Source organism: Setaria italica, chromosome II (genome assembly GCF_000263155.2).
Source record: "Setaria italica strain Yugu1 chromosome II, Setaria_italica_v2.0, whole genome shotgun sequence".
In the NCBI taxonomy this organism is placed as follows: domain Eukaryota; kingdom Viridiplantae; phylum Streptophyta; class Magnoliopsida; order Poales; family Poaceae; genus Setaria; species Setaria italica.
Window position 1 is genome coordinate 25917683 of NC_028451.1, and position 71278 is coordinate 25988960.

At 43.9% G+C, this 71278-nt stretch overlaps 4 protein-coding genes across 9 annotated transcripts in view; 2 read left to right on the forward strand and 2 right to left on the reverse strand.

Moving 5' to 3' along the window:
* Positions 1-24443: 24443 nt before the first annotated feature.
* Positions 24444-28685, reverse strand: LOC101772213 (disease resistance protein RGA2). Of its 2 annotated transcripts, XM_004956492.2 has the most exons (3): positions 28589-28655; positions 28193-28494; positions 24444-27501 (listed from the first exon to the last, which is right to left on the reverse strand). In XM_004956492.2, exons 2-3 carry the CDS (start codon positions 28475-28477, stop codon positions 24550-24552), a joined length of 3237 nt encoding a protein of 1078 aa, XP_004956549.1. In that variant the 5' UTR covers positions 28478-28494; positions 28589-28655; the 3' UTR covers positions 24444-24549. The 2 variants fall into 2 exon arrangements, with proteins under 2 accessions (XP_004956549.1, XP_004956548.1); XM_004956491.2 differs by having other exon boundaries at positions 28193-28685.
* An 11965-nt stretch (positions 28686-40650) lies between these two features.
* LOC101772895 (putative disease resistance RPP13-like protein 1) lies at positions 40651-48530 on the forward strand. Of its 2 annotated transcripts, XM_004956493.3 has the most exons (3): positions 40651-40861; positions 44475-44790; positions 45343-48530. In XM_004956493.3, the coding sequence occupies exons 2-3, from the start codon at positions 44506-44508 to the stop codon at positions 48367-48369; spliced, it is 3312 nt and encodes a 1103-aa protein (XP_004956550.1). In that variant the 5' UTR covers positions 40651-40861; positions 44475-44505; the 3' UTR covers positions 48370-48530. The 2 variants fall into 2 exon arrangements, with proteins under 2 accessions (XP_004956550.1, XP_022680275.1); XM_022824540.1 differs by lacking the exon at positions 40651-40861 and having other exon boundaries at positions 40876-44790.
* A 213-nt stretch (positions 48531-48743) lies between these two features.
* LOC101773581 (protein SAWADEE HOMEODOMAIN HOMOLOG 2) lies at positions 48744-58013 on the reverse strand. 4 transcript variants are annotated; one of them, XM_022824542.1, is made up of 10 exons: positions 57690-57831; positions 57411-57536; positions 56246-57312; positions 53645-54545; positions 53242-53428; positions 52881-52944; positions 52276-52327; positions 51550-51693; positions 49910-50029; positions 48744-49314 (listed from the first exon to the last, which is right to left on the reverse strand). In XM_022824542.1, exons 4-10 carry the CDS (start codon positions 53828-53830, stop codon positions 48922-48924), a joined length of 1146 nt encoding a protein of 381 aa, XP_022680277.1. In that variant the 5' UTR covers positions 53831-54545; positions 56246-57312; positions 57411-57536; positions 57690-57831; the 3' UTR covers positions 48744-48921. The 4 variants fall into 4 exon arrangements, with proteins under 4 accessions (XP_022680277.1, XP_022680278.1, XP_022680276.1 ...); XM_022824543.1 differs by lacking the exon at positions 57411-57536 and having other exon boundaries at positions 56246-56321; positions 57690-58013; XM_022824541.1 differs by having other exon boundaries at positions 56246-57545; positions 57690-57829.
* Positions 58014-70011: 11998 nt separating this feature from the next.
* LOC101773991 (peroxisome biogenesis protein 3-1) overlaps positions 70012-71278 on the forward strand; it is a 4864-nt gene continuing 3597 nt past the window's right edge. Inside the window, exons 1-2 of the mRNA XM_004956495.3 lie at positions 70012-70172; positions 70270-70434. Of these exons, the coding sequence (XP_004956552.1) occupies positions 70156-70172; positions 70270-70434 (182 nt within the window). The 5' untranslated portion in view covers positions 70012-70155. The remainder of the gene's footprint in view (positions 70173-70269; positions 70435-71278) is intronic.

Genomic DNA, 71278 nt, shown 5'->3' on the forward strand with positions numbered 1-71278 from the left:
CGTCGCCGTGGAGGGGATGGCTCCGGCCATCTCCCAGGGAGCTGTTGCTGCGCACGAGGTCGTGTAGTTCTAGGTTTGGTGTCGCGACCTAGTCCCGCTGCCGGGAGGGCGCCGGCCGGCGAGCCGCACCGCCCCCTGTCACGGATGTGTTTTGGCGGGAGGTAGGAGAAGGCGCTGGGCGCTCGGGCCCGCACGTCAGAGGAGAAAGAGGAGGGAGGAGGCAGGCCGGGGCGACGCGAGCAGTTGCTGGGCCGCGGCGCGTCGTAGTGGCCCAGTAGTGCGCGGGTCAGCTGAGCGGAAGGAGGCCGGAACGGCGCAGTCGCCGGTTGGGCCGGCGCGTTGGAGGCCCAGTAGCAGCGCGCGCGCGGTCGGCGGGAATCGGAAAAAGAGGCCGGAGGCCCAGAGCAGCAGCAGGCCGGCGTCGTGAACAGAAAGGAAAAAGGAAGAGGGCCGTGGGCTGGTATTGGGCCGCAGAAAAAGAAAGAAAAAGGAAAAATCGGCCCGCGGAGCCCGTCGGGAGGAAAGGATAAGGCCGGCGGGTAGAGTGAATAGGGAAAGGTGGGGTCCGCGCCGTGGGGCCCAGTGTTCGTGAGAGAGGGTAGAGAAGGGTTGAGTAAGAAAAGTATTCCGGATGATTTTCGGGAAAAATTAGGTTTCCTTTAGTTATTTAATTCGTTTAAATTCGTTTTACACCATTTTAATCACAGAAATTTGTAGAAGTATCCAAAATTAGTGAAACCAATTTTGTTAGGCTTGTTTTATTTTCCTTTATTCATTAAAATTTTTACACCCTAGGAAAATAATAAAAATTTGGGTATTTATTTAATGCCTTCCTTTTAAGGTAATTAAATAAATACTTAATATTTATAAGATGTATAAAATATGAATAACACTTTATTAATCACAAATAATTCTTAACCCATAGGAGATTAGATTTTCAAGTTAGAAAATAATTACCACTTTTTCTAAAAATTAAAAGAAAAAGCTATAGGGAGGGTTAAATAAGAAAAATAAAAGTGTAAGTTAATCTTTTTAGGTTTTTGTGTGTGGCTTGCAACTTTATCATGATAAGTCGTATAGCCCTTGTTGGCTTGCAACTTTATCATGAAGGAAAGTTGTATAGTCTGTTATTCAAAAAGTTTGCATTCTAACCCCCTGCATGTATATGTGCCGTAGATCCAGAAGCACCGGAAGAAGATTACTGGGAATTTTCAGAAAGACCCTTGGAGTCCGACGAGGTGTTTGAGTTTGTTCCCTGTGAAGCAAATCCGTCAGCCTCTACTAATCTTTTTAACGAACAAGGCAAGCCCCGGTGCATTTATACCTATCTATTTTGGAGTCGTTATTTCATGTGACTAGTTATAGGTTATTTGCTTATTGTATGCATTAAGTCTAGGAGTTGATTGAAACCTATTCTTGTGTATGGTCATGCCTCGAATTAAGGACATCTTTGCCACTTGTTCAAATCTTAGAAACTACCCAAGTCTAGAATTGCTTACTCGCTTACATGCTTGGTTTACCAACCTTAAGGAAAACTCTTAAGTCATACATGTTGCTTATGAAGGATAGTCTGGAATATGAAAACGGACAGAAGCTAAAGATGTAATTCTGTCTGCTAGATTAATCTGGTTAAGGCCCGATTCGTGTCTTAACTTTTGATCAAGTGATAAGCATCTGATCACTTACTGGGTATGGGACTAGTAAAGCCCAGTAGATTAGTAAATTCTATGATCAGGAATGCTTCGTACCCGCGCTTGACGTGCTGGAGATTGGCAGGGGTGTAGCCTGAAACTCACATGGAGATCAGGCCAGACATGGGGTCCCATGTGGGGGTGCATCCCTGGGTCCGGGTAGTTGTATTCCTAATCATTGACTTTGCTAATCGAGAGGTTGTTAGTACGACCTGGACAGTCGTATAATGCTGGTGATCAGGGTACTCTCCTGCAGGATGTAATTAGATCCAGATCGCCGCAATTCTCGGTTATGAATGCACTTGATCACTGTTGAGCATCGTAGTGTTACTTCATGCAATATAAAATCTCCTGTTGTCAAGTAATGTATGACTTAACAGTTATGATTGCTTTTACTTCTGTTATCATCTAGAATGGTTAGGTAATGACTTAACTCAAATAAAAGATAAAACTAAGGCCTTACTCGTAGTAAGCTTTTTCGGCAAAATTTGTGTCAACCAAGCACACCCAAAGGCTGACATGCATTCCAAAGAAAAACTATTATATTGGTTAGTCGGGTAAGACTTGCTGAGTACCCCGTACTCAGGGTTTTTCCCCTTGTGGTTATCTTTCAGAAGCTCCACAGGAGACTACAGAGGAGGAGACCCTGAAGCCCTAGGGTATTGACTTGAGTCTTGCAATACCCTAGAGAAAAGTCATCTACGCATCTTCTCCTGAACTATTTATGTTTAATCTTAGGGCTTGTCTAACACTGCATCACTAAGTTTGCCTCAACTTATGTCTTGTAATAACTCGTACCTCTTAATTATGTATGTAAAAATGTAATGTTTGTTGATATTATCCCATCGCGGATATTATCCTGATGTATGGTGATGAGACACGTCGTGGATCCTTCGAGGAGTCCAAGGGACACTCGACGGACTACCGGACTTATGCTGTTTTAGGTGCGTTTCGGATAATTGCCGTTCCGACGGCGATTAGGCGCACTTAAACCAGCTTTAGTTGGGCGGTTCCGCCATAGCTGGTATCAGAGCCGTAGGTTGGGATAATCAACAAATATTACCTTTTAAACACTGAGACTCTATTTTAAAATAATAAAACAAGAAGTCATAGGTGGCAGTAGTATTAATTGGTTGATTGTTTTGCAGATGCTAACTGTTTGCTGCGTGTCGCTAGTACTCGGTAGTTTATTATTTAGGGAGAGATTACGATGCCACCAATTTTCCTACGAGTGTGTATATGAGTCTGAGAGCACAAAGGAATCGTTGCATCATATTGCATTGCATGTTTTAAAACTTTTGGGTTTGGTGAGTGCTGCTAGACCTGACCTCGTTTCTTTTATAGGATGTTTGAAGAAGGCTACACGGATAGACATGGGTGGACCCGCGGTCGTTACTTGGATAAACCGGGGTTTGTGCAGTTACTTTGGAAGACACTACAAGAGTTGGGTTTTCATAATCCCCCGGAGTATTATTGGAGAAAGGAAGATACCGGCCACAAGCAATATTGCACGGTGTATGTGCATATCCCGGATGATGACACCCGACCTAATTGGCGTTCGGAGGAAGTAATGGAATCAGGTTTTGAATTCAACGATACTATAAGAGGGCAGCCATGACAGCTCTTACTAAGCTGTGTGAGAACCACAAGGTGGAAGTAGGGTCGAGCTCCGCTCGATTCTATCCAATCAAGCATCAAGATGACGGGGTATGGAAACGGAGAATTAAAGCTTTGAAGAACACATCTCGTGTAGAGCACGATGTGTTGGTGGCTACTGCTTCGGATTATATGACCGCCATGTACAACTTGCACCAAGCTTGTATCCGGGAATATTATAATCAGAGGCAGAAGAACGAAGATACTAAAATGGAAGTGATGGGTGCCCGGTATGACAAGGAAATGTACAAGAAGGCGGCAATGGCAAGGGAGCATGAGATGGAAAAGGCAATGCGAGAGCAGTCCAGGAGGATTGAAGATTATGAAGAAAAACTTAGGGTGATGCAAGGGTTCATCGAAGCAAGTCGAAGCATGGCAAACAGAGCAAGAGAAGAAGCTGAATCCAATGTCCATAGGCTGGAGGCAGAAAGGTTCCAACAGCTAGACGAGATTCTATCACTTCGTCTAGCTCTGGAAGAAATGCAGGCTCAGGCACCTGCGCAAAATATTGTCAATGTTCCACCACCTCCCCCACCAGAAGAGCCTCAACCACCAAACCCGGAGGAAGCGGATCAGCTAGTACCTGTGATAGAAGTGGAAGAAAATCCGGTGCCACCGGCACATCCTGAGATAGATCTTTATGCTCACGAGAATTTGGAAGGATTTGATGTGGACATGGAGGATGACCAGGGCGAAGTCCCTGCGGGAAATCAACAGTTTGCTTGGGCCAATGCCAATGCCAATGCCGATGGACTAGATCCTCAGGGCTATGGTCCCATGCAGCCGTGGGGAGAAGAAGAACCGGAAGGCGAAGAAGAAGAAGAGGATCCGGAAGAAATAGAAGGAAACTCTGGAATTAGCACCTCTGATACTTCTCGCACTTGGAGTGACTACGGACTGGAGTCCGGGAGTGAAAATTCTGTCAATCAAGCTCCACCTGTTGCTCCCCCAGGGCAAACTTTGATGACCGTGGACCAAGACGTCCTGCAAGAAGCCATGGCCCGACTGGGATTAAATGCCGAAGAACTAGGCATTTTTCCTTATGACGGTTAAAGTGAACTTGGTTTGAAAATGCTGTAATATATTCTTGTAAAATATGTGTGTGGGACAAGTGGTACGAAGGGGTTTTGTAAAAATTAACTCCTGGGCATATAATATAAATAAGTATGTACATAAGTATGGTTTGTGTGTGAGCATGCTGTGATGTGTGACATGTTAGTATGCAGAGAGTTGTTGATAAAATGCACTGTAGATATTAATATCTTGTTACTCTTGGCAGCATGACGGATCCCAGAGAACCCCGAGCTTCAGGTTCCGGAGGACAGGAAGAGGATTTACCCAGAGCACCCACGCTGGCTGACGCTATAGCCAGTCTAATGAATTCCGGGGCAGAACAAGCCCGATTACTCCAGATGATAGTGCAAAACACTGGCAACGGTGGACGTAGGCGAGATCCGGAGCAGGGTGTGTCATACACCCAATTTCTAGAAACCTGTCCCCCAGTATTCTTGAAGGCCGAGCATCCATTGGAGGCTAACGAGTGGCTTCAGGCCATGGAACAAAAATTTCGAGTAATCCCCCAATGTACTACCGCTCAAAAGGCTGAATTTGCAGGGCTTCAGCTTCAGGGTCCCGCAGCAACTTGGTGGACCAGTCATCTGGCCAGGTAGCCAGTAGGGAGGGAAGTTACCTAGGAAGATTTTAAGGAAGCCTTTCGGACGCAGTTCATACCGGAAGGTGTCATGAGAATGAAACTGGAACAGTTCTTGGGACTGCAACAAGGAACTCGCAGTATTCTGGCATATACCAGTGAGTTCGATCATCTAGCCCAGTATGCACCAGAGCATGTCAACACTGAAACTAGAAAGAGGGATTGTTATCTCCGAGGACTTAATGCAAGGATGCAGGAGAAGCTATCCACCTGCACTTTCGCCGATTATAGCTCCGCAGTAAGTACAGCTATTACCGCAGAAGAAAAGATGAAAATGTTGGATGAAACTTTGAAGAAAGAAGAAGCATTAAAGAGGAAGGTTGTTCCTTCTGGAAATTTTGGGAATGCTCCTCAGAGGATGAGGATGGTATATAGAGGTCCTCCCCGACCCATGTATCGTCCTTCATTCCAGCAACGGCCTTTCCAGTCCTGGAATGCTAGAGCTCCCAGTGCTGCCCCTCGTCCTGGAACTGCACCATCTCTCGGGTTTCGTAACCCTACTTCTTCGGGAACCCCACAGGTTTGTTTCAACTGTGGGAAACCAGGACATTTCGCCCGAGACTGTCATTTTCCCAAAGTTGGGGGAAACGCAAATTTAAAGGCTCAGACCTCGGGCCAAGGCACTGGACAAAAGTTTGTCCGTCGCAAGTTTGTCAACACCAAGACGGGACAAGCTCACTACATGACTGTAGAAGAAATTCCAGAAGGAGAGCCAATCCTAGCAGGTATGTATCTTGTTAACAATTATCCTGCTATGGTTTTGTTTGATTCCGGCGCATCGCATACTTTTATAAGTAGAAAGTTTGTTACACAACATCAACTAGAAGTTCATACCTTAAGTGTTAAGTATGCTATTCAAGCTACTGGGGCCACACAGAATACAAATCAAGTAGCTCGCAATGTGATTTTAAACCTAGAAGGAAATAAGGTGGGAGCTTATCCTTTAATTCTGGAAGATCAAGGAATAGATCTTATTTTGGGAGTAAATTGGATGAAAGAACATGAAATTCAAATTAATATGGTTACTCGGGTCGTTAGCATGAAAGATGACCAAGGCCACCTTTTTGAGCTCCAATTACCTGTTCATCCTTGTTTGGACCAGATGGTCAAAAAGACTAGAGCAGTGACTCTAGAATCTATTCCTGTGGTTAATGAGTTTCTAGATGTATTTCCAGAAGATTTGCCTGGACTACCACCTGGTAGAGCGGTAGAATTCACTATTGAGTTAGAACCAGGCACCGCTCCTATCTCTAGAAGACCATATCGAATGCCACCTAAAGAGCTAGCAGAGTTAAAAATACAACTCCAAGAACTGTTGGATAAGGGTTTTGTCCGACCTAGCACTTCACCCTGGGGCTGCCCTGTCGGGATACGAGGTAGGCTACGCTAGCGCAAAACAAAATTTTCTACCGCGTATAACCAGGAAGAGCTGCCGTATAAGGATCACGGGATTACCACTCGACGCACTACTGGTGCGGAAGATGTAGATATGCGTCGGTGCAGTGAAGACGATCACGTAGTCGTACGTAGTCGATCAACGTAGTCGTACGTAGTCGATCACGTCCAGCAGCTCCTCAGCAGCTCGTCCACGTGCACAGTAAGATCGCCTCCGGTGCCGCGGCTCGTCGTCGGCTCGTCGTGGCTCGTCGGCGGCTCGTCGATGGCTCGTCCAAGTGCTGCAGGCGCAACACCTCCAAGGTATCCACACGTGCAGGGAGGAAGCGTCGCAAGCTGGACTGCTAGATCCGCGAGTTGCAACAGGCGAGGGCGTGGGAGGCGCGGCAAGTCTGTTCAGCCAAAAGGTGTCCAACCCTAGGGCGCCCCCACCCCTCTATTTATAGGGGTTCCTGATGGGCCTCTGGATCCGAGGCCCATTAGTACTCCTAAACCTAATCCAACTCGGATCAGATCCGAATTGGGCTTCCAGCCCCTTAAGTGTGTGACCCTATGGGTTCGGATACGTATAGACATGGCCCGAGTACTCCTACTCGGCCCAATAGTCGGTAGCGGCCTCTAGCAAGACGTGCCAACTCCTATACGCATACGAAGATCATATCAGACGAACCATCACAACATAATATACATGCTATTCCCTTTGCCTCACGATATTTGGTCTAGCTTCAAGCCGACCGCTCTTTCTCGATCCTGTGATTCGGAATCCCTTTGTAGGTTAACTCTTAACCGTACGTAGCATGGTCATGCATTTTCTGATCCGATCACTCGAGGGGCCCAGAGATATCACTCTCAATCAGAGAGGGGCAAATCCCATCTTGATTGACCATGTCTCATAGCATGCTTCTTGACAAACCCGAAAGCTACCTTTATAACTACCCTGTTACGGCGTAGCGTTTGATAGCCCCTAAGTAGGTCAATCCACATCTAGAATACATGCGACAATCTCAGGTCTAAGGACAAAGCGTATATGTTGTTTAAAGAGAGAACTACTTCTCGTCTTGGGTCAGTCCTAACACATGTCTCCACATGTGTCCACATTATTAGTTCAACATCTCCATGTCCATGACTTGTGAAACATAGTCATCAACTAATACATGTGCTAGTCTAATATTCATGTGTGTCCTCACATGAACTCCGACTAGGGACAACTTTAGAATAACCATACAAGTAAAGAGTTTGACATGCAATTCACATAATTGCAAATCAATTCAAGTAGCCTTTAATGGATATTCAATGAACACAATATACAAATCATGGATACAAATGGAATATCATCATCTCTATGATTGCCTCTAGGGCATACCTCCAACAGTCTCCCACTTGCACTAGAGTCAATCTAGAAGGTACCTAATACCCATAGCTCTTACATGCGCATCATGCTTAGCCTGCGGGAGTGGTTTTGTCAACGGATCAGAAATGTTCAGATCCGTGTGTATTTTGCATATCTTGATCTCACCCCGGTTAACGAAGTCTCGAATGAGATGAAATCGTCGCATTACGTGTTTGTTCTTCTGGTGGTTCCTTGGCTCCTTTGCTTGCGCAATTGCCCCATTGTTATCACAGTAGAGATTCAATGGGCTGGACGCATTCGGGAACACACCAAGCTCAATGAGGAAATTCCTTATCCAAACACCTTCCTTCGCGGCTTCCGAAGCCGCGATATACTCGGCTTCTGTCGTAGAATCGGCCACCGTCTCCTGCTTGGAACTCTTCCAACTAACAGCACCACCATTTAGCGTGAACACAAATCCTGATTGTGACTTTGAATCATCTCTGTCGGTTTGGAAACTAGCATCAGTGTTACCTGTTACAACGAGCTCCTCCTGACCTCCATAGATGAGGAACATATCTTTAGTCCTTCTCAAGTACTTAAGAATGTTTTTCACCGCTGTCCAGTGACTCTCACCTGGATCAGATTGGTGTCTGCTTGTCATACTTAGCGCATATGAAACATCTGGGCGAGTACTTATCATTGCATACATGATAGATCCAATAGCCGAGGCATATGGCACTCTACTCATGCGATCCCGCTCATCAGCAGTCGAAGGACACTGAGTCTTGCTGAGATGTATGCCATGTGACATAGGCAAGAACCCTTTCTTTGCCTCTTCCATGCTGAACCGCTTCAACACTTTGTCAATGTAAGTATCTTGGCTTAAACCTATAAGCCTTCTCGATCTATCTCTATAGATCTTAATACCCAGAATATATGCCGCTTCCCCTAAGTCCTTCATCGAAAAACTATTTTTCAGTGAAGTCTTTACGGACTCAAGCATAGGAATGTTATTTCCAATCAGTAATATGTCATCCACATATAAGATTAGAAATACTACAGAGCTCCCACTAACCTTCTTGTAAACACAAGACTCTTCTTCGTTCTTGGTGAAGTCAAACCCTTTGACCACTTCATCAAAACGAATGTTCCAACTCCTAGATGCTTGCTTCAATCCATAAATGGATCTCTGAAGCTTGCATACCTTTCCAGCATTTTTTGGATCGACAAAACCCTCGGGCTGTATCATATACACGTCCTCAGCTAGGTTTCCATTCAGGAAAGCTGTCTTGACATCCATCTGCCATATCTCATAATCGAAATATGCAGCTATAGCTAGAATAATCCGAATGGACTTAAGCATCACTACGGGCGAGAAGGTCTCGTCGTAGTCAACTCCTTGAACTTGTCGAAAACCTTTTGCGACAAGTCGTGCTTTGTAGATGTGAACATTTCCATCCATGTCCTTTTTCTTCTTATAGATCCACTTGCACTCTATGGCTTTAACACCATCAGGCGGGTCAACCAAGTTCCAAACTTGATTGTCTCCCATGGACTCTATTTCGGATTGCATGGCACTCTGCCATTTTTCGGAGTCTGGGTCCATCATTGCTTCTGCATATGTCGCAGGCTCATCATTGTCCAACAATAATATTTCCCGCATTTCGCGGAGCCTTGCCGACCTTCGTGGTTGTGGCGGTGCTTCTCTTGCCATGGGTATCTCAACTTGTTCTGCTACGTTAGCATCACTCATTGATTCTTGCCCGATTGGCTCATCTTGAACTTCTTCAAGATGCACTGTCTTTCCACTCTTTTCTCCTTTGAGAAACTCTTTCTCTAGGAAAATCCCGTTCCGAGCGACAAACACTTTACCTTCTGATCGGTTGTAGAAATAATATCCCAAAGTTTCCTTTGGATATCCCACGAAAATGCACTTATCCGACTTGGGTGTGATCTTGTCTGACTGAAGTCGCTTGACAAACACTTCACATCCCCAAATCTTTAGAAAAGACAAACTAGGAACCTTTCCAGTCCACATCTCATATGGTGTCTTAACTACGGATTTAGATGGTACCCTATTAAGTGTGAAAGCTGCTGTTTCTAGAGCGTATCCCCAAAATGACAACGGTAGGTCCGACTGGCTCATCATTGATCGAACCATGTCTAACAAAGTTCGATTACGTCGCTCGGACACACCATTTCTCTGAGGTGTTCCAGGCGGCGTAAGTTGTGGAACAATTCCGCAACTCTTTAGATGATTGCTAAACTCGTGGCTCAAATACTCGCCTCCACGATCAGATCGTAAGGCCTTAATTTTCTTGCCACGCTGATTTTCAACTTCATTCTGAAATTCCTTGAACTTTTCAAAGGTTTCAGACTTGTGCCTCATCAAGTAGACATAGCCGTATCTACTAAAATCATCAGTGAAAGTTATGAAGTATTGGAATCCTCCTCTAGCCGTCGTGCTCATTGGTCCGCATACATCACTATGTACGAGTTCCAACAAGTCTACTGCTCTCTCAGGAAATCCTGTGAAAGGCGTCTTGGTCATCTTGCCTAGCAAGCAAGCCTCGCATGTCTCGTATGATTCAAAATCAAACGAAGTTAGAAGTCCATCAGAATGGAGCTTCTTCATGCGCTTATCACTTATATGACCCAAATGACAATGCCACAAGTAGGTAGGACTCAAATCATTAGGCCGAGGCCTTTTAGCACTTACATTACAGACAGGTGAACCATCAAGATTTAAAACAAACAATCCATTCACAATGGGTGCAAAAGCCATAAACATATTATTCTTAGAGATCACACAACCATTGTTTTCACTCGCAAATGAATAACCATCCTTCATCAAACATGAAGGAGATAAAATGTTTCGACTTAAACTAGGAACAAAATAACAATTATTCAACTCCATAATAAATCCTGACGGGAGGTGGAGTTGCATCGTCCCGACGGTCAAAGCAGCAACTCTTGCATTATTGCCCACGCGGAAATCAACTTCTCCTCTTTCCACGCTTCTACTTCTTATCATTCCCTGCATCGAATTGCAAATATGAGCAACCGATCCGGTATCAAATACCCAAGAATTAATAACTGTATCAGCGAGAAATATGTTGTCTATAACATAAACAACAAGCGTACCTGAGGTAGAAGTACTCTTACTTCCGCCGTTCTTCAAGGAAGCTAGGTACTGCTTGCAGTTTCTCTTCCAGTGACCAAGTTCATGACAGTAAAAGCACTCTTTATCTGGAGCAGGTCCAGCTTTAGCCTTGGGCGGTGGGTTTGGCTTGGACGTTCTAGCCTTGCCCTTCTTCTTCCAAGAATTGCCCTTCTTCTTAAAGCTGGGCTTGTTCTGTATCGCCATCACATGGCTGGTACTAGCGCTTTTCTTGATGTCAGCCTCTGCTGTTTTAAGCATGCCACACAGCTCATTCAAACCCTTCTCCGTCCCATGCATATGGTAGTTCGAGATGAAGTTCCCATAGCTAGCCGGAAGAGATGAAAGAATGAAATCAGTGGCCAACTCTTGGCCCAGTGGGAAGCCTAGCTTCTCCAACCGTTGAGTGTAACCAACCATCTTGATTACGTGTGGTCCTACTGCTGCGCCTTCTGCTAGCTTGCTCTCAACAAAGGCCTTAGACACATTGAACCTTTCAGTCCTGGCCTGTGTTTGGAACATGTCTCTAAGCGCCACGATCATATCGTGCGCCTCATGGTTTGTTTCGAACTGCATCTGCAGCTCGGGTTCCATGCAAGCAAGCATAAGGCAGCTTACTTCGAGGTTAGCATCACATGCTTTCTTGTAAGCATTCTTAGCAGCAGCGGGTGCATCCTCAGCAGGTTCTTCTGGTAGTGGGTTGTCTAGAACATCTTCCTTTTTTTCAGCCCTGAGAACAATTCTCAGGTTGCGGATCCAATCCGAGTAGTTTGTTCCATTCAACTTGTCCTTCTCAAGGACCGAACGCAAAGCAAACGATGTGGTGGTGTTGCTAGGTGCCATTTAATCTACAACAAAAGTAATGCAAAATACACTAAGACAAACGTATCCATGATAGAGCAAATTACATTAAACTATTTTAACAGAATCTACTCCCACTAAAATCAATATCCCTCTATTGAAACTTAGTGATTCAGGATCCACAACTAACAAGTCTACTAGTGAGCTTTAGCATCACCGCTAGCAAACGAGGTAGATCGGTAAGCAACTTTTGCTAATCATATCACATATGACTCCTGTTGTTGGGTGACATCTCTATGTCTCGGCGCCCAACCTTTATGCCCCAAGGTCCTTAACCGTTAAGATAACCTTGTTAAGTAAACCAACCCTTATGCGTGTAAGTGTCCGACACAAACCCGTCTAGTCAAGGAAAACTAGTGGCACTCTAATTTCATAGACCCACCACTGATTGTACAAGACATGGGACGGTGCAAGTTTTAGTTGGGAGGGCATACTAACTTAAACTTTGTGAGGGATCGTTCTACTTCTAACATCACAGCATGCAGAAAGTAAAACATAAACAGAATAGCATTCACATAGTTGTGACACAGTATGGCCCGTTTTCATATGGTGATCTCCATCTCCATAGAACCTGTTCACCATGGTGATCTTCATCTCCATGTTCCATGTGCGCCATCCTCCTGGTGATGAGTCCTCCAAGAACTAGAGCATGCTATTACGCCTAATAGCTAGTAAAGAATCTAGTAATGAAGATTACATAGTTGCTTGGATCATCACAGATTGGTACGCAGACCATTAAATACAATAAAGTGACAACACATATGGCTCCTGCCGTGTTGCCGTACGCGCGACACGCAGGTCACGAATGAGTTACACACATGCATCACATACACAAGGGGCCATACTGATCACAAGATACATACATCCTGCAAAAGAGAGTTAGGCGTCCTAACGTTCCAAACTTCGGAGGCCCGAAACTCCATCTTCCAAGCCGAATTTGGGAAATCTAATTTCGCCGAAAACGGCAAAGCGGTTGAATTTCATGTGTAACTTTTTCTGTAGATCAATTTTCGTATAGAAATCGCCCCGATCCGAGATCGTACCGAAAAGTTACGGCTGATTTACCGAAGCATGCACATACGGCAAAATCCCGACCCCGGCAGTAGATCACATCTACTATTGCACATCTAATGCGCCTGGCGTATGACCCTGGATCTCGATTTGACCAATCATATTGATCTTCCCTCACTGCAACTGGATTTACGTGTATCACTTAACTCCGATGGCGGAAACCGACCGGTAGGAGTATGTCGTTACACTACCATTGCAGCAAGGGTACGAAATCAGGACATAGATCAAACAGAGAACTCGCATATCTCCATATGCACACATCCCGAATCCAAAACTAAGTAGCTACGGCTCTTGATACCACTGTCGGGATACGAGGTAGGCTACGCTAGCGCAAAACAAAATTTTCTACCGCGTATAACCAGGAAGAGCTGCCGTATAAGGATCACGGGATTACCACTCGACGCACTACTGGTGCGGAAGATGTAGATATGCGTCGGTGCAGTGAAGACGATCACGTAGTCGTACGTAGTCGATCAACGTAGTCGTACGTAGTCGATCACGTCCAGCAGCTCCTCAGCAGCTCGTCCACGTGCACAGCAAGATCGCCTCCGGTGCCGCGGCTCGTCGTCGGCTCGTCGTGGCTCGTCGGCGGCTCGTCGGCGGCTCGTCCAAGTGCTGCAGGCGCAACACCTCCAAGGTATCCACACGTGCAGGGAGGAAGCGTCGCAAGCCGGATTGCTAGATCCGCGAGTTGCAACAGGCGAGGGCGTGGGAGGCGCGGCAAGAGTGTTCAGCCAAGAGGTGTGAACCCTAGGGCGCCCCCACCCCTCTATTTATAGGGGTTCCTGATGGGCCTCTGGATCCGAGGCCCATTAGTACTCCTAAACCTAATCCAACTTGGATCAGATCTGAATTGGGCTTCCAGCCCCTTAAGTGTGTGACCCTATGGGTTCGGATACGTATAGACATGGCCCGAGTACTCCTACTCGGCCCAATAGTCGGTAGCGGCCTCTAGCAAGACGTGCCAACTCCTATACGCATACGAAGATCATATCAGACGAACCATCACAACATAATATACATGCTATTCCCTTTGCCTCACGATATTTGGTCTAGCTTCAAGCCGACCGCTCTTTCTCGATCCTGTGATTCGGAATCCCTTTGTAGGTTAACTCTTAACCGTACGTAGCATGGCCATGCATTTTCTGATCCGATCACTCGAGGGGCCCAGAGATATCACTCTCAATCAGAGAGGGGCAAATCCCATCTTGATTGACCATGTCTCATAGCATGCTTCTTAACAAACCCGAAAGCTACCTTTATAACTACCCTGTTACGGCGTAGCGTTTGATAGCCCCTAAGTAGGTCAATCCACATCTAGAATACATGCGACAATCTCAGGTCTAAGGACAAAGCGTATATGTTGTTTAAAGAGAGAACTACTTCTCGTGTTGGGTCAGTCCTAGCACATGTCTCCACATGTGTCCACATTATTAGTTTGACATCTCCATGTCCATGACTTGTGAAACATAGTCATCAACTAATACATGTGCTAGTCTAATATTCATGTGTGTCCTCACATGAACTCCGACTAGGGACAACTTTAGAATAACCATACAAGTAAAGAGTTTCACATGCAATTCACATAATTGCAAATCAATTCAAGTAGCCTTTAATGGATATTCAATGAACACAATATACAAATCATGGATACAAATGGAATATCATCATCTCTATGATTGCCTCTAGGGCATACCTCCAACATGGCCAGCTCTTTTTGTTAAAAAGAAAGATGGTACATTAAGGCTATGTGTGGAGTATCGCCCTTTGAATGCGGTAACCATCAAGAAGAAGTATCCGCTGCCACGGATTGACTTGTTGTTCGACCAGTTGTCCGGAGCTAAGGTCTTCTCAAAAATCGACCTTCGGTCAGGGTACCATCAGATTAAGATAAATTCGGAGGACATACCAAAAACAGCCTTTTCGACTCGATATGGACTATATGAGTATTTGGTTATGTCTTTCGGACTAACAAATGCCCCAGCACATTTTATGTACCTCATGAATTCAGTATTCATGCCGGAGCTGGATAAATTTGTAGTCGTCTTTATAGACGATATCCTTGTCTTTTCTAAAAATGAGGAGGAACATGCGCAACACTTGCGCATTGTTCTAAATAGACTTAGGGAACACCAGTTGTACGCCAAGTTCAGTAAGTGTGAATTTTGGCTAAAGAAAGTTCCATTCCTTGGGCACATACTGTCCGAAAAAGGAATTGAAGTGGATCCCGGAAAAGTTAAGGATATACTGGATTGGAAATCGCCAACTTCTGTTCATGAAGTAAGAAGTTTCTTGGGAATGGCTGGTTATTACCGTAGATTCATTCCCAATTTCTCAAAGGTTTCTAAACCAATCACAGAGTTATTAAAGAAGGACACGAAATTTGAATGGAAACCTGAGTGTGAAGAATCATTCCAAGTCTTGAAGAAATTATTGACTACAGCCCCAGTGCTAGCTCAACCTGACATAGAAAAACCCTTTGATGTATACTGCGATGCCTCAGGAACAGGCATCGGGTGTGTTCTAATGCAAGAAGGCAGGGTTATTGCCTATGCTTCTCGTCAGTTGAAGCGTCATGAAGAGCATTACCCCACTCATGATTTAGAACTTGCTGCCGTAGTGCATGCACTAAAGATATGGCGACACTATCTTTTAGGTAGTGAATGTCGTATCTTTACTGACCACAAAAGCTTGAAATACATCTTCACTCAGATGGACTTAAATATGAGGCAAAGACGGTGGCTAGAACTGATTAAAGACTATAAACTAGAAATTCACTACCATCCTGGTAAAGCTAATATGGTGGCCGACGCCTTGAGCAGAAAGGCCCAATGCCACTGCACTACCGTCCAGTCTGACCTGAAGACCCTGTGTGAAGAAATGGGAGAATTAAGTTTGGAAATAGTAAAACAAGGCACCCTCCAGAATATTATGGTTCAAGACACCCTAAAAGAAAGAATCATAACAGCCCAAAAAGAAGACCCCTGGATTAAGACACTTTATCAGCAAAAAGCCGAGGGAAAGATTCCCGAACTTAATCAAAAAGAAGACGGAGGACTATATTTCAAGAACAGGATAGTAGTTCCGGAAGATGAGAACCTGAGGATATTAATCCTAGAAGAAGCACATTCGTCCAAGTTCTCCATTCATCCTGGAACTAATAAAATGTACCAAGATTTAAAGCAAAGATTTTGGTGGGCCAAAATGAAACCTGAAATTGCAAGATATGTGTCAGAATGTGACACTTGCCAAAGAGTTAAACCCATACTACAGAAGTGGGCAGGTTTGTTACAACCTTCAGAAATTCCTGTCTGGAAATGGGAAGATATTTCTATGGATTTCATAGTAGGATTACCTACCACTTCAAAGGGGTATGATTCCATCTGGGCTATTGTCGACCGCCTTACTAAGACAGCTCACTTTATTCCAGTTAAAACGACTTACCCGGTGTCGACATATGCCAAGCTCTATATAGCCCGAATTGTATCCTTGCACGGAGTGCCAAAAACCATAATCTCCGATCGAGGTTCCCAGTTTGTTTCTAGATTCTGGGAACGACTGCAAAAGGACATGGGTACTACTCTTATTAGAAGTTCTGCTTATCATCCTCAAACTGGAGGACAGACAGAAAGGGTCAATCAAATTTTAGAAGACATGTTAAGAGCATGTGTCCTTACCTTCTCTAAGCTATGGGATGAATGTTTGCCCCTAGCCGAGTTCTCCTATAATAATAGCTATCAAGCTAGCATTAAGATGGCACCTTTCGAAGCCTTGTATGGTCGAAGATGCCGAACTCCTCTAAATTGGTCAGGAGTAGGAGAAAGGACACATCTGGGATCAGACTTGGTTATGGAAACCGAGGAGAAGGTCCAGAAAATTCGCAAGCATTTGGAAGTAGCCCAGTCCCGGCAAAAGAGTTATTCAGACAAAAGAAGACGATCCTTGGAATTTTATGCCGGAGATTTTGTATACTTAAAGGTATCCCCAATGAAAGGTGTACAACGCTTTGGAATAAAGGGTAAGTTAGCCCCGAGGTATATTGGTCCCTATGAAATTCTAGAACGCAAAGGTCCCGTGGCATATAAGCTGTCATTGCCAGACCAACTTGCTTCTATACATGACGTATTTCATGTATCCCAAATTAAGAAGTGCCTAAGAGTTCCAGAAGAAATTTTAGAAGATCCAGAAATTGAACTCGAGCCGGATCTAACATATGAAGAAAGACCCATTAAAGTTCTGGATCAAAAGACACGTGATACCCGAACTCGGAGTATCACGTTTTATAAAGTGCAATGGAAAAACCATACTCCGGATGAAGCTACTTGGGAAAAAGCTGAAGACCTAGAGTCTAAGTATCCGGAATTATTTGAAACCGTCAGGGACAGCTGAACAAAAACCACCACCCCACTATCCTTGTACAGAAAAAGAGAGAATAATTGACCTGACGCAGTTTCCTTTCCATTCCAAAAAAAAACCGAGGATTTAACCCCGGGAATCTCGGGACGAGATTCTGTTAAGGGGGAGAGGCTGTAATAGCTGCCATTGGAGGCATTACAATAACTTGAGAAAATCAGAAGCAATTCCAAAAGAAAAAGAAAAGAACTTTGGCAAAAATTTCAAATTCGGCCAAATTTGACCGAAATTTGAATTTCAAATTTGAAATTCAGAAAAATTTGTCAAACATGTGGAATACAAGTGTAGGAATGTTTAGGACTGAAGGATCAAAAATTGGGAACTAAGTTAGTGCTAAATCTTTCAGAAGAATCAAAGAAAGAAAAAGAAGAACTGAAGTGTACTGTTCATCGTCCGAAAATAGGATTCAGAGAAAACAGCTTCAGAGTTCATTTTGGAAATGGATTTCTGGAGAATTTTCCAAATAAGTGCATTAGAACATCTACACTATATTGAAGTATGAACTTTGGACTACAACATTCATGTGTTGTTGGCCAGGAACTGTGAAGGAAAGGAAGTCAAACTCGAGCTCAAAGTCAGCACATTGTCACAGTTGACTGAAACTCTGAAAATGCCTAAGTCTGAACAGCAGCAAGGCATCAACTTGGAACTCGAATTCAGAGCAAAGTGGATCAAGAAAGGTACTTGTTCATGAGCAAAATGGAACATTGGGACATAGTAGGACATGTATAGGAAGAAGTTGGATTGGAAAAACAAGGTTTAGGCCACTGAATTGGGTTAACAAGTGAGATTGACACCACTGTCGATAACTGACGAACTGAATGTCAGTTTCTTCAGTGAACTCCAAAAGAAACCGTGAAACAAATCAAAATTGAATCGAATTCGATGTTTATCTCGAGCCGAAGCCAAAATAAAAGATGACGGGCTTGAGATTATCTCCAAGTTTGGTTCAGGTGCTAAAGGCCGTCGGATTGAAGATCGACCACCAGTCGGCTCTGAAGGTCACGGGCGTCAGAGGAGCGGTGACTGAGCATCAGGACGTGTCGCCGCCGCCGTCGTCGGTCGACCGCCAGAGCGACTAGCTAGGCCACCTCCTCACCACGCAAGCCTACGGGTAGGCCACGGTGTCGTCCATGCGACGGGTGAATCGCTTGAATAGTTACTGCTCCCGCGCCGCCGTTTCACCATCTCCCCTTTTTACCGCCGCCCGCTCTCCTCTGTCAAGCATCACCGCCGAGCAAAAATTCCGCCGCCACATCTCGTCTCCCGTCGATTCCTCTCGCCCACTCCTCCACAGACACCCTAGCTACACCCCGAGCCAGTCGTTGTCCCACATCCATGCCGGAGTAGCCGTGCTCGCCGCCGCTTCTGTCCGCCGCCGTCACGCCGCCCGCTCACGGTGAGAACTACCTTGCGCTATCTCTCTTTCTTCCTGAGTAGTTGTAATCGAGTTCTTAGGGTCCTAGGATGGTGTAGAGGTAGTTGTTCGAGTCGGTTGAGCTGTTGTTGCAAGAAGCCACGGCCGGCCGAGGGAGTCGCCGCCCGTCGCCGTGGAGGGGATGGCTCCGGCCATCTCCCAGGGAGCTGTTGCTGCGCACGAGGTCGTGTAGTTCTAGGTTTGGTGTCGCGACCTAGTCCCGCTGCCGGGAGGGCGCCGGCCGGCGAGCCGCACCGCCCCCTGTCACGGATGTGTTTTGGCGGGAGGTAGGAGAAGGCACTGGGCGCTCGGGCCCGCACGTCAGAGGAGAAAGAGGAGGGAGGAGGCAGGCCGGGGCGACGCGAGCAGTTGCTGGGCCGCGGCGCGTCGTAGTGGCCCAGTAGTGCGCGGGTCAGCTGAGCGGAAGGAGGCCGGAACGGCGCAGTCGCCGGTTGGGCCGGCGCGTTGGAGGCCCAGTAGCAGCGCGCGCGCGGTCGGCGGGAATCGGAAAAAGAGGCCGGAGGCCCAGAGCAGCAGCAGGCCGGCGTCGTGAACAGAAAGGAAAAAGGAAGAGGGCCGTGGGCCGGTATTGGGCCGCAGAAAAAGAAAGAAAAAGGAAAAATCGGCCCGCGGAGCCCGTCGGGAGGAAAGGATAAGGCCGGCGGGTAGAGTGAATAGGGAAAGGTGGGGTCCGCGCCGTGGGGCCCAGTGTTCGTGAGAGAGGGTAGAGAAGGGTTGAGTAAGAAAAGTATTCCGGATGATTTTCGGGAAAAATTAGGTTTCCTTTAGTTATTTAATTCGTTTAAATTCGTTTTACACCATTTTAATCACAGAAATTTGTAGAAGTATCCAAAATTAGTGAAACCAATTTTGTTAGGCTTGTTTTATTTTCCTTTATTCATTAAAATTTTTACACCCTAGGAAAATAATAAAAATTTGGGTATTTATTTAATGCCTTCCTTTTAAGGTAATTAAATAAATACTTAATATTTATAAGATGTATAAAATATGAATAACACTTTATTAATCACAAATAATTCTTAACCCATAGGAGATTAGATTTTCAAGTTAGAAAATAATTACCACTTTTTCTAAAAATTAAAAGAAAAAGCTATAGGGAGGGTTAAATAAGAAAAATAAAAGTGTAAGTTAATCTTTTTAGGTTTTTGTGTGTGGCTTGCAACTTTATCATGATAAGTCGTATAGCCCTTGTTGGCTTGCAACTTTATCATGAAGGAAAGTTGTATAGTCTGTTATTCAAAAAGTTTGCATTCTAACCCCCTGCATGTATATGTGCCGTAGATCCAGAAGCACCGGAAGAAGATTACTGGGAATTTTCAGAAAGACCCTTGGAGTCCGACGAGGTGTTTGAGTTTGTTCCCTGTGAAGCAAATCCGTCAGCCTCTACTAATCTTTTTAACGAACAAGGCAAGCCCCGGTGCATTTATACCTATCTATTTTGGAGTCGTTATTTCATGTGACTAGTTATAGGTTATTTGCTTATTGTATGCATTAAGTCTAGGAGTTGATTGAAACCTATTCTTGTGTATGGTCATGCCTCGAATTAAGGACATCTTTGCCACTTGTTCAAATCTTAGAAACTACCCAAGTCTAGAATTGCTTACTCGCTTACATGCTTGGTTTACCAACCTTAAGGAAAACTCTTAAGTCATACATGTTGCTTATGAAGGATAGTCTGGAATATGAAAACGGACAGAAGCTAAAGATGTAATTCTGTCTGCTAGATTAATCTGGTTAAGGCCCGATTCGTGTCTTAACTTTTGATCAAGTGATAAGCATCTGATCACTTACTGGGTATGGGACTAGTAAAGCCCAGTAGATTAGTAAATTCTATGATCAGGAATGCTTCGTACCCGCGCTTGACGTGCTGGAGATTGGCAGGGGTGTAGCCTGAAACTCACATGGAGATCAGGCCAGACGTGGGGTCCCATGTGGGGGTGCATCCCTGGGTCCGGGTAGTTGTATTCCTAATCATTGACTTTGCTAATCAAGAGGTTGTTAGTACGACCTGGACAGTCGTATAATGCTGGTGATCAAGGTACTCTCCTGCAGGATGTAATTAGATCCGGATCGCCGCAATTCTCGATTATGAATGCACTTGATCACTGTTGAGCATCGTAGTGTTACTTCATGCAATATAAAATCTCCTGTTGTCAAGTAATGTATGACTTAACAGTTATGATTGCTTTTACTTCTGTTATCATCTAGAATGGTTAGGTAATGACTTAACTCAAATAAAAGATAAAACTAAGGCCTTACTCGTAGTAAGCTTTTTCGGCAAAATTTGTGTCAACCAAGCACACCCAAAGGCTGACATGCATTCCAAAGAAAAACTATTATATTGGTTAGTCGGGTAAGACTTGCTGAGTACCCCGTACTCAGGGTTTTTCCCCTTGTGGTTATCTTTCAGAAGCTCCACAGGAGACTACAGAGGAGGAGACCCCGAAGCCCTAGGGTATTGACTTGAGTCTTGCAATACCCTAGAGAAAAGTCATCTACGCATCTTCTCCTGAACTATTTATGTTTAATCTTAGGGCTTGTCTAACACTGCATCACTAAGTTTGCCTCAACTTATGTCTTGTAATAACTCGTACCTCTTAATTATGTATGTAAAAATGTAATGTTTGTTGATATTATCCCATCGCGGATATTATCCTGATGTATGGTGATGAGACACGCCGTGGATCCTTCGAGGAGTCCAAGGGACACTCGACGGACTACCGGACTTATGCTGTTTTAGGTGCGTTTCGGATAATTGCCGTTCCGACGGCGATTAGGCGCACTTAAACCAGCTTAAGTTGGGCGGTTCCGCCACAAACAGGTTCAAGGACTCGTATTATGGTTACATAGAGGACATCTGGGAACTCGACTATGGACCGTTGATCATCCCTCTGTTTCGTTGCCAATGGGTGAAGCTGATTGAAGGTGGTGTAACGAAAGATCAGTATGGAATGACAATAGTGGATCTGACCAAGACTGAACACAAAGATAAACTATTTGTCCTTACCAATGATGTGCATCAGGTTTTCTATGTGAAGGACATGCCTAGCAAATCCAAGAAAAATTCAAAAGATAAAGAAAAATTATGGGAGACAAAGCGCCACATAGTTCTTCCACGTAAAAGAAAAATTGTGGGAGTTGAGAACAAGATAGACCAGTTAAATGATTATGATCAGTTTGATGGCATGCCTTCATTCATTATCAAAGTTGACCAAAGCATCATGCTAGCTAAAGAAGAGGCTCCGTAATTACACTGTGATCATGACCAAGGAACTTAGGTCAAGAAGATGTCAAGAAGAAATTACTATCGAACTACGATCGCTCATTACTTAAGTCTTGGCAAAAGAAAAATTGAGGAGAGTCATTGTCCGGTCATACTGTCCCCCGGCTCGGGGATCAAGATCAACAAGCTATAGCAGCTTTGCCTTTAGAACAACAAATCAGACCATTAAGTTTATGGAAGACATAGGTCTCTCACTTGCTAAAGTTCTAGGGCAAGCCGAACCGCCACCTCCAGAAAAGGTTATATGTAAATGGTCCTTCTAGTTAGGCAAGCCACTAGTCAGGCCTGAATCGGTACGGAAGCTTCCAACTAAGATGTATGATTTCCATCAGGGGTACATGGATCAGTCGACCAATGGAAGGACCATGTTCGCTCTTTTTGTTAAACCAATTGATTATTTCGATGACGGTAAGCAACTGCTATTGTTGGAATTCAAGGATATTTATGAAGTGTACCATTAGGATGCCCTTGATGTCTCTTTTATCAGCGCTTGGGTTCTGTAAGCGAGTGTTTATTAGATGTTTGGGCTCAGATCATTATTGTGTGTGTGTTTTGTCCCACTAACCTTGTATTTCATTTTATGTAGGATACAAATTCAGAGGTGCCGCCGAGAATCGTACTTCAATGTCCCACGCTTATTAACCAAAAGCAGATACTGGAACAACCAATGTCTACATTGGACCATATATACAAATTCTTGGAGCAACAGAATTACAAGCATTATATACTACTGCCTTACAACTTTAAGCATTATATACTACTGCCTTACAACTTTAAGTAAGTGTGGTTACCGTCTTTTTTCGATTTCCTTTCCTAACCTAATTAATGTTAGTTCTAATATGAACATTTATGTACATTATAATTATGATTGATAGAAGTAAGGTTATTGTCTTCGATTAGTTGCGGAAACCAAAGAAAGATTACCAAGAAATTGAAGACTACATTAACTTGTAATAATGTTGACCTTTATTTCTATGCAAAAGTTTGTTTCTTAAATTTTCACTTAACACTGTATCATTCATTATTTTAATTTACAGCGCATGGAAATGATTCTGTAAGACTCACCATGGTGAATTCAAAGAAAAACTTGAATTCAGTACAAATTTTTTGGTATGTATGGAATTTGCACATTTTGTACATTCTATAACACAAATATTTCATAACTTATTTTTTTTCCACTAAAGTGTTTGAGACAGGAACAAGGAAATAATTTATGTGGATACTATGTCTGTGAGCACATGTACCATTTCGTGAAGGACAAGGTGCTATCGGATGATATGAATGTACATAAACTAAACCTATTAATAATTAATTATTATCTAGCTTCTTATATTTTAAATGTTGGTTTATCTTACACATATTTCCAAATTACAGATGATAAGGTCCTGCGTGAGGATAGGATTTTGGCAATCCAAGAAGCACTCCTAGGATTTCTGTTGGACGAGGTGATAAATCCCCAAGGAGAATTTTATTATGGTGGACGTTCAATTGCCTTACCGTAAGAGTCACCATCGGGAGGACAAATTAAGGGGATGAATTATTGTATATATAGTAATTGTATAAATACTAGTTTCATGTGTATAATATATTCTAAGAATTGTATATATAGTAGTTATAATTAATATTATACATATACTATCATGAAATATATATACAACATGCATACAATGCAGTACGAGCGTATACGTATAAAAGTGTACGCTAAGGACGTATAAGTACATGTATATATATAAGTGAAACAACAATTAGCATTAATAGGGAAAAGAATCCAGGGTAAAAAAGAAAAAGGTCTTTAGTCCCGGTTGGAATTACTAACCGGGACATGCTATTTATTATGTATTGTGTATTGTTCTCGCATGTTGCATAGTACTTCAGTCATATGCAACGTGGGAGAATAATATCAGCAACACGAGAGAACAACATATGCAACATCATAAAATTCAACAGGTTTTACCTTAAAAAATCTGTTGATGGATAAATAGACACTCCTTTTTATAAAATACCCCTATTTTACTTAATATCTAATATTTTCTCTTTTTTGTACTTCAGGTATGAAAATATAAATAAACTCACTATCTGATGTATAATTTCATAAAATCTTTTAGGATTAGCTGTTCAACTTCATCCCACGCCGTCCACCTGTACATACAAGCATCCTTTATTTTTTTATTTTTTGAAGGTGGAGGCATCCTTTATTTTGACACTGAAAATTCCGTATCCACTATCCAACTCTTTTAATTTGATGGATATCTTTAGATGGAGACAAAAGTACTCAACAAAATAGCCTATACCTCCCGCTCCATTTTGTAATTTACTAAATTCACTACATGTTTGACTGAGGATATCAGGATAGCATTATTGTGGTGTTTTCATTAGAGAAAAAGCAATAAACATGCATAGAACTAGCAGACGACTTAATGAAAAAAAAGAATTTATGAACAGTAGTAATATAAGCAGCAACATTTATAGGAACTGTTGAAGCTCTTGAGGCAGCAACATGTACTGCTGAAGAGGTCCTTGAACTTAGCCCTCACCGATTATAAGGTGCGTAGTACACAAATAAAGGCAACTAACATTGCCATGTATGCTAAGAAGAAAAAATAGACTGTGTTTGGAACGAAATCCATATATCTTGTCGGCAGCAGAAAAGGAACTAGAGAAATAGCTACTAGCACAGCCGCTGAAGGCATCGCTTTCCAAATCTTCGGTGACCAATTCTTTGACCCATGCACGGCCACTGAGCTCACATCGAGTTTTCGGTTCCCGAACGTTTCCAACTCATTGGTGATCTTTGAGTACGTGAAAAAGGGGGAGCCGTCCGACAAGTAACCGTATACCTTGCCGATGCCACTGATGGCTGGCCAATCTTTGCCACCGGGAACCAAGCTTCGAAGCAGTTCCTCTCTGCCAACGACGGCAAGTGTTTCTGGAGCGGAGCCGTGCTTTCCCAGCCAATCTGGAAGGCTTTTCAGTTCTCCATCCTCGATGCGTAGGTGCTTCACATGTCCCAGCCCACTTACATCTTGCAATCCTGAGCAATCGACGACTGTCAAGGCCTCAAGTGATGGCAGATTAGAGATGCAAGAAAGCCTCTTGCTGTATTGGACGAACAAGTTTTTGAGGTTGCTAACGCTATGGATCGCCTCGATGCTGTCAGCAGAGACGACGCGCATGCTTGTGAGCAGCGTGGAGCACCTGAGGCAAGAGGGGAGGGATCTCAGCTTTGGGCATCTCTCCACATGGAAATTCACCAGGGAAGGCAGGTCACCAGTTTCAAATCCTTCCCATGACTCGAGGCTCCCCATGTCATCCAGATGCAGCTGCTCTAGCTTCGGAAATGCTTGGGTCGGACCTGTTCCTCCCCGCTCGATGGCGCGCAGCTTCGAACAGCAAGAAACCTCTAGCGTCTTCAGCTGTGGTAGCTGTCCCAGAGCCGGGTGCCACTCACAGAATTCGCAATCAGCAATGACAAGCCGCTTGAGGTTTGGGAGATTCTGGATCCAGTTAGGAAACGATTGCCCGTTGAAGCTCACTATTTTCAGGGACTCCAGGCACTGTGGAGGTCGAAGGCTGTTGAGCACATCGTTGAGCCTTTTGTTTTCTTCCTTTGCTACTTCATGGACCTTCCTTGTGCTGCCACATAGCTCAAGCTGTGTTAGGTAAGACTTCCTTGACAACAACGGTCTTTGCAAGTTCAGATGTTCCTCATGAATTCTGTCTATTTTCACTATCTGCAGACTTTGCAGTGAATTTAGATATATCAGGTCTTCCAAAGGCCACCCGCTTGTATCTTTCTCAGTTGAAGCAGCTTTGGAGTTCACTATAAATCCATGAAGTGTTGTTAGCTGCTCCAGGCCTGCTAATCTTGGTAGCACCAGAAGTGGTGCCGTCCCTTCGAGATCAAGGGTCCGCAAGTTGTGCAGCTTACTTATTCCATCTGGAAGTGAATGAAACCTATAGCACCATTGGAGGACCAGGAACTTTAGGTTTTTTAGGTTCCCAATAGACTCCGGGAGCGCTGTGATATCTGTAGATGAAAGATTCAAGAACCTAAGGTGAAATAGAGGTTCCAATGATCCTGGAATGTGCCTAATTCTGGTATTACTAAGGTCTAGCACTCTCAAATGTTTCATCTCCTTGAACACCTGATCAAAAACACGATCGCCCAATGGGTTCCTATACAAAATTACTGTCCTGAAGCGTGATATTGTTACCATTTCTTGAGTGGAAGTGAAATTCAATCTGCAGTTTCCAGTCCACAAGTCCTTCGTAAGGGATTGCAGAATGGTCCTGACACAATCATGCATTCTGCATCTTGGCATGTCAGGTGATTCAATCTCTGGTTCCAGAAGGTTCCTCAGAACCAATTCCTCGTAATACTCGGCAGCGGTATCTTCTGGGCTGCAGTCCTCTTGTTCCTCAATGAAGCCCTCTGATATCCACAGCCGGGTGACATTAAGCTTGCTAATCGTGGAGTCTTCCGGCAGGTGCAAGCAGTACTGGAGGCACTGCTTCAAGTGAGATGGCAAGTCATTGTAGGCCATGCGGATAGGCCCTGCTATGTCCTTCGTGCCATCCGGGATGTCAGCAGAAGACCATCCGTCACATTTAGTACTCACCTCCTTCAATTCCTCATACGGTCGGTCCTTCATTCGTAGGACACCACCTATAACCTTGATAGCCAATGGCACCTTGCCATACTTTTGAACAAGTGTTATCCCAATTACCTTCATGGATGTGTCGAGCTTTTTTTCATCGAGGCAAGCACTTCTGCTAAGCAAAGTCAAACGGTCAGAGATAGACAATTCCTTTACTTTATGGGTGTGAACAGAGTTCACATGTTCAGCAACACTTTCGTCCCCAGTGGTCATCAGAATTCGGCTTCCGTGTTGGACAGGAAAGCAAGTCTCTAGGTAACTTCCATGAATTTGGCGACTCCATACATCATCTATGACCAGCAGAATTCTCTTTCCTTCGAGTATAGAGGCCAACATTTCCTCAATTTTCTCCCTACTACTTCCGCCTTCCCCAGCCTTGATGCCAGCAGCACTTGCAATGGCAGATAACAACCCCATATCATTGAAATCTTTCGAGCTGCGTACCCATAGAACCAAACTAAAAGCACTTCTAGTGCGGGGGTCATCAAATACTTTCCGTGCCAATGTTGTCTTGCCAGCTCCCCTGCAACCAATTATCATGACAAGGTGGCTACTGCTTTGATTAGTGCTTTGTTTGTCGGTTAGTATGCTTATCAGATTCGTCACTTGTAGTTGAACTACATCACCTATGATATCATGATATGGTGTCAGGTCACCAAGAAATTCTGAGTTCAAGCTCTGTCTTGTCGAATTGATTGGTTGAAGATCTAGTTCATGCCACTTCTGTAAAATGTCATTCATTTCCTTAAACAGCACCTCAACAGTAGTTTTTAATCTCCTGGTTTCAACCTCATGGACAGCACTTGATGATGACCGAAACCAATGGCGGATCTGTTGACACGAGATTGATTAATATTCTTAGTGATTGGCATAAAGAAAACAAAAGTAAGTTATTCTTCTAATTTGAACAAAACAGACAAATGTGATTAGATTGTTTGAAGATGGGTGGTCAATGCGTGTTCATGAATAAACAGAGGATGGTCGAGTGTGGGGAAACATCAATATCCCATTTCCAGTGACTCTTGATGTTATATATGGATATATTGGACACCAGTGAGCATGCACTATATATAAGGATCTGTTTGGATCCACCCATCTAAACTTTGTCTCTTTTTTAGCTAGCTAAAGGTCAGCTAACTAAATTTTAGCTAAAAAGTCTTTTGCTTTAAATGGATGATCTTAACAATCAGGTTTTCTTTGAATAGACATGTATCCAATTCTATTAATCTAAAAGATAACTGCATTTAAAATGGTTGCCATGAAATTTGTAATTTGTATATCCCTTGGCGAAAACTACTATGCACATAAACATGTATGCTTAATACATGTTTAGGACAGCATATCTAAATGCGTCAAAAAGTTTCATCCTACGGTAGCTTGTTGGGTTATGTACGTGATATATGATAGTATACTCATTTCCCTTTTATTTGAGCAACACATTTAAATTTACTCCTCATCAAGTCTGATTTGTGTGTATTAAACTCAATTCTATAGTAAAGAACCGCACGGAAGGAGAACTTACTGATCTTCTAGCCTCCTCCGCAGGCTGCTGCTGATGCTGCCTCGCCACGCTGCTGTTGTAGTCGTCGAGCGCGTCGTCCAGCTTGTACATGGCGACCCAGCGCTCCTGGAGCCATTTCCTGATGCCCGCGCTGCGGTCGGCGTTGGCGTTGACCAGCAGGGCCGCCTCCGCGCCGGCAGCAAGCCTGGCCGTCTCGGCGGCCGTGTCTACCAGCTGCCTCAGCATGCCGGCTACGGCGGACGCCGGCGAGCCAAGGCTTCCCTCCAGCACAACTCTCCCGGCCATCGCCTTGGCGGATCTCCCTGCACTTGTTCGTCAAGATCGATTAGGCTGGGGATTACGGGATATGGAAGATTTTCCAGATCCGCCCGGCGGTTGCCTCCGATCCGTCTCTACCTGTAACTAAATTATTATCGCCCAATCATCTGCAGTTTAGTTTCCGGTTTCCGCGACTGCGCCAATGTTGACCTGTATTCATTTCAATGGACCCATCCTCTGTTTATTCATCCAATGAAGCTTCTTGTTTTTCTCCGTTCGGGAGCATCCAATGGACCAGATGTAAGCATCTGTAGCTTTAAAAATTGTCCACAACTATAAATATTCCTGGCATATAAATTATAATATATCTTTCGTCCCATTCATCGTGATTTTGACTTTTGGTTAGCTGAGACGTCATCGCATAACTGAGCCTAATAGGCGTAACGAAGATGAAATTCTTCTTTCATATGATAAAACTATCATCCTATTTCTTTATAACTATCCTACCAAGTTAGCAAATTTGATAACATGACATATAAGTTAATGTTTTGGTGGGATGCTACGATCTTGTGATTTTACCCTAGGGATGTAGCATTTTTCATTTTTTTTTTCTTTTTGTCATGTTTGGATCCATACCCAACGGTTTACTGTAGGAAAATGGCCCATAGCAATAAGCATAAGGAATGTGAGAAAATCTCGTTGCAAGAAAGCCTGCCCAACCAAACTCCCACCACTAGCCCAACTTGTTCTCACCCGCAACGCAACGAATGGCCTCCCTCCTTGGTGGTAAGGTACCCCTCTACTCTTGTTCGTAATCAACACACTCCTCTCACACACTAAGCATGTATTTGGTTCCGAGATGATATGGGATGGAATCATCTCATCGCTATTTGACCGTCCCACTTTGTGTTTGGTTGAGAGGGATGGATCATCCCGGTTCTTTTTTTGCCTGAGGGATCAAAAGGGATGGTATGGATGCCATTTCACACCGTTAGTCACAGTAATGTGTGGGACCCACGTATCATTTGTGGGCCCCACATGTTATCCTCTTTTGATCTTTTTTTCCACCGTGGCCTTTATCTCTTCGTCCTCGAGACGGAGAGCAATCCATCGACCCGCGGTTCCCACTCCCGAGCTCAGCCACTCCCCCCACATCCCAAAGCCGCATGTCGCTGCTGGTGAGCACGGCCCCCGCAGGTAGCCATCTGAGCTCGTCGTCGCTCGGGGTTGCCCCACCCGGGGGGGCTGTTTACGGCTGTTAGCATATCAATTTGTGAATCGCGAGCCCACGGATTAGTTGTAGCTCTTCCCTCAGAGAACTCCCCTAAGATTTATCAATCCATGGAACTTATAGCACAAGATCTATTTCAACTACCATTGTTAGTATGAACTTGGTGTTGATGAGTGATTCAGATCCAATCTACTAAGCATGTATAGACAGATTACAGATAGAGTAGAGGTAACCAATCTAGAGCAACCTAGACTATGCATATGTTGTAATTCTGAGCATGGATAGCAAAGCAACACAGATATGATCTTAGTAAAAAGTATCTTTAAAACTACACTTCCGGTCCAGTCCCAAAAACCCCCACCTTACACAAGAAAGATCCTATCACGATCACCTCTATCAGCGCAGGTAGCTTAAGGGCACGCTCACAAAAACATGTTATATTCATCAGTAGATCAGGCATGCAAATCTAGTTACCACGACCACAAGAACACCGTAAGCAATCTATCATCGATCATAGATTGAAAAGGAAGCAAACCCGAAAGAGCATAAAACTATAAAAGGAGATACTTAGGCTGCTAAGAACAAGAACACATCTATTATTTCACCATGAATGATTGTACATCACAAGATCACCACTAGGATCCTACCTTGATCTTGATGATCCTAGCTCCAGAACTCCGTCGTGGATCTTCCTAGCAGGGTGATCATGCTAGCCAGGGCTTAGCTATGCTAATCCTTACACAACTACATGGCACTCAGCTCTCTGAAGAGGTGTCCCTCAAGCTCCTTCTGCTTCTTTGCTACTTCACGTCGAGTGCTTCGTCTTGGATATGGGGCTCGGTGGATTTTCGGGGTATTCATAGTATGGAGAGCGCGTGGCAAAAATTGAAAGGGGGCGAAACCCCCAGGCCATCGGCCTGGGCCTTCCTTTTACCCTCTTGCATCCTGCTTCGTCCCCAAGTCTTCTTAGATGTTTTGGAGTCTTGTATTCACTTGCATGTGGACTTGTCACGTCGATAGCTTCGAGATAAGATTGAACCTTCATAATTTTCCAAATCTCCGCTTGATCCTCTTTGATTCTGAATTGATCCTTGCCATATCTTCCCAAACTTAGCCCTTAAATCATCTTGGAGGATTGCTTGCCAAAAACAAGCTTGAGAGAGGGCCAGGAGACCATGGGCCGATTGGCCTAGGCCCTTCGAGGACCCGTTGGACTTCGACTTTGTCTGATTCATTGCTTGTTTCAGGCTTTATCCAAAATTAGTCCTTTAGGTCCAATTTCCTGCGAAAATAGAATATCCTCCAAAATATGTTGCACATTTCAAAATAATTAATTTATTAGTTGTGATCAATAGTTTAGGTATTAAATTTATATCATTAATGAAGATAAGTAGGGGTAAAAGTTTGTCAATAACGAGCGTCAACAATCCCTCATGCTAAAACCTTGCTCGTCCTCGAGTAAGTCTTCAATAGAAAACAGCGTTGCCTTTCGGTGTTCAATCTTGCACTTAATCACACACAAGAAAACATAATGCTCTCATAGAATTTTTAAATTAATATTCAAGTTGTAACCACCCTTTTCTAATATGGAGGGTAGATATCATTTAAGCACATCCCATAGAAAATTAATTCCCTTGCTCTCAAATTTAAATAATTCTCAAAAGATTTTCAATAAAACTAATTCAAAAAGAAACTGAATCGAGATCAATTATTTAAACTTCATTACAATTGCTCATTGTTCTCTCAGCTCATCAAGTCTCTCAAACCTATGCTAGAACTTCTCCAACCTGTCATCAGTCGTATAATATGTGTAAGGCTTTATCTAAATCTTTGAGAAGGTTAGTCCTAGCAAAAATATTATAATCAGGATATTATAAAAAAAGAGAATTTTGATGGATCTTACTGAGACTTGTCAAAAAGGTCATAAAAAATAATTGCTTATGGAGAGGGAGAGAATGAACACACACACATTTAGATAGTGGACAGGTGCAAGGGCAAAAAATGATCGTGAAACACAAATGAAGTTCTCGTAATCAGATTGCACATGGTTGGAAAATAAGTATGGTATTGGGGACTTTTACAAAGCTTAAAGAACTGAGGAGTACTTTATTTCTCTTTTCTTCTTCTCTTTTTCTTCTTCTCATTTTTTCTTTTACCTTTTTCTTTCTTTTTTTCTTTCTTTCTTTTTCCATAATTTTTTTTCTTTTTGCTCCTCAGGACTCTTTGCAATATAATACTTACTCAGCAGTACTCAGAGATAATGTGATGACTCTCCCCCATGCTTAGACGATGCTCGTCCTCGAGCATGAAAATGAAGAAAGATAAACTACTTATGTAAGTACCAAAATCTTTGATCTTCTGAAAAAAAAATTATTCCTCTGGAGCAACTTCCATGCCAAAATTCAAGGGCAACAGAGAGGAAAATACCCCAAGCCAATCGGCATGGCCCTTTCTAGCCTCCGTTTCTTTCACCTTTTATTCCACGTACTAGTGGACGCCTCTAGGTCTTGATTTTCTTGAAAAGACACGATTAATCTTCCAAATCTTCATCGAAATATTTTCCATACTTCTATGGGGTTGTGGTCAAGGAGGTAGTCACAAAACTAATATATTTGGGTTTGGGTTTGGATGCCTAGTGAGGTTTGTGAGATTTTCAATGTAGAAATTCACAACGCATAGACAGAAAGGCTAGCAATAAAAGGTTACACAAAGGAATGACCAACTTCTAAGTCTCATACCATAGAAACAAATCCTGAATCAATTCACCTAAAAATAAATCTTACAATCTATGGTTCATCATGATATAAAAAATTGGCTTTGGATGGGTAGAGCAATTGCAAGAAGTTTTATTGACAAGGTTAGTGCAATGATATTCGAAAATAAAAGAGCCTTTGATGCATTTAAAAGAGATAGCAATAAATAAATATATGGGTCCAAATTATCATAACCTCCACAATAAGTTAAGCTGGTATTTAAGTCAATTTCATATCATGTTAGAGAGAGCATTAGTTTAATGGTGCAATAACCAAGTACAAAAATTATACAGAGCGGCAACGATCATCATTTTTCAACATGACAGGAACTTAAACCATCACAATTTATCACATATCATTAAGTTCAGGTGATGCATTTTTTTATTTAAGCATGTCCTGGTGAAATAAAACTCACAAACTAAAAATAAAGAGAAAATAAAACAGAAAATACTACGCACATCCAATACACATGCTGAAATAAATAAAAGAAAAGAAAAACTCAAACCACACGTGTACTTATTTATTTGGTCCCTTGGTCTTCAGTCCAGATCATCCTGCGCTGGCTCATAGTGTGGCTCACGTTGCTGCTGATGCTCGTAGAACCCCTGCTTGTAGTGCTCCTGTGCTCCACCTTGATACTGATTTGGAGGCACAATTCCCATCATGCTGAACTGATAGGCGATGCTTATGTTTCCATCTTCGTTCCTATCAGTCACGTGCCTCATAGTATCTGCATCTTGTAAAATTCTTTGTATGTACGCGCCTATGGTGCACGCACCTCTCTGTGGCTGTGGCAGGTGGCTAAACTGAGAAGACAAAGTAACATGCGGTGGACGTCCTTGGAGGGGAGGTGACAGAAAGCCATGATAAGCATATGGTGGTGGTGGTGGATACGCCGGTTGTTGATATTCTTGCTGTGAATATGGGCCTTGCGCCTATGCCTCTGCTAGCGCCTCTGGCCACTGCTGTTGCTACCATCCTTCTGGGACTCTCTCGTAGCTTGGTGCACTCTGGAACTCAGTCTGCTAGTAGATTGAGCTGGGTAGAGGTAATGATACTTCTGGAACTGCTTGGGAGGATGAGCCTTCTTCAATTCTTTGTCCTCTTTTGCCTTTCTTTGCAGGAATTAATATTCCCTCTTCTCTCCAGTTGGTTTTGCCCACATGATATATTCCTAGTTTTCTATCGGACAATTTAACATTTGTAACTCCAACTGTATAACCCTTTTCTTCATCGCCGCCAATTAGATGTGCATTTTTCATTCTCCTGACATCAATGCCTACTCCCTTCACGAACCACTCAGGAATCCTTTCAATATCCGGCTTCAAACATGATGCTATCATCGTGAGGTAGCATTCTGACCCAATGGCTCCAGTTCTGGATATAGCTTCAGCAAGACATCTGTTGATTTATCATATGAAAGTTACTTGCTTCCCCACTACTGCACAATAAAACGAGTTAATCTCGGAATCAGTAATCTTGATCTTCTTCGTCCTCCCCGAGATATGATGGCTCATCCAGAAATGAAATATTTGCAGGATGGGGTTGCAAATATTTTTCCATTGCCTATTATCTTCCTTGAAAATATTCTTCCAAAACTCCTTCAAGTCTTCTTCTTCTACAGCTCCGAACTCTAGGCATGTGGACTGAAACCCAGCAAGTTCATAATGCCTTCGAAAGTAATAATTTTCTCTTCATCCCTTATTCTAAAGGAGAGGCATGGAACTTGCGCATCCCCTTGTTCATTCCACCTCATGACCTTTTTCATGGTCATGAACATCTCAACTTCCACATCCAATTGCACGGTGACGGGGCCGTTGAGAGCAAATAGCATCCAACTAGTGTTGCTCAGAAGCTTGTACATATCATTGTGAAACCCAATCTTCTAAAGAAAATCATCGTCAAAGTCGTGGTTGGTGACAATTCTTCCTTCAATATTTTTCAGCCTCTCCTCTTCATCCTTTCTTTTTATTGTGAAGCAGTATGCTGACTTCTTCTTGGTGAAGCCATGTTGAGAGCAAGTTGCTCTCCTTGAAGTTTGTGGTGTGGCTTCGGGTATTCCACGTGGTTCATCAAACCGCATGGAAGAGCCTCTAGTTTCCCGCATTCTGTCGAGAAGCATTCGGTCACTTCGGGGTGGTGCCATGTCAACGTCATTGCCCCGCGGCGACTCAGAGACTAAGTGACGCCGTGAAGCGCTTGACGTAGATGAAACCTCAGTTGATGATCATGACTTGCTTGACCTCCGAAAAAGCCTTCCAATGTTCTTCATTGGTGTACACTTTAAGAAAAACACTCCGCTAGGGTTTCTTGCCGATGAAAAATATGCACAAGAGCAAAGACTAACAAGAGGTGCTTGCTAAAAGTTTTGGTGGATGGAATTTTTGGTCGAGCATTGGTTCTTGAATTTTTCAGAGCTTATGTGCAGTGTTTGGAGTTTTGGATGAAAAATTTGATGAACAAATGAGAGACTGGCTTACCTACCAGGGGGGTGAGCGAGCTTAAAAAGAGCTCAGGACGACCGGCCTCCAATTGGCCTGGCATCTTTTCACCTCCCCTCCTTGTCTCCTTTCTTCCCATGCTTGCTTGACAATTATTGTACTGAATTTTCAGCTCCTTCCGTTGAATGCACCGTCCAAGCAATCTCCTCCACTCCTTTGAATTGAAAATGTTGCCACCTTGCTTATCATTTGGTACCTATGTGTCATAGGTGTGTCCTTTCTTCAATTATGCCCATCATCTTATCTTGTGACCTACCCCAATAGGTATGGCTGCCAACTCCTTTGTATTATTTTGCATGTGTTGGTAGGTAGGAGTGTCCCCATAATGAATCCTGTGATCTCAAATCAAACCATTAGTGTTAGTAAAGCTCATAAAATCATCCAAATCATGTTTAGATGCTTATCCTCCTCTAATTTTGAAAATTAAAAATTAACTCAGAGCTAGCAATGAGTTCAAATATATTTTAGAGGAGTTTTGAAGCATCAAAAACAAATGTAAGTTGAAAGGATTTCTGACTACATTAATTTTGGTTGCACTAGTACCGTGGGGTAGTAAGTTTAGGTTCTAATTTTGGCTAAAAGCGAGAGAGAGATTTTGAATGAAATAAATCAAAGGTGGCCGAGAAAAATTCTAATTCTAGAAAAACCGATCAATTTTTCAAGTTTAAGCAAACCAAATTCCTAGGTTTACGCGAGTCCTAGCATGCATCCAAATTTACAAAGTAAGAATAATGTGGGCTCTACTCGTGTATTTATCATGAGAAATAAACTAGGGTAATCATCATGGTCAAGATGAAAACTCTGATAAGATCTGGATATTTGGTTCTAGTTTTTCAAGAAAAATCAAATAAAACTTGGGATGACTCATGTCATTGATTTATGAAAAAGAGAGGAATAGAAAATGACCGAACAAATAAAAATCTAAAAATTATCTTGACCGAAGGGTCCACTTATTAAATGTTTACCAAGTATGACATAGCAAAATCTGCGACTTACTTACATGAAAAGTCAAATGACTTCAGGATTGTCCTCCTAGTAGCTTATTCTTGACTCGATGATCGGGTTGCCTCCTGCAAAGCGCTTTGTTTATAGTCTATAGCTTGACTCTTCGATTCTTCACTTCGGACCAGCGCTCCGTGTAGGCGCTGCAGTCTTTGGCGCCCACTTCTGCACCATCTTGTGCTTCGGTGCAGGCATAGGTTTGGCTATTTTTTTGGTCTTCAAAGGCTGGCGTTCCTCCTTCTTCTAGATGATAGCAACAACTTGTGCTGGTTTCTTTTCTTATGCCTTCTTGTTCTTCTCCTCCTGCTTGACACGGCGATGTGGTGATATATACTTGCTAGAAATCATATTGCATACCTCAAAGCGTGGATGAAACTTGAATACACTTAGCGTGCCATTAATATTGAACTTCATCTTGCCCTTCCCAACATCTATGTTTGCTCTTACGGTCTTCAGGAATGGCCTTCCTAGTATAAGTGGGGATTCAGCTCCTTCTCCCATCTCGAGTATCATGAAGTCAACAAGGACAAAGTGATTCCCGATCTTCACAGGTACATCTTCAGCAATGCCTTCAGGATAGCGAACGTTGTTATCTACCAACTCCAGGCACATAGCAGTTGGTTCCGACTCCGGCACACATAGCTTCCTAAACACAACTTTAGGTATGATGCTCACACTCACGCCAAGATCACATAATTCCCTTTCGAACATCAATGTTCCAATTGAACATGGGATGGTTGGACATCGCAGGTCTCTTTTCTTCTCAGGAGCATGATTAGCGATCGCAACACTACACTCTTATGTCATCTTGATGTGGTCTGTAGTGAACTGCGGGATCTCTCGCTTGTTCGTCAGTATATCCTTGAAGTAGCGAGCGTAGGTTGGAACTTGTAGAGCGTCCAGCGGTGGCATATTTATGTTCAACCCGTGCACAACTTCAACAAATTTTTCAAATTGTTCGTTAGTTTCACCTAGATGATGGCGTGGTTTTGCTGGCAGAATCTTGGTGTCATCTTGATCAACCATCTCAAACTCTAGCTCTTCTGTTTTGATCTTCAGAGCTAGGTTAGGTGTCTTATCCTTTGAAGTCATCTTTGCCTCAGCTGCTAGTTTAGGTTTCCTAGCTCCCGCCAGCCATTCTGGATCTTCTGTTTCGTTGCCTGAGAGAGTTTGAATAGCTTTAGCTGTCTTTGGATTCCTCGGTTGTCCCGGCAACTTCCCTTCAGTGCTTGCAAAATGCTCAGCTAACTGTGTAACTTGAGTCTCTAGCATCTTCATCATATTCATCACTTAGTGATTCAAACTTCCGACCTTTGTCACCTTGCTATCAATATTTTCCAAAACCTTGTCCACAGCCTTGAACTTAGTGACAGTGTCTTTGTTAATCTTGTCTTGCTCCTCCATGAACTCCTTCAGCTGAATACGTGGAGGTACTATGTTCTGGATGGATGATCTTGCATTGAATTGAGGTCTATTCTGTCCACACCGATTGTTGGATGGTGGAAAGCACTCTCCCTTCTTCATGTATGAAAGAGCATCTAGTCCCCAGTGGGTTCTGGTGTGTTGAATGATAACTAGATTAAAGGTCTAATGAACTTGTTAAGCATATGAGTAGGTACAAAGTTATTGGTGAATAACCTTTATGACAAAGAAATGTATTGATAAGCTCATATGGCGAAAAGAACAAGTGTGACATATGACATAGTGCATCTAAGCATGGAAAACAAGCAATGGTGGAGAAAATGATTAGAGGCCAGTTTGATAGACTCATATTTTCAAGATTGCTTGTGTTGAAGATAAATATCACAAGTAGGAATATTATGTGTGATCCCATGATGTTTATATATATGATATATGACAAGCAAATGAAGGTGAAGATAGAGGCATGATGGCATTGGGTTATTCTTCGGTCTCTAAATAAAATGAGAAGCTTGTTAGCAACAATGGGGATATTAAAGTCAAAAAAAGATAGGATCTCAAGTGGGTTTCATTCTTGATGTCAAAACAAATCGAAGTCTGGTCAAGTGGTGACTTGGGTCATGAACTTTGCTAGGGTGAAGTGGCTAGTGCTTGGAGGATTTTGAGGTATCAAATCAAGCCTTACCGAGTATAGCAATGGGATGCATCAAATGTTTATTGAGTCATGTAAAATGGTGACTTGTGATCTAAAGTTGGATTTCATTCACATGTGTTGAATATTGATCCAAGTCACTAGCTCAAGGTTGAAGTGCTCAAACCAATGAGACAAAGTTGGATGTAGCTCTCAAGTGGATACATTGATCAAGTATGGCATGGCTCATGATGATGAAGCTCAAGTGGATGTATGTTGTATTTATGTTTGATCTTAAGTATAGGTATGACGTACTATTAAGAGGGATGCATCACATGGTCATTTGACAAAGTCTCAATGCTCAAGTTTCCTATGTGAGTTGATGAGAGACACAAAAGTCACACGTACACACTCTATCGAGTTAGGCAGTGGAAAAATCAGAAGTTCCGGTTTTGAAAATAGAAAGTTCAGATTTAGGGTGCCACATGTTACTAACTGGTTTGAAAAACCGGAGGTTCCGGTTCTGGGAAACCGGTAGTTTCATTTTTGGTCTTACACCCTAATGGCTAGTTTTTGAGGAGTGGGGTATTTATACCCCAATCCCTCCTTAGTGGCTGGCTGCTGTTTTAGAGGTTGCTGGTGTGCTTCGTGCCTTTTCTAAGTTGAACTAAAGCCAAGATAGCTCTCCCCAACCCCTCTTTATGAGGTTGTGCGATTTTTGCTAGATCTTGTGAGTTGAGTAGTAGAGAGGAGCCATTCGTGAGTATTAGAAGAACACTCATACTGAGTATTAGAAGAACACTCATACGCTTGAGCACTTGTTTTCCTTGTCAAGTTTCATGGCTAAGAGCACATCCTTAGTGGAGCTCCAACATGGACTAGGGGTGGCATTTGCCTACTATACCAAGGGATAAATTGTCACGCCGAGTTTGCATTCTTCCTAACTCACTCCTTTACGTTTCTGCATTTCTTATTTACAACTTGTCTACCTTTACTTCCTTAGAATAGTTTTTGTTAGGATTGGCTCTAGGTTGCAAACACTACTATAGAAAACAACATCACCGCCGGCCCCAAACATCACCGCCGGTTTGGGGATCCGATGGATTAGGGTCGTCGGTGATAGCAGAAGGCATCACCGTCGGATGGGGAACTGGCGAGATGGCCTTTTTGAAAACAAAAAAAGGAAAAAAAAATTGGGCCCCACGCCCCACCGGTCGCCCCCGTGACACACCCCACCGGCGCGCTTGGCCCCTCACTCCGTGGCCTGTCGGCCGCTATCGCACTTCACCCCTGCAACTGTTGTCCCAAGTGAGAGGAATGGAGGGAGAGGGAGGAAGAGGACCACATGGTGACCTAGATCCAGATCCGCGCCTGCCATCGCCTGTAGCCGCGCCAGCCGTTGCCCGCAGCCGTCAACGCAGCCTACAGCCTGCTCCCAGCCACGCTCGCTGTCGATACTGCCTGCAGCCCGCCCCCGCCGTCGACGCCGCCTGCAACCTGCGCCCGCCATCAACCCGGCCCGCGCCGCGCAGACCTCACCTTGTGTACCACCGCCGCCGCACCTCACCAAACCTGCTGGTGAGGGGCGAGCAAAGGGTGGAGGGAAAGAGAGGTAGAGCAGGTGCCAAGGGGAGCGGAGAGGAGAGAGGAGACCGTGAGGCTGGGCGGAGGGGCCAGCTGTCATCGCTAGGGGGAGCAGAGAGGAGAAGGGGGAGGAAGAGGGTGAGGTCGGGCGGAGGGGCCAGCCATCATCGCTAGGGGGAGCGGAGAGGAGAAGGGAGAGGGAGAGGACGAAGAGGGGAGGGAGAGGGAGAGTTCGGGCGGAGGGTCGGGGAGGATAAGATGGAGAGAGGTTGAGAATGGGAGGGGAGAGAGATGGGGACTCGAGTGCAGGGTGAGAGAAGATGGAGAGACTGACTCGAGTGCGGATATCAACACGATTCAATTCTTTTTTTGGTTCCGCTCCTACTCGCCGGTTGGTGTTAAATCCGGCGGTGATACTTCACATCACAGCCGGTTTATTGCTAAACTTGACAATAAATTCCCTTTTTTGTTGCCACCCGGCGGTAATAACTCATCACCGCCACCGCCGATTTGGTTTAAATTGGCAGTGATAAGCCGTAGTGAAAACTCTTTGTGGGTTGAGAAGTTTCATTAGATCAACTATAGTTTTTTTCCATATCTAGATAGCATGATCTAATTTATATTTTGATACTTTGCAGCGAAAATCATGGGTTAAAATTTTGAGTTGACTAATTTAGCCCCCTCCCCCTCTTAGACCAGGAGTACCGATTTCTTGCAGCATGATCACTATATACAGGTCTCAAGAACCGGTGTAGAATTCATTATTAGCTGTCCGATCCAATCCTTCTGAACCCTACCCCTTAATGCGGGATGTTATTACTCCGTATAACCCAAGCTTATAATGGAAGGAGTCGGGCGGTCAAAGGAAGAAGACAAGGAAAATCCCAAGATCCCATCTCATCGAACTTCTTTTATTCATGAGATGAGCATCTCATTAATTAGTTAGATCTGAATTGATACCCGTCACTGCTACACCCGCGTACTATTGGTCTATTATTGTGAGATAATAATAGCAGGCCGCGTGTGACAACTAATTAGCATCCGATCGATCCGTTGGCTGCACTTGCAGTTGACTTGACTGCTTGCGAGCACATGTACGTCTTGCAGTCTTGGTGCTCCATCCAGGCCGGCCCACGGCATGCGAAGAAAACAAGCCAGCTGAGGTGGGGGGGCAATCACGCTGTCCGTGCCCGGAGCTGGAGCCGGAGCGTGCAGCACGGCGAGCTGCGCGAATCTGTCCACGGCGGCGATTTCCTGCTGCTTTGCGCAGCCGGGACGGCGTCTCAAGAGGTACGCACGCTGGCGCGACAGCCCCGCCCCGTAGATTTAACTACACTTTACTTTGATTCTTACGAGTATGAATTCCCACGGTTCTTGTATTGGGAGGTACTCCCTCCATTCCAAATCATAGGTCGTTTATGCATATAGAGATAGAGTATATCTAAGTGCATAATAAAATTTATGAATTTAAAGAAATCAAAACAACATCTAATTTGGACGGAGGGAGTATAAGTTTCTTCATCTCTATTTTTTTTCTTCTCCTGCTATCTTCATTCTTATATTTATATGGCGTTTGTACAAGCAAATTAGTTCATTTACTTTTCTAAAATGACATATACGCGACGAACAGAGGGAACACTTGTTTTGGATTTACGTGAAAAGCAATCATTAGTTCAAACATCCTCTAACCCATTCTTGACAACAATGCACGTCCTTTTACAGCAAACGAATATCTTCCAGTACTCTAAACATGTCACCACTTTGTCGTTCTTCGCGTTTTATCCCTTGGATCCGTCTATAGGGAAAGGGAACTCACTTCTAGCCTAACTCACTTCTTGTTCGGTGAGCACATGTAGACTGCAGGCAAATCAACAAAAATAATTTTAGTGAAAACAAAACAAAAGGAAAGTGCTGCTTGTAGAATTTATGGCCTGCTCATTTATATATACTAAATGTACCCAAAGAGGATGCTGAACGTAAAAAAAAAACTCAAAGGATGCTAATTTTCTGGTGCAATAAGAGTACTCTAAACCCATAGTGTTCATAGTTAACGTTTGTGTACTGTCATACACTTCACGTAGAAAAACTACATCATCGAATACATAAACCTTCCATCCTGTAAAAAGTTCTTTTCTAGGATTTTTAATTCCACATCTAGAACCGGATATGGATCCCACTTTAATTATTTTTTAACCTCCACCGCACCCCATCCACTCGCCGCATCAGTGTGCGTATTATCTTCTTTCTTCTAGCTACAAACGCACAACAACAGCTCTTGTGCTCCCACCACCCCTCTACCTCCCACTCACTCGGCCCACTAGCAGGGGTGGATCTTGTGCCCGGGCTGGGGTGCTGCAGCCCATGTATTCCCTACACTCTGGAGGATAAATCGTGGAGCACGACAATTCCTTCATGCCGGAGACTTCAGAGGAGCCATGCCTGAGGAGGCCCAGGAGCACGCATGGGAAGAAGGCCATGAAGCAGTCACCCTCCTCCCTACACTTCATCTTATTGGACACCGTTGTCATCATTTTGACGCTCTCTTTTCTCAGCATGGATTCTCTAACGTGCAGAAGGGAAGTCACATGTGACTTTTTTCCCTAACGGACGTCGTCCATAACGGCTCTAGTTTTTCCCAATACAGAACAAATTAGCCTAGCTGCCGTTATCGTCCCAAAATAGATGTGAGCGATCATATGTCGTTGAAGGTGACAAATGTGGGGTTGTTGCCTAAGCGCGCTTTCCAATTCCGTGCATGTACTCTTATTTGGTGTAGCCTATGAAAATAGACTGTTTCCATCTCCGTATGCATGCAATCAAAAGAGATAAAAGTAATGATGTCATCCCACGAGTGCACATAATTTGGAATATAAAAAAGTCATAAATCTGACACTGAGTATTAAAATTAAATTTTGATGACACCATTGAGTTTCCTTCAAAACAAGATCCCACTTGACAACATTTGGATAAATATTTTTATTAACATTTTTTAAATCAAAGTGACAAATTTTGTACGATATATGTATACACCTTGAACACATAATACAAACTTACATAACAAATATTGTACACATCAAACAAATTACATGAACTCGCAGAACAAAGACATATACTTCTAGAGTAAATTATACAAATTTAGAGAACACATATATGTATATTGGAACAAATTATATGAAGTCCTCGAACAAAATAATTGTATGCATCGAACAAATTATATGAACTTACAGAATAAAGACGTATACCTCTCAAACAAATTATACAACTCAGAGAACAAATATATGTATACCTAGGACAAATTATACGAAGTACTCGAACAAAACAATTATATACACCGAACAAATTATGTAAACTTACCGAACAAATCATACAAACTCACAAAACAAATCCATGATTCTACCGGTTCGGTTTATAAAAATGAATAAATAAATTTGTATCATGAATTAATCATAAAATGAATTTATAATTGTCTACTAAGAAAATTAAATGCAGGAAGGAAAAGAGTAAAAATAAGAGAAAGAATAGTGAAAGAATAATAGAAAAAGAGAAAAAAAAGATGGGCCCAGTGTGTGATGCATCGAACAAATTTTTTTTATCTAAATGCGATATTGAGCCGAATTCATTGCATATGTCCCTGCAAGAAGTCGTCGGGCGATAAAAAAATCTCATCGCGTATATAGCCATCGCCAAATAGACCTACTCCATATGTCCCAAATTATAGGTTGTTCTAGTTTTTCAAGGTTCATAGATTTTGCTTGCACTCAGATATACACAATGTCTCATTGCATAGCAAAAAGCTGTGAATCTAGAAAAGTTAAAATGACCCATAATTTGGGACGGAGGGAGTAGTTAAAATGACCCATAAGCAGACAGTTGGCAGACAGTAACAACGACATTCTCATTATGAGAAAAGCATTTCACGTTAAAAGAAATATTATTTCAAGTATTTGAAACAGTTTTCATACCCCAAAAGCCAGTACTACGACAGATGAAATTGTACAGCAATTCTAGGCCTAACTGTATAAATGTATCTGATTTAGTGCTTATATTTAGTGGAGATTATTTTTGTATTTGGAGTATGGAAAGGGGGAATTCCCTTTCGCACGAGCACAAATGCACAATAGAGATTCCCCGCCGCTCTTTCCCGCCCTCCCCTCCTCCTCTCCGACTCTCTCCAAATCCACAGACCAGGCCGACGCGCAAGCGGCGGCGGGCCGAGTTTGTCGCGCCCGAGCAGGCGGCCCGCGCGAGCGGCGGGGTGTTGAGCGGCCGCGCGAGCGCGACGGCGAGGTGGGCACCAAAGGAGAGGGGCCGCGGGTGGGGAACTCGAGAGCAGGCAGCGGCTGCGGGGCTGCCGCGGTCGACGGCGACGGGCCCGAAGCTAGCGAGCGACGGCGAGCTGGCTGCAGACGAACATGTGGTTGTTCTCGCCCTTGGCCTGCCCCGCTCGTGGCCGCTTTCTTTGGCACCCTTGGGGGCCGCGGCCACCGCCGGGTTCGGTGTGGGGCATGTGGGCGGCGGCCCCCCTGGTGTCGCGGGCCGGCGGGGCTGCGGGGCCTCGAGCGGTGGAGGCTGCAGGGCCGCGTGCGGCGGCGGGCAGCGGGCGGCGAGCGATGCGGTGTGGGCCCAACACGGGTGGAAACGGGTTGCATCCCCACCGCGAAACAGGTGGTTTCTTCGGTCCTCGTTGCGCGCGTGGTCACTGATCCTCTCTTTTCTTTTTAATTGCCTTGCCACAGCACCAAAATGCTTATGTGGCAGCCCAATTTACTTCGAGAAACCATCCTAGTCGGCTGGGTTGGGATTGTCCTAACTGATCTGGTATATGTAAAGGGAACACAAGTGCCTTAAATTACATTTGATTATCAACTGATTGATTTGCATTTATGTTTACTCGTTTTTGAAGGACAAGGTTATCGTACTTTTCTTTGCGAGATATGGAAACTGTGATTCTATACGGTCTCTTAAAAGAAGCCACCGCAGCATTGGCAGGTTTCGCGTACAATGAGATTGCAAAAGTGCTGGGAGTAAAACACGAGATTATCAAGCTTGAACGCAAGCTTAAAACTATCGCTGTTCAACTAAGCACGGCTCCATATCATACCATCATCCCTCATGCAGAGGGTAATCATGAATGGCTCAAACAACTGACAGAGATTGCCTACGAGGCAGAAAGTATAATTGACCGCTTCAAGATTGAAGTGGGTATGCTACAACTTCAGGTAATAATTTTGTCTTGGAGAACTTTTGTGATACATTTGCTAGATAATAATAATAATAAAAATACATGATATGGTCTCCACTCTTGAGTACACATGTTTCAACACTATGTTTTCTATGCTATAAGGAAATAGAATTACAATGCTGCAGAAGCAGTTTCTATTCCTTACCTAATAATTTCATTTTTCATGTATTAAATGAGTCATTTTTACATAAAATCAAGCCTAATTTAAATCTTCAGTGACCACAAGTAGGTATTCTGTCTATTAAGGATGGATCGGTATGTCAACTTTTACGTCTCTCGACTTCCAATACGACCATACTATATTGGTAATCCTAGATGCGTAAAACACTGATATTCATGCAGAGTGTGTATTTTTGTGTGATATATAGTACAACACTGATGAGCATCCATTACTCCTGGACCAATGCTGTACCTAAGTTTTCTTCTTCTTTTTTTTTAAAAAAACAATGCTGTACCTAAGTTACCCCTAACTAAATGTGCCATCTCAATAAGCCCATAAGGTGAAATGTATACCCTTGCCCTTTTACAGGAATGGAGTGGCTCGTCGCTGTGCAGGTGCTGCAGAGAAGTGAATACCAGATGCCGCGCTGCGAATCGCTTAGAGAAACTGAACAAGAGGCTGGACGATCTGAAAGCATCAAGTGAGCAAAATCAGTGGGCGCGGACCCTCCAAGCACTAGCCACCGACCAGCGGCCTGCAGAATCAAGCAGTGAGGTAATTGGCCCATGCCATGGTGGTGAGCCCAACTCGGTCGGCAGCATCATCAGTAACGACTGCGACGACCACGTGAGGCGGATGCGGGGAAACAGCATATCCCTCTTCGCGATTGTGGGAGCACCTGGGGTGGGCAAGACCACTCTGGCGCAGAAGATATACCACAAGATGAGGGAAGATCCCCAGTTCCAGAGAAGGATGTGGGTGCACATCTCCAGCAGCACCGGAACAATGACCATCTGGTCGGGCGAGAATGAGGACCGCGAAGCATCCAACTCAGAACCCAGGCAGCAGAGGGAGATAATCCGCAGGCACTTGGCGGGGTCCAAACTTCTGCTGGTGATCGACAACGTGCGAGACAATGAAGGCTGGGAGTTCCTGGGGGAGCTAGGGCAGGGCTTCCTCGAGCGCGACGTCAGAGTCATCCTAACGGCGTCGCACAGGGACAGGACAAGGATTATCGGGGTCAACAGGTGGTTTGGCTGCCACCACGTGAGGGCCCTGGACGAGGACGATGGGTGGCTGCTGCTCCGCAGGACGGCGCAGCTCAGGGAGCACGAGGCCGTCGGCCAATTCCAGAACGCCGGGATAAGGATCGTGAGCAAGTGCAGCGGCCTCCCGCTGGCGCTCAAGGCTGTCGGGTCTAGTCTGAGGCAGCGGGACCAGCTGGACCCATGGATGGTTAAGCTCTCCGACGATTTCTTTGGCACGCAAGTGATGCAAAGGGAGATCCAGAGGAGCATCGACACCAGCTACATGGAGCTGGGGTATCGCCTCAAGCTGTGCTTCCTCTACTGTTCCCTCTACCCGGAGGGCTCTGTGATCCAGCAGAAGAGCATCATGCAGCAGTGGATTGCAGAAGGCTTCTTCGAAAAAGGGAGCAGTGGAACCACCGAGGAGCAGCAAGGGACATGTCCAGAGGAAGTGGAGGCCCAAAACTGCTATACAGAGCTGGTTGATAGGAGCCTCCTCCTACCTGCGGCAGATGGCTGCGCAACCATGCCAAATCTCTTGAGGTCATATGCAATCTACCGGTCGCAGGACGAGAACTACGTCGGCGATCCCCGCAACATTGGCCGTGCGTTCAAGGTGTGGCGATTGTACGCCGCAGATGGGGGTAAAATCCGTGACATCCCTAACGACGTCACGAGCCTTAGGACTCTCTTGGTCTTTGGGAGCTCAAGCCCACAGGGCGACACTAGCACCAATGCTACTCCACCAGTGATGGATATCATCTGCAAAAGGTTCACCAGCCTCAGAGTTCTGGACCTTAGAGACGGACAGGTTGACTCTGTTGGTAGTAATTTGGGGCAACTGCTGCAGCTCAGGTACCTCAACCTTTCCAACACAAGCATAAGAAGACTTCCCCATGGGGTCTCGAATCTCGTGATGCTTCAGTACTTGATCCTCAATAACTGCCGTCACCTCAACTCTCTGCCGAAGGGTGTGGGTCGTTTGAAGAACTTGAGGACCCTCGACATATCAGAAACTCCAGGGCTACAAGAGATCCGTTTCAGGCTCCGCAACTTGAAAGAACTGAACTGCTTCCGAGGCTTTCTTCCAGTTCCGAATTCTCTAGTTCCAGTAAGCAGCAGCAGTGCTTCCACAGGTTGGACATTCAAGGAACTGAGCAACCTGTCTAAGCTTACAAGCCTCCAGATACTGAATCTAGGAAGCGGCACAAGCAGACAGGAGGCGGCTGAGTTGAGGCTCCACGAGATGGGCCATCTCAAAGAGCTCGAGCTATTCTGCACCATCCCTGCTGACCACGAGCAGCCGCCAGCTGGTGGAGATGTTGAGAGCATAGGTGACGTCCTCGGTGAGCTCAAGCCCCCTGGACACCTGACCTCACTCAAGCTGGCAAAGTTTTATGGCAACGAGTTTCCGAGTTGGGTGTCATCTTCACACCTCACTTCGCTGGAGCAGCTAACCCTCGATGGCTGCTCCCAGTGCCAGCGGCTGCCGCCGTCACTGTGTGACATGATGGATCTCAACTTCCTAACAATATCGGGCTGCAGTGCATTGTGTGAGATTACCCATGAGTTCCAGGGCGCGCCAATAAATCTGGTGGCGTTTCGACGGCTGGAGCAGCTGATCGTGGCCGAGATGGAGAGCCTGCAGACATGGTCGGGCCTTCTAGAGGGCGACATGCCCTTGCTCCGCAGCTTCCACATCTCCAGGTGCCCGAGGCTGAGTAAGCTTCCTCCCTGGCTGATACACTGCAAGGCACTGACCAGCATGAAGATACATCTCGCAGACAAGCTCCTGGAGATCAGGGGCCTGCCCGCGCTCAAGGAGCTCCAAGTGGACAGCTGCCGCGCGCTGCAGCGGATCTCAGAACTCGGCAGGCTTGAGGACCTGGAGGTCACGGCTTGCCCCGGCCTCGATGCCGTGGAGGACGTCCCTCTACTGCGCTCGCTGCGGCTGCGCGAGGACGCGAGTTCGAGGGAGCTCCCACGGTGGCTGCCGAGGCTGGCGCCGAGCAGCCACAGGAGGCTGGAGATCCTCGGCGGCGAGGATCTGCTGGACAGTTGCTCCTCGGAGCATGCCCCATCCTGGCCCCGCATCAAGGACATCGCCTACCTTGTGCACGCGAAGGTGGTGCACGACGGCTCCGCCTACTTCTCCTGCATCACGAGCCCTCCCCGTTTCCATAGGATTAGCCAGCAATGCAGGGAACGTGCAAACGCGTGTGGTGCTACCGTTCAGACCCTCCCTCCGCCGCCGCCGCAGGAGAACGGTGGTGAGCTGCAGGAGGCCAAGGCATGGGTGTGGCGCGCGCTCTACGGCCTCGCCGCTGCCTTCCTAATTGGATCTGCTGTGATTCTCTCCGGCCACTAGTGGAACGAGATCGTCTGCGAATGGAACCATAGCAGCCTGAAATGTTCATGAATCACTCCCTCCAGTTTTTTATAGAACTAATTCAGACACGTACACCTGATTAAGGTGGGCAGACGAGTTGTTAATTAATTAACCTAGTTAATGGTTATGTTGTCCAAAAAGGCCTGCTTTGGGCTCATTTTGGGTCATCTTGGAAAACGCCTTCACAAGATTGCTACTGCTACTGTCTACTGAAACTGAACTTTTCCCTCACAGATGGTAACAAACCCTGCACGCGCGCACGCGGTAAGCTGCTTGCGGACCTTACCGCGATGTGAGACAGGTTTTGCATCTGATCTAATTCTTATGCATCAATACTTAGTTGGGCTAAAAACTTACCTTCGAAACAGTCAACTTTCACTTAAGCTGTTAAGGAGCAATCTTCCAAGCCCACCAAGACGCTAGATGGTAAATACAATAGGCTCTGAGCTAAATAGATATACTACTAAATTAGTCAAATTTGTACGACAACATCAAGTTAACCCAGCACAATGCACGGAAAAAACAAACAAACTAATCCCCCTCTTTCATCTTCTCCACCACTTGTACTTCATCATCATCTTCAACCACCGAGGCAGACTCCCCATCCCTCATCACATCTGAACTCGAATTGCGGGTTTCTGGCGTTGCTGACGGTAATGAGGCTCCAGCTCCAGCCTTGGCTGGTGTCACTTCTTGTTCCACGCCGGAGACCATGGTCACCTCATCGGTGTTCACATCCATCATCTTGTGCTGCTTCGGGGCTTTCTGCTCTGCTGGGCTCTTCTCGTTGGATGTCAGCTCTAGTTTAACCTCTTTGGGTGGGGTGTGAACATCCATGGTGGCTGCCGCTCTAGCTGCATGCAGTATCTGAAGCCTGTAGTCAGTTTCTGGTCGGCGGCACACCTTCCTCAATGGAACAATTTCCTGCAAAATTAAAAGATATTTTTAAGTGTGTTGAAATAATGCAACAAACACTAAAATGCAGCAGTCTGGTTTTTGGATTTAAGAACACAACAGGGCAAGGTAATTATCCCAAGATAAAAAAATAACTTATTTACATTTGTAATATGGTAGTTCAGGATAAAACACAGTACCGATTCTGAGAACAGGATATGCTGCTTGACTTGGAGCATATATATATATATTGAGTAAAACAGTAAATTCCATAGTAGGTTTATGACCTTATTTAACAGTGTCTTTAAACTTCTGGAGGCAATCAACATTAAGTTTTATCCTGAACGGGTTGAGGACATAATGACTTGCTTTTGCAACTTCTAAACTGGTTGAGCACAGATTGAATTGTTTTTGCATGTTCAGGAACCTAAATTATTGTGCATAATTGAAATTAATGTACAACTTCACAGACATATAATCGATTTACCCTGAAAAGTATGTCATTTCCTTGGGAGAACAATGGTTTCAGGGTATCAACACCAAATAAAATACAAGGTCAGCAACAGGCTTCACTAAAATAGTTGCAGCACATGAATGGGCAACACCAGATAGGGTGGAGAAATACCTCAGAAGAATCATGATCATAGCGAACAAGAAATCTACATCTGCATCCTCTTACATCATGCCTTCTCCTTTGGGCATCAAGGACACGAGCATCAAAATAGAGAGCCTGTTCTTTACCTTCCTGAAAAATTATAGCATAGAAGTATTAACGCAAGCCAGCAACTTGGGTGAACGATAGCAGCAAAGAACAACATAATCAAATGAAATATAGATGGATCATGTGTTCGGTTTCCTTCATGATATTACATCCAAACGTGACAAATAATTAATAATCCTCATTTCAACAATAGTCATTGTATGTTTTTAATGAGTATCTTTCTCATTTGGAGTGGCAATGATCCTCAGCGCTTGCGCAACAACAACCACGATATACATGACTATGTTGGGCACATATATTTGATGACAGTTTTTCACATATTTGAATACTCTTTTAACCCCTTCGATAGTTCATTTCATAGAAAAAAACTAGCTTAATCAGGAAAAATTAAATAAAAAGTTTAGTGGCTGCAATCATCAGATCTGATACCAAATGTTGTGGTCCTTCACTACAAGATGGTGGCAGCGCACTATAGAGAAGAGAAGGTGCATTCAGAAGTTGCTGGAGGCCCAGTGCCTTGCTAATTACACAAGGTGGATAGGGTTTCACCTCATGCATGCAGATAGAAAAAATATCAAATATAAAATATAGCTATACTTTATCCAACTAGCAATTAGGTGTACAAATGCATCCAAGAATCATGGGCCTCATGAGCGAACCCTAGGATGAGTGAAACACATATCCAAATACCAATCAACCCTGATGTGATCTTTGTCTATTTACAGGATGTGGTAAAAGAACTGGTCCAAGGTTAAACTCGCGACATTGCAGTAAAAATTCTTGGCGTCAAACATGAATACCAAGAATACAGAAGCAAAAAAGCAAATGGCGTGAGAATTCAACATCCTAATTAGTATTGCTAGTATATATCAAAGCAAAGCCATTGAACTAGTATCAGTAACAAAATCATTGAGGGCATAGCAACTGGAATTGTCAGTACAAGTAGAACAAACACTAAAGGCTACACATGAATACATGGTGCTAAGGCATCTCAGTTATTACATCAAAAGTCGGCAACACAGCGTTTAAAGGAATCAAATTACTGATTGCATAACAAAATAACTGCAGTGCAGAAATTGCACTTCCATTTCAAATAGCGTACAAATCTGGCGGAGCTCAATTTTCAAGAGAAATATCAGTAATACCAGGCCATAATATCAGATGGAGCAAAGGACAGATTTTCGGAACTAATTTCGTATAACCAACCTTCAGTGCACACTAACAAATAGAAACCTAGTAAGATTCAACAGTTTTGGAAGATAAAATCAAAAGCCAAAAAAAAATTGCACGGCAACATAATTGAAGAGTAAGAATCTAACTATCACTCTAAACTCTCAAATGTAAAACAAGATCAACTAAGGAACTGTTTTAAAAAACTCACCAAACATAGGATACAAATGCACAGTGCTCTAAGGGCTAGAAGAAAAGCCATCCTTTATAGAACAAGAACTTTGATAATGAAACTAAAGCATGGCTACACAGAAATTCTCAAGTTGCCACATATGCCTAGGTGATAGGTCAAAGAAAGTTCAAAATGACAGCACCTGAAAGCAAAGAATTAGGTCCCCTGGAAGCACTGCAACACATTCAGTGGCCTCACATGGAAGAGAACGCTGTCGCACACATTTGCGAACATTGATCCATTCATCTTCCTCTGCTCCAAATCCAGAAAAACGAACCCGTACTTCCTGGAATAAACACACAAGAAATAAAGTAGGTATAAGCCAAATAGGCATCTGAGCAATACCACCAATTTATAAAAGTTTAACAATACATGAAATACAGCAGTTTATAAAATCGCATATGCAAACCATCCTCCATCCATATTAGAAGCCTGTATTTCAATTACAAATTAGAAAACAGGAGAAACTACTTCTACTGACTCAGTGACTCCATCATATCATATACTACTAACTTGAATCCATCTTACAACTGTTAGATTGCCTCAGGTTGCCTTCCTCCTAATTATCCTACAGACTCCTATACTAATTCCCGACTTACCTAATATATTCTAGAATTCACTTGTGCAATCCAGGATACATCAATATTATAGAATGTTTGGAATGCAAGACAGTAGAGATGATATAGCATCCTAATTCCTATCACAAATTAATTTACTGCATCACCTTTGTCGACAAAGAGAAAACAACGGAATCACATATAGCTTCAGTATTAGAATTCTGCTTTCAAAAAATATTGCTGGAAATGTCTTTTGACTCTTTGCCATTTAGTAACTTCAATGATATGTAATAAAATACTGACATCCTTACCGGTTCCCCTGATTCAAACAACCTATGAGACAGAAACGCAGCAACATCATACCTGCAACATAAAAGGGTGTTACACATGCAAGAATTCGAGTCCTTTTAAATACGATATTTTTTTGGAACAGATTAAACAATTTCAATGACACAGAACAGAAATAAATTCCTTGGTCAAATAAAGGGTGTATAAATTTATAGTGAACAAATCCAGAGATGCCTTCATGGTTCTCTCATTGTGGCCACTAACAGGTCACATGTAGGAAACAACACTAGACAAGCACTACTTATCCTTACTATTATTCTTTTATTCCATCCCTACAAGTAAATAACTTCCTCTGATGCTTTCAAAAAAGAAATTGATTGCATGAGGGACATTACTATTCACAAAATCAGTTTAGTGCCATTTTTTACAACTCTATAAAAAGGATCCTTTAGTTATGATTCCAGTTTTATCTGGGTTGCCTCCCCAAGTTGGACAAGGATGATAGGTTAAATGGAGTAACTTGGCCATCATTCAGCAACAAAATACATCTTCATGACAAACAAAAACACATACAAGCATATGACAACAGAAAAAGAACAAGAAGTATGAGATACGAATATGTCCATACCATGCGCCATCTCGAGCTGACTTGGCTTCGAACTCGACCTGGACACCCTCCACAGGGTTCTTCCCTGGTTATCAGCAAAGGCAACAATCATCAGCGGAAAAACGGAACTAAAATCGGTCGTATAACTACAGCCCTGTTTGGCAGGGCCATAGCTGTCGATTTAGCATGATGCGGAGGGGACCCTTGCACCGCAAACAAAACCTTACAGGCAGAAGCATCCACGCACTGAATCCTCGAAAGGAGAGGCACAATTGCACCCCACAAGTGGATAGGTTTGGTGCTCCCACACCGCTAGAAGAAGCATTTCATCACCCCATTCCTATGTAATCACCAGGGGAGGAGGAGATGAAGAATCAATCACCTGCGGAGGGGGAGGAGCCGTGGTGCGCGGCGACAGCGGAGGGCTGACCGGCCCTGAAGGCGGAGGAGTTGGCGGCGTGCTGGAGGTGGTCGGCCCCCGAGGGCGTCATCTTAGCCGCCGGCGGCGGCGCGGCCCTGGTGGTCTTGGCCCGGTGCGAGTAGCGCCTGTTCTGGAACCAGTTCCACACCTGGGCCCATCCCCACCCCACGAATCGAAATTTCACATCACAGACAGATCGGAATAATAATCAGAAGAAGGAAGCAAACCCTAAATCAAAAGATTTTTTACCCCCCTAAAAAAGGGAAGGAAGGGGAACGGCGGAGGAGCTCCCGTTTCATGAATCAAATCAGGCGCGGGAAGGGAAAAGAATTCCCGAGACGGGAGGGCGGGCGGGCGGGCGTACCTGCTTGGGCTGGATGGTGACCCTGCCGGCGCGCTCGGGCGAGGCGGAGAACTTGTCGGCGAGCGTCTGCAGCACGGCGCGGGTGGGGATGGCGTTGTTGAGCTGCTGCAGGCGCGCCTCCATCTCCGCCACCTCGGACGGGAGGAAGCGGAACGCCGGGGCGCCGGTGCTCGGCGGGCGGCCCATCGGTGCCGCCGCTTCTCTCTGCGACAACGAGGAGGGCGGCGGTGGCGATGGGTGAGAAGGTGCTCGGATCGGATGGGGTGGATCGGCGGGCGGGGGTGGGGAAAGCAGTGACGGGGAAGAGTGAGGCGTCACGATGGAGGTGACGGCTCAGGCAGGTGCTGTCTCCGTGACGTCGTGCTGCCGGCGAGCGGTGGCCACCGAGGGCTCCTGGTCTACCGCAAGATGGTTAAATGGCCCTCCTGTCTACCGCAAGGTGGTTAAATGATGGAACTACATAGCCTAGCAAGCTCTTCGCGGTTCCGTTCCGTTCCAGGACATATAGTAGCGCCGCGTCCCTTTGATTTTTTTCAGCGCGCTATTATATTTGAGCGCGCCTTCGAGTTTTTTTTTACTTTTTAGGGCGTTTTTTTTTCCAGCGTGACACCAGTTCCTATCTGACTGCTGCATTTTTTTTACTTTTTTTGCTGGGAAGTGGTTTGAAGTAGGATACTAACGGGTGGGCTCTTGCAACTTAAAGTTTGAAGTTTAATATACTAATACGTCCAACTAAAAAACAGAAGTGACAGAAGTGAGAACAAAATTGTTATTACACAAATTTGAGAACTAACAAATCAGTAATAATTAACTAAGTAACTTCAGGTGTACTTGATCCTCAACTTAGAAACATCAACCACACTACTAAAATGAATCATCTCCTCATGAAGATCTGGAGCACCTGTTAGTAATAAACGTAGAAGTAGAATTATAGTAAGTTTTAGAAATATTAGGTTGTGGAAAAGGAACACCATTGAATATCATAATGACTTTGACAAGATAACTGTTGAACAGCAATATGTTAAATTTCTAAAAAATGTTGAACATTATGGAGAAAATTCGAGGGTGAAATCAGATCTGTTGAACCTTTTCGTGTAAATTTTTTGAATAAAAAATGTTGGAAACTAGAATATGTTAGAAACTAGAAATGTTGGAAACTAAAAAACGTTAGAAACTAAAAAATTGTTGAACTAAAAAATGTGGAAACTAGAAATGTTGGAAACATTCATCATAAAAGGTGAACATCGTAAAAGGTGGACATGCAGTTGTAAATGTTAGAAATTTACAAAATGTTAGAAAGATGCAGTTTTTGTATCATAACAATTAAAATATAAAACATAGATAATCATTGATAGGAAACTTGTGACAAACCTGGAAAGCAAATGGTAGAGGACAACATTTGAATTAAAGTAGCATGTCGATGAACTTTTCATAAAATTTGTTGTACTTGTAAAAGAGGAGTTGGAACAAAAATAAGATGAACAACTACTATCCTTATGGAATATCAAAAGTGAATATGTCATAATAGACCTTTTGAGCTTCTGTTACGAAAATGACTAGTGCATCAGGATCACCCTACCCTAACTTACAAAGTGGGGTTCCTCATTAATGTTGGGTGCATGTCAAAAAAAAGTTGGCTATTATTGGAAAAATGTTGGAGTATGTAAAAAAAATGTTGGGCAAACAATTTAAGAATATATTGGTATATGCTAAAAAAATGTTGAATTATGTAAAGAAAATGTTGGTCTATCAAGCAAAATGTTGGTGAATGCTAGATAAATTGTTGGTCAACATCAAGACGCTATGTGTCCCAAATAAGTTAAAGGAAAATGTTAGTGTATGTCAATGAAATGTTGGATAATATTAAAAAAATAAGTTCAAGAAAAAACTGCTCATGAAAAAATTGTTGATAATGGTCAAGAAAATGTTGGAGATTGAGGAAAAATGTTGGGCAATCATCAATAAATGTTGATTTAGGAAACAAATGTTGAGAAATATAAAGGAAATGTTGGAGATGTGTTCAAAATAAGTTGAACAGATTCTAAAATGTTGGTAAGAGTTCAAAACAGCTTTAAGAATATATTGGTACATGGTCAAAAAATGTTGGCAGCCATCAATAAATGTTGAATTATTTAAAGGAAATGATGGTGTATCAAGAAAAATGTTGGTGTATGTAAAATAAATTGTTGGGGAGTGTGGAAAAATGTTCTGCAAGCATAAAAAATGTTGATTTATGTAAAAATAATGTTGGTCAATATCTATAAGTGTTGGTGTGTGTCCAGAAATAAGTAAAAGGAAAATGTTTGTGTATGTAAAGAAATGTTGGTCATTCTCAAGAAAAATGTTGGTTAGAGTATAAAAATTGTTTGAATACCATAGAAAAAATGTTCGTGCATGTCAAACAAATGTTGATCGATATCAAGAAATGTTGGTGCATTTAAAAAGATGTTGGGCAACTTAAATAAATGTTGTGCAACACATGACTTGAAGAAAATGTTTGAGTGTGTTAAAAACTATTGAAATTAGGCATCATGACTTCGCGGATAACAAAATTTCCATCCATAGCCACTCCATTCAAAGAAAATAGCAGAAGCTACATACCTTATTAATCAAGCCATCATCAACCATGACATTGCTTATCTTTTTGAACAACTCATACATATTTCATTTACATTAACTGCAAAAATGTAGAAGAAAGTAAGCAAGACAAGAATCCAATTATCATTTGTTCCTCGGAAGCATAGTTAGCAATGGAAGGTGTAAAAAGAAAAACTATTAGTTGTAACCATCTACTTATGAGTTTTGACATAGTTTTCAAGTTTAGCTAGTTCTCACAAGATATGTGCTCTTAAATAATTTGACATGGCTAGGGGCATGATGATCTAGAAGGGCAAAGGAATTAAACTATTAGTTGTAACCCAATCCGGTAGGAAGATGTCACATGGTTGATTCATAGATAAAGTGTTTATCAAGGTCACAAAAATTAATAGAACGAAAAATTAATGAATTTAGTAAGTACTCGAGGTAGTGCTAGAAATGTAGAGAGCCTAGATGGCTTACTATAGTATAAAAAAAGATGTATTGCTTCATGTATTATTCGCTCGCTTCTCACAGAGAAGCCAGACGCTTTACTTGAGCTTAGCATTGAAAGATACAAAACGAATGAGACAGAGCCTGCAAGACTCCTCATGTGGGCAAGATAGCAAGACAAGACTCAAGGGTCCTCATGAACATCCTAGTAGAGCCATGAGTTTGTCTTTCAGAGAATCCACAATCCTCGACAATGAAGGCTACTGCCTCATGAGTCATGTCACTAAAGAATAAAAATAAGATGAGCTTCTGACAATAACAATCACCAAATAACTAGAACTGAAAAACATTAAGATACAAATCCATTATCCCTTATCTTGTACTTGCAAAGGGCTCAGCCCGCAAATAGCATCAAGAGATAGCACAAACTAATGTGAGGAAACTGATATTGCCAAAACCGTGGAGACTTACAATAAGTTCAAAGAAGAACAAGAACTGAAACTTCAGGAGTGGCTTAGAGAGTCTGAAAAAGCTGAAGATAATAGAGACTGAGTCTGTTATAAGATAACTGCTTCAGTTCTGCGACGTTGTTAGAGCATAACAAGGCATCTTCATTTCCGAATTCGGTCAATTCCCAGCTAAAAACAGAACACGGTACCTTTTCATGAGACGGCTTGATGGGTACAGATGCATGGATGCTGGAATACTGTAATTTGCGAGATCCTTTTTGTCATACCTTTATTGACTGAGAAATTTAATGGTCATCAGTGTACTCTGAAACAGCCTGAAGAACATTGCATTTTTACCTAACACGATTACACCTGTACTGCTAGTGTCGAGTGAGATATGCTTCTGAAACAGCCTGAATATACTTGCATCAAGAAAAGGGGCGTCTATATTTGTCAGATCTCATTGCAAGCTCAGATAACATCAAGAGATAGCACAAACTAATGCATCTGACTATCTGAGTGAGGTTCCGTGGGGGAGGGAGGGAGAGCCGGACGGGAGCACGTACCTCACAGCCGACGGAGGAGCCGATGCGCTTGAGGTAGCCGATGACGTCCTGGCGGTGGCGCTCTGCCTGGCGGTGGACGCGCAGCACCACCTCGCACGCCGCCGCCTCCGCCGCGCGCATCGCGTCCCACTGGATCGTCGACGGCGTCGGCGCCCTCCTCGCCATCACCGCCGCCAGCGTCTCCCTGTCCCCGCCAGTGCCGGTGCGGCTCGAGCCAGCACCGCCGCCCCGCCCCCACGGAAGGCCCGAGCGGAGCGAGCCGGCGGCAGCGAACCGCGTGGTCGCCTCCTCGGAGCCCCGAGCGGAGGAACGTGAGGATCAGATTGGAACGGAACGGGAAAATGAAACAACGGAAAAGAAAAAGGTGTATGCGTCCGAGCCTAGGAGGGAACCTGCACCAAAAATCTTCCAGAAGATGGATAGGATTTCCCGTGGCGGTGGGATTTGGAACGGCTCTCTCCCCCCTCTAGGCTTCCACGGTTTCCAGTGCTTACGCAATGGGCCAGAGGGAAGGGAGCTCGACTGGGCCTAAGCATGTGGATGGGCTTCAATTTAATCGTGGAAAAGGGCAGGTTTGTCTTTTCATTTTCTAGGAGTAGGCTTTGTCTTTAAAAACTAAGTGTCTCCTGCTACGGGCAGAAAAACCGTCACTAAAAGCATTGCGTCAAAAGAAGCAATGAACAACCAGAGTGAAAAGCAAACTGCGTTGGAAAAAATATATTTTTCATCACCTAAGTATCGCAAAAAGTGTGACATTCATCTCTCATGTTTCATTTGGTGCAAATCAATTCCTTAACTAACTAAACCGGTGCAATTATCATCCCCACCTTAGTTTATCAATCATTTAGAATCATATAACAATGATTTTTAGCCATGTAATCATCTCGTTAATTACCGCTTAGCCACATCTTATGTTGAGTCAATCGCTACAACAATTTGGTCCGGAGCAGGCCTACCTTGATTCAAGGTATTCAGTTGAATATCTTTATTTTTGCAAAAGAGTTTTGTATATACTATGTATTAGTGTATATATGTATAAAAAAACAAAAATAAATAGGCTAACCTTCAGTCCGACCCAGAAATAGTCCTCCTCGACACCTGCCTAATCTGCTCTCTTCCTCTACTCCACTCCTCACCCAATGGCCCACTCTATCACACGGCCCAATTGCACTGCTGCTCACAGCCTCCTCACGTAGGTAGAGCGGCAACACTCGAGTCCCGACGCTTGTTTTTATTGACGACTGGGTGTTTGGGAGGAGGGGCTAAACTTTAACGCTGTCATATTGAATGTTTGGATACTAATTAAGAAGACTTAACATAAGCTAATTATAAAACTAATTGCAGAACCCCTAGGCTAAATCGCGAGACAAATCTATTAAGCCTAATTAATCCATCATTAGTGAATGGTTACTGTAGCACCACATTGTCAAATCATGGACTAATTAGGTTTAATAGATTCATCTCGCGATTTAGCCTAGAGGTTATGTAATTAGTTTTGTAATTAGTCTAGATTTAATACTCTTAATTAGTGTCCAAACATTCGATGTGACGGGGGCTAAAATTTAACCCCCTCCTCCCAAACACCCCTCCCTCCAGTCATTCCTCATTGACTCCATAGATTCTCAAATTGAAAATCTAAGGTCGCAGGGATGCATGGTGAAGGTCAGCAGCGAGACTTCAGCTTGTGCAGGTGCCAAGACGGAGGTGCGTAGGCCGGGGTACGATCGATAGGCACAAGGCCCGCGCAGATGGGCGGTACACCATGGTGGCGGCCGATGGCAACAGGAATCCCTCTTCCTCTGCTAATCTGCGCCTTCAACTTCTTCTGCTCCGCTCCAAGCTCCGACAAAGTGAATCACTGTCAAGCGACAATGTAACTTCTACCATCTATTTGAAATTTAGGTTGTCAAATTTTTCCTTTACCCTTTGAAAGTTTGAATACCCATTCTCCAAATCATGAGCCTGCCTTCGAATTTGGTGTGAATCAGATCCATTTATTTCCACTAACATATTTTATGGGTAGCCATTGTAGAGGTTTACAGAAAAGTTACCGTGGATTTTATATTTTTGACTCATTACATCGCCAAGAAGTGATAAGTCAGATATTTATGTGGCATAAACTGCTAGATGGCACTAAATTATTGTTATGTCGAGTATTTTTGACTCATTACATCGCCAAGAAGTGATAAGTCAGATATTTATGTGGCATAAACTGCTAGATGGCACTAAATTATTGTTATGTCGAGGTGGGGATGATTAGTGCATCGATATAATTAGTTAAGGGATCGATTTGCACCAAATTAAACATAAGAGATGAATATTACACTTTCAAAATACTCAAGGGATGAAAATACACTTTTCCTCCTTTTTTCATGGGGATGATAAGTGCTCTGATCGATTTGCACCAATTAAAATATACGAGATGAATGTCACACTTTCAAAATACTCAAAGGGTGAAAAGTACACTTTTCCTCCTTTATTTGTGTTAGCTTTGGACTCAAATGCTACATAAGTTGTTCAAGCAACTATATGTGCAAGAGGTCGAGGAAAGCACGATTCTTTCACCCCCGGTATTTCTTAGTTGGTTGCAACTCAGTCAACTTGGTTACATGCCTCGAGTGACATGTTATAAACTTGTCATATGAGAATTAAATAATATTTACAACAATAAATCCGAGCACATTAAATCCTAAAAAATAACTCAAATGAGTAACGTGGCCTAAAAATCTCCGTATCAAAATATCGTTATAAACCTGTCAGAATATTGGAAATATATTCCCTGGAACTAGTAGAAGAGCATGTTCGGTTTTCTAGAGTTGATGGTTATAGTTTCTTAAAGCTAGGAGCCTGGCGATGGGCTACGAGGTAGGCTACGCTAGCGAAAAATAAAATTTTCTACCGCGTAAATCAGAAAATTGTTGTTATAGATTACGGGATTACCACTAGACGCGCAGATGCGGAAGGTGATGAAGCACGTCGGGGCAGTGTAGTCGATCGCACGTCGACGTCAAAGCAGCTCCTCGTGCAGCAGCTCGTCCACGTGCAGCGGCGTCCTCCTTATGCAGCAGCTCATCCACGCGCACCGGCTCATCCACCTCGTGCAGCGGCTCGTCCATGTGGTACAGTGGCTCGTCCAAGTGCTGCAGATGCAACACCTCCAAGGTATCCACACGTACAGGAGGAAGCGTCGAAAATCGGACTGCTAGATCCGTGAGAGCAACTCGGCGAGGGCGTCGGAGGTGCGGCGGCTGCTCGGCCAAAAGGATTAACCCTAAGCCGCCCCCACCCCTCAATATATATAGGGGTCCCTGACGGGCCTCAATGTCCAAGGCCCATTAGTACTCCTAAACCTGGTCCAATTCGGATCATATCCTCATTGGGCTTCCAACCCCTTAAGTATACGTATAGACATGATGTGAGTACTCCTACTCGGCCAATAGTTGGTAGCGGCCTCTAGCAAGACATGCCAACTCCTATACGCACACGAAGATCATATCAGACGAACCATCACAATATCACGTACATGCTATTCCTTTTGCCTCACGATATTTGGTCTAGCTCCAAACCGACCTCTCTTTCTCGATCCTATGATTCGAAATCATTTTCTCGGTTAACTCTTAACCTCACGTAGCATGGCCATACATTTCCGGATCTGATCACTCGAGGGGCCCAGAGATATCTCTCTCAAGTAGAGAGGGGCAAATCACATCTTGACTGATCATGCCTCACAGCATGCTTCCTGACAAACCCGAAAGCTACCTTTATAACTACCTATTTAGGGAGTAGCGTTTGACAGCTCCTAAGTAAGTCGATTCACATCTTTGAGTGCATGCAACAATCTTAGGTCTAAGGATAAAGCGTACACGTTGTGAAAAGAGAACTATGTAACTACATCTCGTGTTGGGTCAGTCCTAGCACATGTCTCCTCACGTGCCCACATTATTAGTTTGACATCTCCATGTCCATGACTTTGTGAAACATAGTCATCAACTAATACATGTACTAGTCTAATATTCATGTGTGTCCTCACATGAACTCCGACTAGGGACAATTTTAGAATAACCATACAAGTAAAGAGTTTCACATACAATTCACATAATTGCAAATCAATTCAAGGAGCCTTTAATGGATATTCAAGGAATACAATATAAATCATGGATACAATGAAATATCATCATCTCTATGATTGCCACTAGGACATATCTCCAACACCTGGGACAGCCACCATGTGTTTGAACTTAATTTATTGCCTGTGTTGCATCCTTGTGCTATGCTATGACATTTATTTTTTCAAGCGAGGTGCATAAACATCAAGAGCACCATGGGGAAGACAAATAATCTAAGTGATTGTGGCCGAGCCATTTGCAACCATCTGTCTTACTATTGTGGAAGTTATGTGTCTATGTAATTAGGCAAGAGAGAAGTGTTTTACCTAATTCTAATTGTATTTTCCAGTTTCACCGTCCAACTCAGAATGCTAGATTAGTGTACATATGTTGCGCGCCTATTTTTATTTATCTGTGTTATATAATCAAATTGAACAATATTATTTATGTGAACTTTTGTCGCTATCAACAGGTGTAGCTCTTAAAATTTGCTTTGATGTATTAACCTTCATGTCTGTATGTGGTGTCCAAATCACGTCTTGAATTAAACATGATCAACTTTGCATGACTATGAAAAGTGGAATTCATATTCGTTTCTTTCTTCTTTTTCGTACTTACATAACCAAAATGTTATTATTTTTGATAGGGCGTACTTTGTAGAGCTAAAACGTTACAATCTTAATAGGGCGCGCTTGCGCCAAATGCTCTAGTTTCACATAACAACCTTTTCTGGTTGCCTCTTATGTTTTATGTGATCCACAAGTGCTGGTTGCACAGTGGATGGTGTCGATACCCCCATGTTGCTAATGATGTCTCCATTTAAAGAAAAGTAACATACAGTCATGAAGTATGCAGATATTTATAAACAACATATTGATCCTTGGAAGGTTTTTAAGAAGTCATCTACATACAGTATAATGATTTGCCAATATTATAAATAACAACAATGATATGTATTATGTACATATGAAGTGTATAATTCAATTTATCAAAGTGCTAACTCAAAATTCAGTTCATCAAAGTATTAATGCTAAAATAGTGTAATTTAAACTATTTTGAGAGAGGAAAACTACAATGTGATTTGATCTTATCTCTAACCATCGTAAGCAAAACTCTCAACATATTTGATCATTTGTACAACAATTTTGCTGGACAAGTAATTATACATTAGAAAATCTAAAAGAAGTAGCGGACGAATAGTAATGGGTCTAGGAGGAGGGGGGACAATAGTAACTCTTGGGCCTTTAGTCTACTGTATAAATATAGCCTCTACTAGATACTTAATTACTTGATTTTGCATGATGAAAGACAATAACTTTTAATGCTATAAGTTGATGGGACAATAACATCACATCATTTTCATGTGTCCAACGTAAGTGCTCAAAAATATCCACCCTATAGTATAAAAGTACTTCAAATATTGGGAAATGCCATCATGAGTTTAACTGAACTTTTGATAGTAGCTCTGGAGTTTCATCAATTTTAGATTTGCATGCTTTTCTTGTTTCTTGTGTTCAAGCGGGACAAAATATTTTCTTACAGAAAAAATGTATACAACAATTGATAAATCTTGAATTAATTGCCTGATCCTCTTCCATACATTCCGATAGGATTGCGAACTATCCTGTTTATCTTTCTTTCTCTTTGTGTTTGTGGGTACAACAGAAACCTGATCATGACCAGTTAAATAAATGCATGCATGTTCACTTGATTTATTTATTTTTATGTGAAGCGTCTCTACTTTGCATGATATGTCCTCATTCCTAGCTACTCCCTTTGTTTCAAATTGTAGGTCATTTTGGCTTTTTAGATACATAGATTTTGCTATGTATCTAAACATAATCGATAACTAGGTGCAAAGCCAAAATCATGTATCTACAAAAGCTAAAATGATCTACAGTTTGAAGCGGGTGGATTATTGTTTTATGATTAACTAAAGTGGCTCTTTGTAGCTTGTGTTTTGTGTCTGTTCTTGCTCGTTTTGGCTTCGGCATTGCTTTGGACCTTTTTATAAAAATGTTCCTAGATCAATACACTACAAATTGGTATGTGCGAGTGCGACCTTTACTGTCAGAAAAGAGGCACGTTGGAGATATAATCAGGATACATGCCTAGTTTCTTGAGGGGAGAATTTTTTTATAGGCTCCAAGTCACCCTTGGTCGATCATTGTTTGGTCCTTAGTATGATCAAAAGGATTTGATGACGTTGCTACAACTTTTGAACTTGAATCGGACATCTGCAAACTCAACAAATTTCACCAGATAAAAATCAAATAAGTATCATAAAATGGTATGATTGTTTACTAATTATTCTAAATTTAACCCTGCAACCTAGTCCCTGGCCACCCTATCTTGGAAGTTGGAACAACCTATTCCAATCAGTCATTCCTTATGAAAACCATCGATGTTCTAATTAGTTTATATTTCCAATGGAGGAATGAAGTAAACCAGCTGACAGTGCCTTCGTATTTGTGCGCACCATTAGCAAGGCAGTTTTTTTTCCTTTTCAACTTTATAATGACATATACTCATGTACCAATTTGGATTCCAATGATGATCAAATTAAATGCATGTTTTGTAAAGTTGTCTCATGTTGGCACTAATCGTTGTCCTATTTGCCATTCTCCGCACAGTAAAATTGACCATAAAATTGACCAGGTTTATTAAGTCTCTATCACTCAGTGTTAGTATTCATTGTGTTGAATAGTGTGTTTAACAGACGGAGTAAGTGGTTCTTGAGTAAGAATGGGGAGTAGTCAAATGGTGGATGACCCTTCCATGGGCATGCTGTAGAATTTTACGGCTGACAACGTGATGTTTCTGACCAAAATGTGGTGCAGATAAAGCTGCTGACTCTGGTTTGACTCCAAACTCCACGGCATGCTAATTTGATTGGACGTGAAAGCATAGTTTGATAGTTTCCACACAACTTAGATTCCATGGAGTATCATCATCGCTTCCACAGAGTGCATGGACACCAGCTCAGAGCACTCGGTTAGCATCGGCTTTACCTACATCAGCTATCTCCATGAATTCATCTACACCGATTATCTGGTCCTTGTCTAGGAAACCTCCCGGGAGATCTTCTGGGGATTATTAATTTTTCACTAGGATTGAAATCTTGTGGCTATGTGATTTCGACATATAATGGTAAAAAACTATTGGTAACAAAATAGCCTATCATGTCCCATAAGAATGAATAGTATGGATTCTAAACAACGAATCCATGAACTAATGCAAATCACGGTCATATAGAAATTCAAGTTAATGTACATCAAACCCGGACATAACTTCTGTCATAATACTAATGGGATTCAATCTTTCATTCTTTTTCATTGGAATAAGGGTATAGTCCAATTCAACAAAAGATGGTTTGGAATTAGGGTGTACTCGCCGACGTGGGAATAAAAGTGTTCCATTTCCATTTGGTTTGGAAGATGGTTGTTTTGCAAGAAAACAGTTTCACCTTGACTGCAAACATACGACATCATCCATTCTCCTAGCGGCTGACTTCATTCATCATGTGACTAACATATATGTTGATAAAGGGCTTCTTGAATACATTATCGCGGACACAAATAATGCCAAGGCCGATATTGCTATATGGGACAACGTACCACGTCTTTATGTTTATTCTGAAGATTTGGCACTCATTTCTGTGGAATGGTTTGTCGCCCATATAACCTGCCAAGAGGCAAAACAAAACACGTCTGGGTATGCATGTGTAAGTGACAACAGTGAATGTATAACAAGCAAGCATATTGGCGGCTATGTTGGCTACTGATGCAGATGCACACCAGGATACCAAGGAAACCCATACATCCAAAACAATTTTTTTTTTGAGGAAAACAATAGGGGAGGCCCCTACTGATTTTTTTTTCTATATATATGTTAAAAGAAGATATTTACAGGTGTTGGACTACAAGTCCAAAAGGAAAAAATAAAGAGTTTAACTATCTTATATTACGTAACCAAACTTCAAGCTCCTGTTTCAAGAATGGCTCAGTTTTAAGTGAAACAAGCGTTAGTTCTTCCTTGAAAATTAATTTCCATCTTTGTAGCGGGATTGGGACGCCATAAAAAATGACCTCATTCCGATGTTTCCACATAGCCCAACAAGCTACAATGAGAATCTCTCTGAATATCCTTGAACCAAAGTCTCGATGGGCCTCAACAATCCTATCAAAACAATGTATGTTTTGGTTTCAATGAATATGCAACAATCGCCAGCACCAGATGCTGAAGGAGCATGTGAAGAACAGGTGGTTTGAGGTCTCTTCCACTCCAGCACTATAGATAGCACAACTGTAGTCATCCAAGACTCTACATTTCCTACGTAGGATGTTTCTAGTGTTTGGTTTATCCTTGAGGAATAGCCAGGAAGAAAACATGTGGCTCCCCTGCAGCAGGATTCATATCTGCTGTTGACAGGCCCATCTCGTGCAGTTGTGATAGTTGATCCAGTCACGTTCGAAGTTGATCTAAAGTAAAGAGGGGAAACAGAGTCCGAGGATAAAGTGTTGTGCCTGAAATTCTTCCAACACTACACGGTTACTTGTTACGAAAAGAATGCACCCATGATTCGCTGATGTTGCTCAAGCAAGCTTAGCATGCTTGAGATCAAATTTGCTGTACTTGTTCAAGCAGTTGAGGCTACTGTAGTAAGCGCCAAAGTTGTTGATGGGTCATGGCTGGATCGCTACCGAGGACGAGTAGTTTGCCGCACCGCCAGCGCAAGTAAAGAGGACACTGTATTGCTTGAGTCTCGAGATGGAAGAATGCCTGTCACTTGTGATGGTGAAATTGAGCTTTCGAGGAGTGTTGTTTCTGTGGACATTGTGTTGTTTTCTGTGTGGCGGCTTCACAGGTGGGTGACGAGATGGACGTAGTCGCCGAAGGTGCAGCTGCTTTCACGCCCATAATGAACGGCAAGAGTCGTGGTACTTGCCTCTAAAAATAGGCCTGGCTCATCATGATCCTAGCAGGGCCGAGCGCAGGGGAGTGCGGACTGTGCGATGGCACAACGCCTCCAAATTTTAGGAGCCCAACGGACTGGCCGTCTTTCATCATGATCCATCCACAGGCATATCCATCCATCTTTCAGCGGTTCAGCCCATCCGTCAGCGCTCAACAGCAGGCTTTTGATACTTCAGGCTTCAACAGTTCAGTCCTGTACACGGCAGCGCTGCAGCGAGATCGAGACGTCACCGGCTCACTGCGTCAGGCGTGCGCACGCGCCCTTCGGGCTTCAGCCCTTGATGTGGCATCAGGATCGAGGCGATGAGCGGACGAGGCGTCACCGCGACACCGTGTCAGGGTGACAGGCCGATTGCGCAGCCCCACCCGATTGCACCGACTTGCTTTTCGGTTTTCGCCGGCTGATTGCGCAGCCCTGGCGGCGGCATTGAGGCGCTGGCGCAGGGGGGGGAACCGATCTGGCGATCTGGAAGGCTGGAACGTGCCGGATTTAACACTTTGTGAATTGTGATCGATCGTCGATCTGAGTCTCCAGTATACTGATCAGGTCTACTTAATTTTCAATATTTTAATCAATTTTGATGGGTGATGACTAATATAATCAGGCCTCATTTTAGAGTTTGGTACAGGACCTCGATGTTTGCCGGCTCGGTCCTGGATCCTAGAAGCAATGCTTCAAAGTTGTCAACAATAGCTTGTATATAGTCTAGTTGACGCCGAACCACCGCACATTTCATCAATCTGCCTTCGTTTACCATGTTCATCATTATGTATTTGTATTCAAGGCATACAGGCAGTATCTAAATTCTTTGAAGACTGTGTACCTGATTCTAGTGTGGTCAAGGAGATGATACTATCTACACTGTAAGATATAAGGCTGTCGCATATCCTGCTTTCTTCTTATACAGAAGCAACCAAATATCAGCAATAATAACCTGTTGATTGATTGATCCAGTCACGGTTGAAGTTGATCTAGAAGTGAAGAATGCGTTCATGATTCACAAATCACAAATGTTGCTCCGGCATGCATAGCTCGCTTGATTTCAAATTTGCAGTACTTCTTGAAAGAGTTGACTAGTGCCGGAGGAGTTCGTGAGTCTTAGCTGGATAATGATGGAAGGACGAGTTGTTTGCCGCACCGTCTGATATGTCATGGGTAGCATGCGGGAGCTCGGCTCGGTTTTACTGTGGGGAAGAGAGGAAGGGGAGGGAGGAGGATGGAGGTTGAAGGTGAGAGGTGGGTCCCAGTTGGAAGTGAGAGAAAAAAAGGGAATTTTGTTTGCAACAGAATAAAACATGCTCTATCTTGTTTGAATTTTGAAAGTCATCTTTCAAACATAAACACCATGCAAAGTCAACATAAATGCAACACTCCACAACAAATTGATTAAAAAATAGAACATTATGTTTTTGGTTTTTTTCAAATTTTTAACAATTAAAGCTCGATAAATTTAAAAAAATGTAAATAATTTATTTTATTTGGTGTTTTCCACTCGCAACCAAACTTTGGCTGTGACACTCGAAGGTCGGAGCACGGCGAGCCCAAGTAGAGGTATAGCGAAGTCCTAACCATGCACTGGCACTTGGTGAGCCATCACGGTAGGTAACCAGGGCTGCTGTCGCGCCCACAATGTGACACAACTCTATTTTTTTTACCGGAACATTTACTTTTTTTGTTTGGAACTTGTTTTTTCCATAATTACTCTGAAACAACCTTTAGTTTCTGGAATAGTTTTTCTTATTTCTAGAACGTTTTTTTCTCCATTTGGAACACTTTTGAATTTCTTGGAACAATCTTAGGGTGCCTTTGGTTGGGTTTTCCAACCTGCTTTTGCTTTTGCTTTTGCAAAAGCCAAAAGCCAACCAAAGAGTCTAAAAGCTCTACGTGCTTTTGCCCAAAAGCTACTTTTGCTCTAGTACAAAATTAAAAGCACCTTCCCCCTGCTTTCAAGTGCTTTTGGGGTAAAAAATTACCCACCTGCCACTGATTATGAAGGTAACGATTCGTTTTTTTTGCCCCGATCTATTTCTCTCGATGCGTCCGTCCGCCCGACGCCGCCCGCACCCCGCCACCCGCCGCCCGTCGCACCCCGTCGCCCGCGTCCGTCCGCCCGCCGCCCGTCGCACCCCGCCGCCCGCGTCCGTCCGTCCGCCGCCCGTCCCCGCCGGACGTCGTCGGTCCGCTTCCCGCCGACCCGGCGCCCCCCGACCGCCCGCCACAGCCCGCCCCCGGACGGCCGCCGCCCGATGACCCCGACCGCCGCCGCCCGACGCCCGTCGCCCCAAGTCGCCGGCTACTGGCCAGTCGTCCGCCATCCGCCGCCCTTGGTCATCGGCCCGCTTCCCAGCGTCCCCGGTCGCCAGCTCGGCGCCCCCGGCCGTCCGCCCCACCCCGCCCCCCGGACGGCCGCCGGCCCGACGCCCCCGGCCGCCGGCCCGACGCCCCCGGCCGCTCGCCACACCCCGCTCCCCCCGGACGGCCGCCGCACGCCGCCGCCCGTCGCCCCCGGTTGCCGGCTGCCGCACCCCGCCGCCCGTCGCCCCCGGTTGCCGGTCGCCGGCCCGCCGTCCGCCGCTCCCTGCTCATCTATGTTGAAGGATGGCGTCCTTGTATAGAACTTTTGATGGTTATAATTCTATTTATGTGGACCAATCACTTTAATGGATGAAAAATATATAAAATTTATTTTGTTATGAGCAATTTGCATATAAACACACTCACAAATCTTTAGGGACATTACAGGTATTTCTTACACAACCTACAGTTTCACAGCTCCTCTAACCAAACGGTCTTCTGCTTTTCCCACAGCTGCTTTCTCACAGCTGCTTTTCCACAGCCCACAGCTCACAGCAGCTTTTTCCAAAAGCCACAGCCCAACCAAACACACCCTTAGTTGTTCTGAGTCTTTTGTAGGCTGTCCCAAAAAAAATTGTTTTTGGGCTTAATTCAGCCCAGTTACCTTGTCCTCTTGGGACGAGAAGCAACTGGGCCAAAACTTCATGTCGTACGGCATTACTTGTGTCGACGACTTTGATTTTTTTTCCTATGATGAATTCAATTTTTCATATCACGAAAAATAATCCGCACAAATAAAAATCTCTTCTAGGGCCGGAAGCCCCAGTACTTCTTGTTGGACCCACATGGAAGACCACGGTCTCCTCCGCTTCTTTTGCGTTTACCCCCCTGGAATCGAGTTCGTAATAATCGTAGCAAGCTTCTAGACTGGGCTCCCAAACCGTCTCCACTCCCCCACCCGCCTCCTCTCCATCGTGCCATCCCCCCACCCGCCCCCAAGCACACCGATCGATCCAATCCCGGTCGCCGCTGCTGCCGGATTCGCCCGCCGACCAACCCGCACAAGCTCGCTCCCGCGCGTGCCGCCATGCTGGCCTCGGCGAGGTGAGTGATTCCGCCGGGGGTGCTCGTGGATTGGCGGCCTGCCAGCGAGGCGTTCGGCGAATTGCGTGCGTGACGGAGCCTTCTTTCTTCCGTGCAGGGGGTTCTGGGGGCGGCACCGCCGGAAGATCCTCGTCTCGCTGGGCGTCGCGGGAGCGGGCTACGCCGCCTACCGCCTCTACGACGCGCACCGCGCCCAGCTCGTGCGGGTGGAGCAGCTGCGCGCCAGGGAGGAGCAGGCCGCCGACGACCTCGTCAAGAACCAGTAAGATAGTCTGAGGCTCCGCTCCCCACTCCCGGCCAGCGGACTGCATGGGTCTCTTTGTTCTACTACTTACTGCTTGTGGCATTGCCTTTGTGGGCTGCGTGTTCCTGTTCTTGATTGCTCTATTACCTTTGCTGGCTTCCTCTGCCTGAGAGGGGAATTCTTCCCAATTACAAGGTCGAGTTGGGCCTCCGCATTCATTTTAAATTTGTGTAGTGTCTCGGTTGCTCTAGATTGATTGAGGGTTGGTTCAATTCCCAGCTAAATTTTGGAACATAAAGAAGATAACTTTGTTGTTGGTTTACTAAGTTTGGATGTTTTACGCATCCTTTATGATAGACGAACTGAGAGGGTTGCTTGTTCCCCCTTTTTTAGTTGTTTAGACCGTCAGTGCTGCACATGTTGCACATGGAGTTAATGGTCATACTTGACATCTACCCATGTATGTTAACAACATGATAGGGGCAAAATCTGCTCGAGAAAGATTGAGTCCCATTTTCTTCTGGGTTAATTGGACATATGCCATTACAATTATCACGCTTTGGAGGTATGCCATTATTATTCGTGTTATTGGAAGCATGCCATTATAATTTCACAGGACTTAGAGATCTAGCATTACTTACCCCTTCAATGTATTTATAAAAAAATTTGGACCAAAATGCCCATGGCGCCCTTCTTCCTTCCACCCCTCTTTCCATGGCTGTGTGGCCGGAGATGCACTCAACTCCGCCTTCTCTCTTGATGATGCCGATGCCGCCAGCCTCTGCAGCAGCCTCGTGAAACCGCTCAAGAATCTGTTCGACAACCGCTGCGGTTACTCGAGTCGCTGCGTGTCGGCAGCAAC

Coding starts and splice junctions, on each gene's coding strand:
- LOC101773581 (XM_022824543.1), bottom strand. CDS start 53,830: ATGGGCCGCCCGCCGAGCACCGGCGCCCCGGCGTTCCGCTTCCTCCCG. Junction 51,694..52,275: donor TGTTTGAATCAGGGGAACCG/GTAAGGATGTCA, acceptor TGTTTATTCCAG/GAAGTACGGGTTCGTTTTTC. Junction 49,315..49,909: donor ATGATCATGATTCTTCTGAG/GTATTTCTCCAC, acceptor TTAATTTTGCAG/GAAATTGTTCCATTGAGGAA.
- LOC101772895 (XM_004956493.3), top strand. CDS start 44,506: ATGGAAACTGTGATTCTATACGGTCTCTTAAAAGAAGCCACCGCAGCA. Junction 44,791..45,342: donor TGGGTATGCTACAACTTCAG/GTAATAATTTTG, acceptor GCCCTTTTACAG/GAATGGAGTGGCTCGTCGCT.
- LOC101772213 (XM_004956491.2), bottom strand. CDS start 28,477: ATGGCCGGGAGAGTTGTGCTGGAGGGAAGCCTTGGCTCGCCGGCGTCC. Junction 27,502..28,192: donor CGGAGGAGGCTAGAAGATCA/GTAAGTTCTCCT, acceptor TCGTGTCAACAG/ATCCGCCATTGGTTTCGGTC.